The following is a 71,901-nucleotide window of genomic DNA, read 5'->3' as shown; positions in this document are numbered from 1 at the left end:
CATCCTTTACAATGATTACAATATAATCATTTCAATTTTCTGCTTAGCATCCTTCAAAGACCCTTTATCTTACTACAGAGGTCTTCATACTTCTTCACCTGCCACTCACACCCTTTGCTTTCTGCTACTAAGCAGCCCTTCCTGCTTCTGTCTCCTACATGCAGCTATTCCACCTAAACCTACTTAATGCATATCCATCCTCTGGGACTGTGCTCACTCATGAAACTTTGGCCTAGAAGTCTCTTCTCCTGCTGTTGTTGTTTTTACTCTGAGCATCTCCTAGAAATAGTTCAAGATTCAGTCTCAGAGTCCATGATGCCAGCAGGAAGAAAGAACAGATGTCTCCTCCATGGTTCCACAGATTGTTGCATGCCACTATCACTTATTTGAATTCACTGATGGCTGTGCTTAGGTGTGCCACTGTGCCCGGCCCAGGGTCTAGTCATCTTTGTAGCCCTAGCACCTAACATATGTAGGCACTCAGTAAATAATGGTGAATTAAAATAAACTGAATTTTAATAGCAACTGTCTCCTATTTCCAGAAGTTCCTCTAACAATATGATGTAGGCCTTATATTTAAAAGTAGCCATTATTCTCATAAGTTTTATATTTTGTTGACAGCTAAATACACTAAGAGTCCTGTCTGGGTAAGGGTCATTCTGTGGCCACTTTAAACGGTATTGTGATTATATTAGGTCCATATTGTTTGGAATCTAACTAACTTGTCTGATCTCAGAAAAAGGAAAAAAAGAAGAAGAAGAAGAAGAAGAAGAAGAAGAAGAAGAAGAAGAAGAAGAAGAAGAAGAAGAAGAAGAAGAAGAAGAAAGCACAGGTAAAAACCCCTCTCACGAACAGCAACGAAGTAGTTAACTTTGGCTACCAGTGCACCTTCTACATTCATAATTATTGTCACTGATGCTTTAGAGCACCCAGAATAGGGAAATAGTGTACAACTGAGAACTATTAAATTCTAACAGGCTAAGCACAGTGGCTCACACCTGTAATGCCAGTACTGTGGGAGGCCAAGGCAGGCAGATCACTTGAGGCCAGGAGTTTGAAACCAACCTGGCCAATATGGTGAAACCCCATCTCTACTGAAAATATAAAAAATTAGCCAGGCGTGGTGTTATATACCTGCAATCTCAGCTACTCTGGAGGCTGACACATGAGAATCACTTGAACCCAGGAGGTGAAAGTTGCAGTGAGCCAAGATTGTGCCACTAAACTCCAGCCTGGGAGACAGAGTCTTGCTCTGTCTCAAAAAAAAAAAAAAAAAAAAAAAAAAAAAAAAAATCAAACAGGTAGCATAGAGACAAAATCTGTGAAAAACTGAACACTGAATTGTTATTTTATAAAGTGTTCCACTCCTTATCTCAAAATGTTTAAGTGCTATATTTTCCCCACTCACATAAAAAAGTAACCATTTATGTCATTCAAATGATAATAAGGAAATAACTCTTTTATTTTATTAAATATGAATGTCCTTAAGGAACAAGTATTATCTTTAAAAACCTGTTCAGAATTGGTAATTTTTTATTTCCATCCATCTTCTGAATTATATTACCTTTTTACCACTTTTGTAGATTGCTATGATAAATTATTGCCTTACCAACAGCTATTGATTTTAATTATTGAGATACCAATGATCTTGTAGAGGGATGCCAATTATTATGAAATATCTGTGGAAGACAATGGTGCTGTGTATGCATAGAGAATTAGGGACACTGTCTTGCTCAATCAATTTTCAGTCAATGAGGTCATCAGCTAAATCTGATGGACTGACAGAGAATCCAAACAGAGTAATACAATACTAAGAGAGTAGTTGGTTTGCCCAGAGAAGTCAGATGAGGAAGGGCATTGAGCCAAATCCAGAGATTCAGGGCAGACTCCAAATGAGCTCTAGCTATCAACAAGACAATATCTCTTGTTTTCAACCCCGTGTAAATTATAAAAACAAGAGGATGTGGCCATTATGGTGTGTTTCCCAAAAACCACTCATGTAGCTGTGATGTGAGCAGCTACAGAATTCCACAGGTCAACAGTGGAGGGAGAACCTTAGCCCTAATCTCAGGGCTACTGGATTTAGAAGCATCCACAGCAAATACAGTAACTTATTAGTTTTCCTCATTTAGCCAGGAGGTCTGGAAAGGGAACTTGTCTCCCACCAAAAAAAAAAAAAAAAAAAAAAAAAAAAAGATACTTTGATTGCAAGTCTAAATCCAGGATCTGATTTTGGCAAGTCCTTTAATCTCTCAATATCTTATTGTGGAAATAATGGTTAAAAGAAAACCACAAAAAGTCCTATCTAGCTTAAGTAATTGTGCTGACCCAATGACATAACTGGTTTGAGTCTTTATAAACTGTAGTCCTATGTACAGGTAAAATAGAATGGTGGGGAAGCATCCACCTAGAACACAGATATTCTTCTTTCAATCCTTCATCAATTATTGAGCATCTCCTATGCCAGGTTCTGCTTTAGATGCTTAGGAAACCATGAAAACAAGATAGCTTAGATCTCATTCATTTTGGAGCTTCCACTAGGCATTTGATTCATGTGCAACCAGCTTGTAAAATGTTGGTCATACACAAGTTTGGGCTCTACCCTCAAGCGGAGGGGCATGGAGAAGATTATGAGACAGATGATGATAGTAATAAGATGATGCATTGAAATCAGTGCAAATCCATTTCATCTCCATCCCAACCTCACCTTTCCACTGCATCATTGAGTTTGGTGTTCGGTTTAGGAGGTCCTGGATGTGAATTCACCCTCTCTTTGAAATAATAATGGCCCTCTTCTCATAGGGTGGTTGTTCTCAATGACCCCAGCAGACATAAATATCCTGCAGGAGCTTCCATTCTAACAGGGAGATTGAGACAATAAACATAAACACAGGATATAATGTAGCATATAATTGGAAAGTGATGACTGTTATGGGAGAAAAAAATAGAGCATGGAAAAGGGATTGGGAGTGCAGAGGGCACAATAGTGGATTTGATATTTTAAAAAGAGTGATAAAGCGACTACTAAAAAGATCTAGATTCTCATTTCAGGTCACCATTCAGAAAAGCTAAGTTTGCTGTATAGTAAGGCTCAGGAGATCTGATCCTGACTGTAGAAACCTCTGATTACAGAATCTTGGATTGTATCTCCCACTTCATCCTTCTAGACCATCCTATAAGATCTATAAGATTCCATCTGGGAAATCCCTAGGAGTTCTTGGGAAGAAGAAAGATTGTTGGTTGGAATAAAAACAGGATTGAATGAGTTCTAGAAAGCCGGGTTCTCAAACTTGTGGACAACAATCTGCAGAAGAAGACAACTTCAAAAAACCAACTAGAAGCAACATGCAGAGATGAGAGGGGCTTCCTCAGGAAAGAAGGCAGCTGGTCCACAGCAGAAAAATCTTGAACCACCTCTCCCAGGAATATGGACGGTCACTCTGCAGAGAACTTCCTCACTTCAGGATCCATGAGGAAGACCAGAAAGAACAAACAGAGGACTCCTGGAAACAGATATGGGGGCAGTACCAGCAAAGCACCTTAGAACCCAAGGAAGGAAAGAGCCTGGGCAGACCTCACTGTTGAAAGAGAGGATACATTTAAGAACAGAATGGAAGTTAAAGTGAAGATGCCTGAAGAATCGAAACCATGGCTCGTTAGGAACTGGGACTTGGTTACCAAGCAGAAGCAGCTGTTTTAACTTCCCGCTAAGCAAAATGTAGATGCAATTCTAAAGGAGTATGCAAATTGCAAAAAATCACAGGGAAACATTGATAATAAGGCATAGGCAGTTAATGAAGTTGAGGCAAGAATAAAAGAATATTTCGACGTGATGTTACACACTTAGGTGCTCTACAAATTTGAGAGGCCCCAGTATGCGGAAATCCTCTTGGCTCACCCCGATGTTCCTGTGTCTCAGGTTTAAGGAGCACATACCTACTGAGGTTATTTGTAACAGTTGGAGAAATGTTGGCCTATACATCCCTTGACGAGAAGAGCCTTGCGTCATTGTTGGGCTATTTGCATGATTTCCTAAAATATCTGGCAAAGAATTCTGCATCCATGTTTACTGGCGGTGATGACAAAGTAGCTTCTGCTAAGTACTATCACAAAGCCCTGTGCTAGTCTATAGACAACTCACTGTTATTTGCCTGAGATCTGGAAACAATTTTTGATCTTAGTCTTTTTCATGTAAAATTGATGTTCTTTAACATTGTTAATGTATAACGGGGCTTAAGTTTCAGTTTGTTTTCTGTTCTGTTTTAAACAGAAAATAAAAGGAGTGTAAGTTCCTTTTCTCATTTCAAAGCTGCTACCAGATATGCAGTAATTAGAACAAAGAAGAAACATTCAGCAGAACACTTTATTGCCTAGTTGACAACACTGCTTGAATGCTGGTGGTTCTACCCCTTTGACACTACACAATTTTCTAATATGTGTTAATGCTACATGACAAAATGCCCTGACTCCTAGTGCCAAAGGTTCAATTTAATGTATATACCCAAAAACCCATGCATTTGTTCTTTTTTTTTTTTTTTTAATGGTGCTTGAAGTAAAATAGCTCATCCTCTGCAAATCCAACTATGTTGTTCTTTAGTATCAACAATATGTGATTGGCTTGAGCCTAGGAGTTCAAGGCTGCAATGAGCTATGATCCCACCACTGCACTCCATATATATTCTATCTTTGCTCAAATTGTTGAAGGATGGTGGTTTGTTTCATGGTTTTTGTATTTGACTCTAATGCACGTTGTAACACAATAGAGGCAATGCATTATTGTGTAAACCACAGTTTTCTGGAAAAGTTGATATTACATTTCCTATTACGAATTCCTTTCATCTGAGATTTTGGTGCACCCATCACCCGAGCAGTGTGCACTGTACCCAATGTGTGGTCTTTGATCCCTGTCAGCATAGCTGTGTGAGTGAAGCATGTAGGTGTTTGGGAGCATGGGTGTGTGTGAATATATGAGTGTGTGAATACAAATTACAAATATAATAGGAATTACATTTCAGATCTTAAAATTTATTTCTAAATTTCAAAGCAAAAAAAGAAAGAAAAAAGAAAAAAGAAACAATAAGAAAGTGCCTTTGGAGGAAAGACCTAAAGGTGACGAAGTAAGACATGTGTGGGCTTGTAGGGGAAAAGTTCTCAACAGAGGGGAAGGCCAGAAAGGGCCAGACCAGCAAGGAAAACAGAGGGACCAAGTAGGCCAGTGGTTGGAGTGGTCAGAGATAGCCATGGTGGGATCATGGAGAGCCTTTTGTTCTTGATTTGACCTGATCAGATTTCTATTTCACAAGGATCCTTCTGGCTGCTCTGTTGAGAACAGATTGTAAAGGCAAGTACAGGAAGAATGAACCCAGTCATCACTATGCAGTGGTGATGGCTTGGACCCCTGTGATAGCGGTTGGAATGTGGAGAAGTGGTCAGTTTCCAGTTGCATCTGAAGATAAAGCCATCAGGACTTTGTGATGGGTTAAATGTACAGGATTAGAGAAAGAGCAAGAGAGGAGTCACAGAAGATTAAAAGGATTTGGGCAGGAGTCATCAGAAGATGGAGGTGCCAGCAGCAGAGACCTGCGGATAATGCAGAAACCTGGAACTCCTGTACCTTCTCTTCTAGTTTCCAGGGAATCTTCCTACACGTGTATAAAACTGGAGGTAGAGGAACAAAGCTGATATGGTCCTATTTGGTGACTGTAGGAGAGACTGACCACTAAGACAATTTCATCCCTCGAGACCTCAGTTTCCCTAGTTATAACATGAGATAGGTCAGTTACATAAGGACAGAATTCCTTTCTCGCTGTTAAATTCAAGAACCTAGATCGGCAATCAATTCTCCAATCTTTCAAGCCTTCTTTTTGATACTTTTTTTTTACTTGGGAAAACATCTCAATAATGAAATCCAATCTTTAAAAATGTTCCTTTTGGTTTTAAACAAAATTATATTGTGATCGGCTTGAGCCTAGGAGTTCAAGGCTGCAGTGAGCTATGATCCCACCACTACACTCCATATATATATACATATATATGCACTATATATATATGTACTATACATAGTGATCAACATATTTGATCAAAATATCAAAAAATGTTTTTAATAAGTCAGCTTCTCTAAAATAAAAATAAGCATATGTTGCAATTGTTTACACAATACTTTGTTCCAGGTAGGTACATGACTAATCGGGAAACATATCTCCTATGTCATATTTAATCAGAAATTTTGCTCACAAGGTTAAATTACAGCATTCATTTTGTGCCACTGTGAAAATACTCCCTTCCATTTTAACAGGACTAAAAAGGCTTCCAAAGCTGCCTAAAAGAATATTCAGCTCCTAAAAGTTCTTGCTGCATTTTTATTTCCCTTGGTAACAGCACTTTTGATAACACTGGTAGAAGAAAAGAAGTCACAGTAAAGGAGGAAGATGGAGTATCTGATACTATAATACTAGCCAGATGCTAGAGGAGAATGTAATACAGGCTGAGTATTCAACATTTGCAACTTTTTGAGCACCAACATGATATCACAAGTGGAAAATTCCACATACAAGTACTTAAAACATACTGCTTCATGCAAAAAATTATTTAAAATATTGTATAAAACATCTTTAGGCTATGTACACTGAATAAGCTGTATATGAAATATAAACGAATGTTGTGTTTAGACTTGGGTCCCCTTCCAAGATATCTCATTATATACATGCAAATATTCCAAAACCAGAAAAAATCCAAAATCTTCAGACACATCTGGTCCCCAGCATTTCTGATAAATGATACTCAATCTGTATAAATTATACACAATTTAATTAATTTATTATATACATTTTTTTTTTTTTAGATGAAGTTTCGCTCTGTGGCCCAGGCTGAAGTGCAGTGGTGCAATCTCGGCTCACTGCAACCTCCACCTCTCAGGTTCAAGAAGTCTCCTGTCTCAGCCTCCCAAGTAGCTGGGGCTACAGGTGTGTACCACCATGCTGGCTAATTTTTGTATTTTTAGCCTAATTTAATTTTGGCCTAATTTAATTTAAATCCAGAAATAATCCCTTAAACTTTGTAGCTCACAAACACATCCTCCTTCTTTCCTCACAACATTCCATCAGACTCAGGGAACGTCATCACACATCAACATCATCATAGTTTGTATACTGAGTGCTAAGTATATGCAAGGAATTGTTCCAAGAGATGTCATGACTTAACTCATTTAATGCTCACAACCATCCTGTGAGAAGCGGGTCATTATTATTTCCATGGTCAGAGAGAAGGTGGATTCACATCCAGGACCTCCTAAACCCAATCCCAAGCTCAGTGGCGCAGTGAAAGAGTGAGGTTGGGTTGGAGATGAAATGGATTGCACTGATTTCAATGCATCATCTTATTACCGTCATTGTCTCATAATCTCCATGCTCCTCTGCTTGAGGAGAGAGGCACCAAAACTTGTGTATGACTGGCATTTTGCAAGCTGGTTACACATTCACAAAAGGCCCTGTGGAAGTTCCAAAACGAATGAGATCTAAGCTATCTTGTTCTCATGGTTTCCCAAGCCCAAGTAGAGCCTGGCATACCATAGGCACACTATGGATGCTCCCTGAGTTCATGAACATAAAGATGATCCACAGGTGGGTAAGCAATACTGGGGGCAGGTGAAAGGGAGGACATCGAGGCAATACTACCAGAGCCCCTCCTACTTAGCGTGTCCAGGCTTCTATATGGGGAGACAGCGCACTCCCCAGACACTCCCGCCCACTCCTTTCTGGCTCGCTGAGTGACGCCAGTTTCAAGCCCCAGCCCACGCCAGGCTCCAATACCGGCAGAGCGGGTCTGCGGCCCACTGCGCACCTCACCGAGAGGAAGGCGTTCCTAGCCGGGAGGCGGGGCTCGAGAGGCCGGGCACACGCAGACACACTCATGCTCTCACTACGCACGTTCTCACACTCTCATTCACACCCCACTCACCCTGTGCACACCCCCAGTTTCTCGTATTCCTCACAGTCACACATTCACACACTCATATATTCACACACACCCATGCTCCCAAACACACGCTTCACTCACACAGCTACGCGCACAGGGATCAAAGACCACACATTGGGTACAGTGCACACTAGTCGGGTGATGGGTGCACCAAAATCTCAGAAATCACTACTAAAAAACCTGTCCATGTAACCTAACACCACCTGTTCCCCCAAAAAACTATTGAAATAATTTTTAAAAAGAAAAGAAAATCTCATTCCCTGCCCTCATTCTAATTCATTTTTCACCTCTTCACACGCCATCACGCCCACGTACCTTAATCTCATTATCGACAGCACACTCATGCTCGCGCTCATACACACTCGCCCCCACCTCTCCTTCGCTCTTTACACGCGCTTGCGCTCAGACACACTCGAGGACACCCTACCCAGTTACACTCAGGCATGCGCACAGACTCACACGCGAACTCGGCCGCCTCACTCGCGCATGCGCATCCGTTGCGGAGAGTACGCTGTACCGGGTGTGGGCGCGGGTGTTTGGTGTTTGGTGGCCTTTGCAGATGGGCTTGTTTTGAGGCTGTGGGGTCAGTGCGATAGCTTAGATTTCCTTGGTTACCCAGTGAGAAATAAGTTAGCCAGGAAGAGAGAGTGGCGGAGACCCAGGGAGACCGAGACTGGAGGAAAGGAGTAGGTTGCGGTTCTAGAGCCGTGGGAGCAAGAGCGCCGGGTAGAGCTGTCGCTCAGAGAGCGCCTTGCGCAGCCCCAGAACCTGTTTGTTTACCCTCTTCCTCGGAGCGGCTTCTCCAGCCTCTCATTTCTTCTGCCTCCCTTGGCCTCGCCCAGGTGTGGGACCGGGGCAAGTGAGGACGGACTTACTACCGTCCCTAGCCGCGCAGCACCGGATTCCCGCGCCCTGTCCCTATGCCCCGGGGACACAGCTCAGGAGGCTGAAAAAGGGACTCAGCGTTAGAAACTATGGTTGGTATTCTCCCTCTGCTACTTGCTATGTGAACTTGGCCAGGTTACCGTGTTTCAGAGCCTCCTTTTCCTATCTGAAATAAGGAATCATTCATTCAACAAATATTAATTGCCATCCTAATATGTGTTACCTCTGGGCTGGACGTTTGGCATACACTGGTGAATACATAAAACAGACCCAGTTTCTGCCCAGGAGCAGTTTGCAGTCAACAAGCACATAGATTGATTATGGTGAGGGCTTTTGAATTAAATAATAAAATACTGATTTCATCCACTCCGAATGTTTTTCAGCGGTTACTGTGTTCTGGACACAGTTGAATAAAAACAATCATGTTCCCTGTCCTTATTCTAATTTCAGTCCGTGCCCTTTCTGTCATATGGGCGACATTGGACTGGCCATCAGAACTTTTAATATATAGGAAAACCACACTAACAAATGGACAGCCAACAAATAAGGAAGTAATAAAAGCACCTACCTCACAGGGTTGCTGTGAGAAAGAAAGGAGGCATTAAAGTCTTAACCTACTGCCAGGCATAGAGTAGGTGTTCAATAAATGCTAGGTGTTATTAGGTGGTTAGTATTGCTTAGTGCCTAAGACGCTCTGCCATCACTAGCTGTGTGACCTTGGTTTAGTCTTTGAACTTCAATAGGTCAAATAGGGTTCTCCGCAAACATAATTCGGAGAAAATAATGGCATTTTATCTGGGAGGGCTGTTGTGCGGATTAAATGAGGTCAAGCAGGCAAGGCTCTTGGTTCAGGAACTGCCACATAGTGAGAGCTCGGGAAAAAATGTAGCTACGAGTATTGTCATATACTCGAATGGCGACTGTTTTCCTCCTATGCAAAGCAGGTCGGTGTGCAGCAAAGCTGGGAGGTTTCTACGATCATAGGAACGTTTCGAAGTGTAGAGCGCAGTCCCAAGTGGGGCGGCCAGGAAGCCAGAGCCTTTGATGCAGGCAAGGAGTAGCGAGGTTCCCCTAGCAGGCGAGGTTAATGTAGCTGCTGAACGCAGGTATGTCCAGAAACCAAAGGCTAGAAAAACCCCACACTGGGTGCCTTCAGGGTGTGAGCGCCAGGCTGTGGAGGAGCCTTAGAGAGCAACATTCGGCCCGGAAAAGGCGCGGGGGGACGGACAGATGATTGTGCAGCGGTTTCTTGGCTCCTGGTTGCCAAGCCCAGGGACTCTGATACCTAATTTACAAGCTTCAAGAGCCCATGGAGCTGCAGGTCCCTGATAATAAAACCAGGAAGAGAAGCCACGAGCCTTACCAGGCACCAGGCCCGGTGTTAGGCAGTCCTTAATTCCTCACAAAAAACTCGAAGACGGCGGCATTTTCTCTATTTTACAGATGCAGAAACTGAAATTCTTTCTCCACTTTCCTTGGTCTCCTTTCAGTTTTTGCAATTAACCAAGAAAAACTCTCCGAGGCTCCCTTGAGCACCCTTAGGTGGCCCGGAACGCATTCCCCATCCCTCTTTCCCAGGCCAACACCCGTACATCTTGTAGGTCTCCGTTTAAATGTCACTTCAAGCTTCGGTTTTATCATCACCCAGAGCCCCTTGAGCTTTTCTTTCCTATTCACACGACCTTTTTAACTCACCAGCTCCGAGTTAATTTGTTGACTTGCTTAACCTGGAAACTCCCCGGGTGCGGGTCTTGTGCTACTGAATTCCCTGGCGCGCAGCCTGGGGTATATAGTAGGCGCTCAATATACACTTTCCAACTATCAGATGACCAGGTAAGGCTCAAAGAAGTTAAATTGCTCTCTTCAGATTCCATGATAGGAGGGCGTAGGGGGCAGGATTTATCGTTTATTTCTCAACTACATCAGAACCGCATGCAGATTTCTGGTTGTCTCCTGTCTCTCCCTTCACCTCCACCCGGCCGTGTTCCAGCCTCACATCATTAAATCGAAATCTCTTAGGTAATCAGTATTTTTATAAAGCCCTCCAAGTGATTTTTGTAGATAACCAAGATCAAAAACCAGAAGGGCTGAACTCCTAAAAATTATAAAGGATGGCTCTTATTTTAGTGACTTTCTTTGTTGTTAAGTCTTTGTTCCCATAACTAAGCAGCTATTTTGGCTCCAAGCTTTTAGAAAACTTAGACCAAGGGAAATGGGGAATTGGTATGCATGTGAATAATTCAACCCTTCTCTTACACACTCCCTGCCTCCCCCGCCCGCCCTCCAATACAAAAACCACATCTCTGAATAGGGTAGTAAAAAATAGTAAGTGCCCGGAGAACTGGAGAGGGAGGGAGGGAGGTGAAGCATTTGCTTCAATTATCCGGATAATTGTTCCCCACCTCAGGTCATTGTTACTAAAATGAAACAATATTCTATTGGATACTGTCTTGGCCTTTTCAGGCCTGCTCCCTGCAGTGCCTAGCACACGCTGGGCACAGAGTAGGCACTCAATAAATTTTATTCTGATGACAGAGGAGAGTTCTGAGGGTGGGAGAGGGATGTCTTGTTCAGCTTGAGGATTTGGGGGTGGGCGAATATTAATTAAAGTGAAGTGGGGAGCAGAGGAGCTGTGTGGCAGGCATTAAGCGCCATCAACACTTTTTCCGACTGGGTTGTTCCTGAAATTCTAAGCCAAACCCCTCACTTATTTCTCAGAAGACCTCCCCTACCACTTCCCCCCCCCCCCCGCCCCGCCCCTTCTTCTCAGGGCCGAATTGAACTCTTGCAACTGTGGTGAGCACAAAGGCGAATTCAGGTTTCTCAAAAGCCCATCCGTTCTGAATAAACACCAGGGAGAAGCAAGATTATTTTTGGTGGTGCATGAGCACAGGGCCCACAGCCTGCCCTCCCTCTAGAAAGGCCTTCCCTGGCCTTGCATTAAAACTAACAATATTGGGGCAGCTGAAGGAATAGCCTGGCTCCTGAGCCCCCCATCACTCAAGCAGTGCAAGAATGTGGGGACTAGCTCTCAACTGCCCTCTTTCATCTTGACCCACAGCTTTTCAAGAGGAGCTTGAGTTCTCTATGAGTGTGTATTTGCTAATTGCAGCCGGAGCTTTAATGAGATTCTTTTAACTCCCCCAAGCTCGTTTGCAGGTTATAGCCTTATCTGGGGACCCACGTTTTCCACCCTGGCTACACATCCTGTGAACAATTGCCTCTCCAGAGCCTGAAAGGAGAGCGAGCGCCCCATTTCTGCTGAATACACGTCTCAGTTCATCCAAGGCTGGCGGGCTTTTGATGGCCACAATGCAAGTTACGCCCAAAGAGTGTCTCTTTGGTCAGATCCACAACGCTTGGCTTCACGTTTGCAAGTTAAACGGGCAGAAACCGGGCTGAAACTCCCACGCCAGTCGCCGGGAACATTTCCCTCCGCCCTGCTCAGAGGAAAACTAGGGAATAGGTCTGGGTGGGGGGAGGAAAGAAAGGAGGGGTAGTTGTGAGGGGAGGGTGGGGGAGAAAAGAGTCCTTATTCTCAACAGCTATCTGGGAGAAGAAAGGGGGGGGCATTTTCTCTGGCATTCCTTATTTTTATTTTTTCCATTTTGCTTTGTTGGCAGCTTTACCCAAACAAAAAATAAAATAAAATGAGAGCATTTTCTCCTTGTCTTCACCTAGGTAGCTGCTTTCCTCCAGCCCCTGAAAATGTGACTCCTTCATAAAATCAAAATTTATGATTATTCAAATGTTGGGGACTGTGAAAAGAGAGGAAGAAAGAGAGAAAATTAATATTGCAGCTGTTCTTCTGATTAATGAGAGATAATTGCTCATGAAAAGTCACCCCTGTGGCATTTTGTTGTCTCCTGGATCTTTGTTCTTTTCCACTATTATTGAGGACTTTCTTGAAGACTAAGCGGTTCTTTTCAATTTTTGGGTATTCAGAAAGGGTTGCCTGGTTACAGAGAATGGGGAAATCTCGGGCTATATCGGGTAAGATGTGCCACAGACAGCAATATCACAATGCCACTCGGAGAAAAGGATGGATACAAGTTAACGATGCACTTTCAATAAAACATTCATAGACTTGTTCACGCTTTGATAATGACCTCATTAAAGGGAGCTGGGGGCAAGTAAGTCCTGTCTCCTGTTTGTGTTCGGCTAACAAAACCCAGCTTTGAGATCATTCATCGCTTTGGAAACTAATATGAAATCAATGTAAGAGGAGCAAATAAATCCGAGGCGGCCCCGCCAACTCCCGGGCTGTCCCGCCCAGCCTGCAGCCTCCATTTGGAGCTGGAGAACCATGTGGGCAAATGCTGAAACTAAGAGAAAAAAAGACTGGGGATGAAAGGGAGGGAGGATTTTGGAGGACACAGAGGGAGGGGCAAAGTGGGAGTTACAGCCTGAAAAAAACAGCTAAGCACTGGAACGGGTCAGAACTCTGGGGCCTGTTGAATAAGCAACGCTAAGTCCCCGCCCTTTACTTTCCCTGACTTTGCCCCTGAAAGGAAACAGGAAGAAAGAGAAGTGAGACAGGAGTGTGGGGTTCAGGTCAGGTGCCATTGCAGAGCTGGGAAGAAGTACTGGAGACCTTTTGAAAGCTAGAACTAAGAATTCAAATCTCAAGGTTGGGCTGAAAGGAAACTGCTCACCCAGGCTCAGGGTGGAGAATCCAGAGACAAGAAGGCCATGCCTCTGCTGCTGTTCTTTATAGAACAGCTTTGATTTTTTTTCTAAGTTGAGGGTAAGGGTGGAGAGCCCTGGCCAGAAGGAAGTACAAAGAACAATTTTGTTACCATTACATATGTGACACTGTCTTGCACTCAAGGAAGACAAAACCATGCACCATCATCCCGAGCAAGAGGGAGATAATAAAAAGATTTCCCCCTTCCTTTAAAAGAACTAATTTTCTCCTTGAATTATGAAAGTAATGGCTTAGGTAACAGCCTGTACTCTGTACCCAACTGCTTAATACCAAATAAATCCTTCCACGTGGCTCCTGGAGTCGTGGCAATTAGAGCTCATTATAGGCTCATAAGAGCTCTCATTTTGGGGATTACTTAATGGACGATGAAATTTTATCAGACAGAATCACTGAGAAATAAAATTGTGTGGCGGCTCAGGCACCATGGGCACACGCCAATGGTCTGTCTGCTCCCTCTCAGGAAAAGAAAGCTGAACTTGGGGTCTCCTGCTGGTTCAGGGCACTGCACTCTGGGGAACGGTAGGGCTGGGCAGGGCCAGTGGATGGGTGGTTGGGGGGCCGTGCTGCCCTAGGGGCATGGAGGGTAGGCTTCCTTTGAGGAGGGGATAGGCAAGTAGGGCTAGATGGGGGCTGGACTCAGAAAAGGAGGAGGGAGAGAGACTGGCAGACACTGAGATCCAAAGAGAACTAGAGAAATGAGTCAGAGTGGACAGAGACTATGCAAGAAATAGGATTCCAGTATACTTGCTCTTGGTGGGCTGAAGCAATTAACCAAGTACCCTAAGGGGCAAGTTTTTCAGACATGGTCTTGCTTTCAGCCTTAGCTTGGTCTGAAACCACTGCTCCCCTTGAAACCCTTAGGAAACCCCATGAGCCCCTCACATTTTTCAAAATTCCTTGGCACTGAAAAATGAAAGTTTCCATAGTAAGACACAAATTGAATAAGATGCACAAGCCTCTTGCATAGTTAAGATTCTCTAAAGTAAAATGGTCTGCACAAGGGTGCGATTTCCAGGACTTTAGCAAAGGAGCTCTTCCTCTGAGCACACCCCAAACTGCTGGGAACTTTGTGACTCAAATCATCAGCCCAAAACAGACCATGGAAAACCTGGTACCTAACCCAGAGGAGGAAAAGAGAAAAAGCTATTATTCTTAGAGAGTATCTATATCTATATATGCATGTATAGTTGCAAAGTGAATGGGGAAATCGAGTCATCTATTTGGACAGTTTAGGTCTATAAAAAATATCCTGCTATTCAGCAGGGTACTTTTTTTTTATTGCCAGTCTCCATCAGTGGGCTCCAAGCCTTCTTCCTGGGGCTGAAATGATTTCAGGGATTGCCTAGATCCTCCAGTCATGAACAAGGGTGGGCCGGGGTGAGCCTGAGTGTCTGCAAACCTTGTGGTACAAAAGTAGTTACAGCTGAGCTGCCCCCTGTTAAGCCCTGAGACTCCTTAATTGTTGTCACAAGATGTTGGATTAGCACATTTCTGGAATAGCTGTCTGTTTACACTCCAGAGACCCACCGTCCACTAACCGCTTTCTAATTGAATTCTAATCACATTCAAATAGCTCAATAACCAGCCTCAGCTGCAATTCATAAAACTTTAATTGCCATCCATAAATCCTGGGCTCCCCAGAGCGGGGCATCCCTACAACCCAATTACACTTCTTTAGCAGGCAAGAGAGACCATCACAGAGATGGAGAGGGGAAGACAGAGGATGGAAAGACAGAGCCCTGCCTCTAGCTAGCACTCTCCTGGATTTGGGCACCTTGTTCTCTCAGGTGGAGGGAGTCCTGTCTCTAAGTTTCTTAGCACCATCATGAGCTCAGGATTGAAGTTAGCTGTTCTGGAAAAAGGATCAGACTTGTAGCTATTGCCCAACCTCATGGCCCCAAGCAGATTTTCTGCAGGGGGAAATGAAGAGAGAAAATGGCCACCTCTGCCGCCTTGCCTTCTCCAAAGATTAATAGTCCCAATAGCTTGGCAGCCACCCCTTCTCGGGTAGTGAGGGGTGCGCAAAACTTCCATGGACCACAGAGATTTCCCTTACAAAGCCTCTTCTGCCAATCAGAGGCAAGATTCCCTGGGTGACTGAATTCTCTTCATCCTTTTCAGGTTCTTAGGATGCAGAGGAAAGAGTGCTTCCTGGTTAGCCTTGCTAAGTTGCCCAAGATTGGTAAAAATGAGGGGACAGGAAATCCTCAGACCCAGAGCGAAGGTCTATCTAATCCCTGCTCCGTCTTTAGGAGGGCTTGGTGTTTGAGGTCCTCCCTCCAAAATCTTCAGGATGGAGTTTGTAGGGCTGCCCTGGAATGCCATGGTGTTGACTATTTGGAGAAAGAAAAGGATGACTCTTCAACATCTCTCTCTCTCTCTCTCTCTCTCTGCGGAAGTGGGAGGCGCCGATCAGAAAGGGAGACAAGGAAGGGGTCGTTGGTCTGAGTGGCCCCAGGAGGGCCCCAAGTACAAAGCCACTTTAGACCTTGTCCAACATCAGCATGAAAAGCTTGACGGCTTCTTAGCTGGGAGGCCTCACTGTTCTGCGCCGGACTGTCCTGAACTAACCACCTGAATGACCTCTGCCAAGTCCAAAAGCTGTGGACAGGGATAGGTGTAACCGTGGCCAGAGCTACGCTCAGGGACTAGAAGACTGCCAGTCCGCCGCCCGCACAATCCTGCTCCAAACCGCAGGCCTCACACTTCACCGCGCCGCAGCCACCCCTACCACAGAGGAACTGGGAACACCGAGCATTCCTACTGAAAAGGCCTCCAAGTCCCCACCTGGTACGCTCTGCGGCGGGGCGTGGGTAAGAGTTGGGCTGGGGCCAGAGTAGCGAGAGGGGGTGGGATGGAGGATGCAGCGCTGTGATTTCTCGGTAAAGCGTGGAGAAAGAGGGGGAGGAGGCCGGCCTCCCCGGGAAATTAACAAAACCTACACTTTGCAAAGTCTCCCCCATCCCCCTCCCCCGAGTTCTTCCCCGCCGCGCGCCCGCCCCTCCTCGCGGCTTCTGTTGTGACTCGGGCAGCCTATCCCGAGGGTGGGGAGCTGCCGAGGAGCCTGAGCCGAGCGGTACTCCGCAGCATCACGTGCCGGGGTGGGGGGCTATAAAATACCCGAGCCGGGGCGCCGGGCGGGGGACGTGAGGACCAACCCTCTCCGGGGACCCCTTTGTTCCCAGCCCAGACGCCAACACCTCTACGTCCCCAAGGGCTTCACTGCCCGTGTGTGCCCGGCTTCCAGGGCAGAGCTTAGAACACTAGAGGAGAGGGGTCGCCGCTACCGGCCGGGGCTTCCAGCCACCAACCCCTCTCGACATGTCGCGCTCCTTCTATGTCGACTCGCTCATCATCAAGGACTCCTCACGGCCTGCGCCCTCGCTGCCTGAACCGCACCCCGGGCCGGATTTCTTCATCCCGCTTGGCATGCCGTCCCCGTTGGTGATGTCCGTGTCCGGCCCCGGCTGCCCGTCCCGCAAGAGCGGCGCGTTCTGCGTGTGCCCTCTCTGCGTCACTTCGCACCTGCACTCCTCTCGGGGGTCTGTGGGTGCCGGCAGCGGGAGCGCAGGGGCCGGGGTTACCGCGGCCGGAGGCAGTGGGGTGGCGGGGGCCACAGGGGCACTGCCTCTGCTTAAGAGCCAGTTCTCTTCGGCTCCTGGGGACGCGCAGTTTTGCCCGCGGGTGAACCATGCGCACCATCACCACCACCCGCCGCAGCACCACCATCACCACCATCAGCCCCAGCAGCCTGGCTCGGCCGCGGCGGCGGCAGCAGCAGCAGCGGCGGCAGCCGCCGCGGCGGCCTTGGGGCACCCGCAACACCACGCACCTGTCTGCGCCGCCACCACCTACAACGTGGCGGACCCGCGGAGATTCCACTGCCTCACCATGGGTAGGGCGAGGTCTTGGGGCACCTGTGCTCCACGGCTTTCGCGCTCCTGGGGCAAACTTTCCACCTCCAGTGAAGGAAGTGGGAGCCCGGGGACAGGCTGAAGAGGGAGGAGGGGCTTTTAGTGTAACTGTAGAGTCGGTCACAGAGGTTCCACGAAGGTGGAAGTTAGTTTGCCAGCTTCTCCACTCAGCCTGGTGCGTTTTACTCCTAGTACTAGGTGCTCGAGTATTGCCTTACTAGTATTGGGGCCTTAGGGACTTCGAATGTCACCCCGGAGAAACTGGAGGTTAACTGCTTGGGGTTTGGGGTGTGTGTATTTGAACCCGTGTGGTATCCCCGCGTCAGGGCTGGCTAAAGCGTTTTTACGTTTTTGGCCAAGCCTGCGCGCTTCTCCGCTAGGCTCAGAGAGACGATCAGATAGTGCAAGCCCCTATCCCTCTTTAATCCTGTGACTTCGCGTCCTGTGCATCGAAGACCTTTATTTGCTTTGCACGTCTCTCTTCTTCCCCGCTAAGCAACCACGTGCCTTGAAATGGGAAAGAGATACAGATGTTCGGCTGGGCTTCCCTGAATGGGTCCCTGAAATGCGTCCTGGTTAGCACGTGGGGTGGGAGTGCCTTGCCTGAGCCTTACCTCTCGACCCTCTCTTCGCCGGTCCGCAGGAGGCTCTGACGCCAGCCAGGTACCCAACGGCAAGAGGATGAGGACGGCGTTCACTAGCACGCAGCTCCTGGAGCTGGAGAGAGAATTCTCTTCCAACATGTACCTGTCTCGACTCCGGAGGATCGAAATCGCCACTTACCTGAACCTGTCGGAGAAGCAGGTGAAAATCTGGTTTCAGAACCGCCGAGTGAAGCACAAGAAGGAGGGGAAGGGCACGCAGAGGAACAGCCACGCAGGCTGCAAGTGCGTCGGGAGCCAGGTGCACTACGCGCGCTCCGAGGATGAGGACTCCCTGTCGCCGGCCTCTGCCAACGATGACAAGGAGATTTCCCCCTTATGAGGAAGAGCCTCCTCCCTCACATCCCCCGCTCCTGGCAGACCAGGCAACGCTAACCTTGGGGCACCCAGGGGCCCAAATCCTTGCTCATTGCAGTGGTCCCATCTGGAGAAGAAACGAACCTAAATGTTCTGGAATGGACAAGCTGGGCCTGAACCTTCGTGTCTCCTTCTTGACCTGTTTATCTGGGGCTCCAATTAGAAGTTACAGATTGTTTTATAAAAATGTAAATAACTTATAATTCAACTGGTTCTCATCATATAACAGAGGAAAAACAGGGTTTGTTTAAGTTTAACACTGTATGGGGTTTTTGAAAGCGCATGTCATTTCCCCATCCCTACTCTCTTTCAGAACCGGATAAGAATACAGGGTTTATTGATTATTTTCTGTTGTCGTTTTCAAACAAAAATACCCAAGTTGAAAATAATTTAGAAAATTAGACCCTGTAGGTCTTGCTTTCTGAAATTTCACCTGAGGAGAATTTAAAATCTAAGTCACTCGAAGTCCCTTTGTATGTGAATAGTTTTATATAAAATTTATATTTATATTTATTTAAATAAATGAAACAAAAACCAGAATTTTAAATTTGTGGTGTTTGCTCTCCCTATCTTCTCCTGCCCCCTCCTCCAATGTCTAGAGAAAGGCATGTACGGGAAAAAGCTGTCTGAGGACTTCAAGGAAAATGTTGAGTAAGAACTTGGTAATGTGGGTCTCTTGACTGTGGGAGTTTGTGGCTCAATAGGTTTTCTATGTAACAGAAACTCTTTCCAAAGAGACACCTTTAGTCATGATGGCATCTACCAGGTAGTGCCTCTCCATCCTGAAAATAGGCAACCGCCTCACAGTTGATGGGACAAATCATTCCATTTAGAATGGCACTGACAGTTAATGACAGGTAAACCTTTAATTAGCAAGGAAGGGTGAAAATCCCCCATCTAGTATTTGTTTTCTTCTTTCTACTTCCTCATTTCTCTCAGTATGAAAACTTGAATTATGTGAAGGAATTTGTAGAGTCAGAATAGTTTTAGGAAGAAAACAATCCATCAAACAGGTCAGAAGCGAACAGTGGAAACTTAAAAATGATGCTGCAAGCAAAATTAGAGGGTTTCCCTCAATGTCGAGAAAACAAAAAGTCAGGGACAGGAAGTATTCTGTTCAAAGATTTATAATCTCACTTTTTCAAAGCAGCCCAGAGATGCCTTTAGATCTGTGAGTTTTGGGTTTTCTTTTCCTGGTCTCCCTAACGTTCAGTCATTTGGCTCCCTTCTAGTCCCCGCCACCTCCCCCCCACCACCCCTTCCCAAAGCCTAGCAGAATCACTTTCTTTAAGCCTGGTCCCAGAGAATTAATTCTAGCTCTTCCCTCTGCAGGGCAACCTGGCTCTCTCCTCAGTGCAGCCTGGGATTGTTTTCTTAGGGAGAGAAGTGAAGAAGCTGGAAACAGGAAAATGAAGAGGTCTCATTCCCTGCAAGCTGAGCCCCACTAATCCTCGACTAGTGTAATTTCTGATTAGGTTCTATAAAGATGCCACCCAATAGGTTCAAGCCACAGGAGTTAATGACAACACACATACACAAGGGCTTTAGGTCTGATTTACTTGAGGCCGGTGGGACTGAATCTCACCAGGTGCGGTTGGGGTTCTAAAATTGGCCACGGTTTTCCCTGAGTGTTGTCTTTAGCACGCACACACACACAGAGTAGGCTCAGAAGGAAGATTCCTCTTCGTTCCGACAAGGGACATAGGGAGGAGGGCCTGCACTGCGTCAGGCTGAAAAGGGAGCTGCAGGGGCTTTGTGCAATGTGCTGAGCTCTGTCCTGCTTAGAGGTCCCAGACAGCCGGCTCACTACTGCCCGGCCTGGGAGGCTCAAACCTCTGAATCTCTTTCCTTCCGTCTCTCACACACAGAGCTCCGGGCTCTTCACCCTGCCCGCCACGAAAGGGAGGAGGCGTAGGCCAGCTGCCTTTCCAAAAGATCCTGTCTTCCTTCTTCCGAAGAAGCAGATCTCTCCGCGCGCGAGAACAGAGGTGGGAGGAAGGGAGTTTGCAGGCGCAAAGAATAGGAGTTTAAGCAGAGTATTTCCACCCGGGAAAGTAAGAAGCACAAAGAGCTCCTGCTGCAGCTCTTTGCGCTCTTGCCCAAAGCTAAGCTTCCTCTGGGCTGTGGGGGAGACCCCTCTGGTCCCTGTCCCATCTACCCAGCCCGGCCCCTCTGGGGCTCCGCGCTCGGGCTTAGCCCTTCCCTATGTCCATGACTAGCCCCGATCACGGTTTTTAAGCCTCGCCCAGTTCCGGGCTCCCGGCTCGCAGGCCCTGCGGAGCTACGCACTTGGAACACCTGGTACCGCGTGCGGTGGGCCCAGCTCTGCCATGCCGCAGATAGCCGCAGCGCCAACCCTGGTTAGATAGTTTGGATCTGCCTTGGATGGCCCCAGCATCTCTCGCTTCGATCTTTGGGGAAGTTCCCTAGGGAAAGGAGAATAAACAAAGTATTTCTGTCCAGAGCCAAAAAAAAAAAAAAAAAAAAAAAAAAAAAAGGGGGGGGTGTGGAGAGCGATACCTATTTCGATGTTGGGACACTCTCCATAGAAGAAAAGGTTCTTCAGGGTTCCCAGGGAGGTCTTCCTTCTAGGACATCCGATGCAGAATGGACTTTTTTGGTCACTTTCAGAAGGGAGTATGAGGTCTCCCACTGTGCTAGAACAAGTTTTACCTGTTCCCCTATCCCCACTCCTCAAAAAATATCAGTGATGTTTTTGAAGTTTTAAAATCAGAATAATGCTCTGGTATTTTGGAGTCGGTCTGATTCTAAAGACCAACAGTTTCACTTTAGTTTAAGAACATTTAAGCCAACCCTCAGAAACTCACATTCTCAGCTAAATAATCTTGGTATCAAACACCCATTTAAGAGGAAAGTTTAAGATGTATGGGGTCACCCTTGACAATTTCTCCACCTGGGGAAGCACTAGATACTAGTTTCCAATATGCCCCACTTGAAAAACAGAAACAGAATTCTGTTCCCCCGGAGCATGACCTCTTAGAGAGGTCATGGAAAGAAAGGAAGAATGGAAAGAAAGAGAGTGAAAATGAGAATTAGAAAGCAGGAACTTGCTCCACCAAGAGAAAATCAGTGGGTAGCACCAGCTGTGAGTGTGGTTGAGTCTATCTTTTTGAGAACAAGTCTCACATTAGCTTTAAACAGGAAGAGAGCTGGGGGTGGAAGGCAGAGTGGAAAGCAGGAAGGGTGACCTCTCACCCATATGCCCTGGCCCAGCCCAGACATTCAGAGCATAGAGGAGGAAGAGAGACTTTTCCCCTTCACTCTCCCACTCAGCCACCAACTAATGCCTAAGGCCAAGGGCCTGATACTGATAGCAAACTAGGTCAAAAGCAAAAGTGACCCAGTAGGCCATCCTTAGGGTGTCAGTGGGCCCGTATGATGGAGACACTGGTGCCTATAGACCTCTTTTCCCCTGGGGTCCTTATTCTGAAGTGGTCATCATAGCTAAGTCCCTTCCCCACTCCCCTAAAGCATATCTAATAATTTTAGGAGAGACAAAAATCTTGGGGATGTGAAGTGTTTGATATCTGACCTCCCCCTCCGTCTCCTCATTGCTAACCTCCCCAGCTCCACAACGCCCCACCAATTCTGTCCAGTTATATCTGGTAAAGATTAGAAATGCAGTTTGCTTGGCCCACTCTTACTGTGGTCAGACAATTGCCAGAAAGGCGGTGGTTCTGACTAAAAGCGGTCACAGAGGCACCAGGGTGTTTGTATATGCATGTGTGTAGTGCGTGCATGCATGAGGCACGTGTGTGTGTGAGAGAGACAGAAAGGGTCCATTGATGGTGGTGATGTAGATGGAAAAGAGTAATTTTTAACCAGGTTTTTTTTTTTTTCCCGAGATGGAATCTCACTCTTCTCCCAGGCTGGAGTGCAGTGGCGCGATCTCAGCTCACTGCAAGCTCTGCCTCCCGGGTTCACGCCATTCTCCTGCCTCAGCCTCCTGAGTAACTGGGACTACAGGCATTCGCCACAACGCCTGGCTGATTTTTTGTATTTTTAGTGGAGATGGGGTTTTACTGTGTTAGCCAGGATGGTCTCGATCTCCTGACCTCGTGATCCTCCCGCCTCGGCCTCCCAAAGTGCTGGGATTACAGGCGTGAGCCACCGCCACTGGCCTTTCTTTTTCTTTTTGCTTCCCACTTATACCTTTCCTGCAGGTTCCACTCGCTTTTAATGGCACTCCTTGAGAGATTTCTTTGAGGGAGATGGGGAGGTACTCAGTGTTGGGTTGTGGGGAGGAAAAACAATCTGAACATGGAGGGGAGACATGGAGAAGAGCTCTGGGGCAGGATCTCAAGCCCAGCCTTACGGGTGTGAGAGAGGGGAGAATGACACTCCAATAGAACCTATTTGCTAGAGGAAATAGGGTTTAAAGGAGCAGTCACTCCTTTCAAAAGAGCTCCTCCCATCTTCTCCAAACACAGCCCAAAGCTGTCCTAGAAGATGAATGCAGCTCAGTGCATCAAAGCAATTGTTCCTATTTTCATTATTCACAGGGAATCTTTGAATGTACCTGTTAAGGTGACAGACCTTTTAAAAGGGAACATTTTTTTCCATGCAATTAAATGGTGCATTTATTAGGCGTCTATTAACATAATTCAATATAAATCTATTTTATAAATCTTTAGGCTCACGTTACTGAAAATCGAGCTCTTAAAAAATGCCCACATCTCTTCCCTAAACTACATAGAGTAGAACCCAAAAACTTGCTATTCTAAGGCAGCTAGAAATATCAAAAGTAATAGAATCCTTTGTATTGTCTTTTGTTAATGATGGGGGTATGAAGAAAAGGGGCAACTTGTCTCATAGAAATTCTACAAGGACCCAAGGCTTCTATATCCAACATCTGGCACTTGAGTGGGCAACACAGGCTGGAATTAAGGGAAAGGCCGAAGAAGCACAGGACCTGAAGACATCTCTTAGAATCAGACTTGAATCAGAACTCAGATTAAAAAAAAGATTAGCAAAACTCCAACTTGCAAAGAAATTTAGATTCCAGTTTCTTCTGTTTGGGGGGAAAAAAAAAAAAATCTGAAGCCTGTGAGACTTGTAATGCTGCTCCATGTGGCAGTAGATATCCTTGTCTGTTGCCATAGCCAGACTACTTATTCTCAAGTGTACCCTCCAAAATCCTGGGCATCCCATTGTCTCTGAAAATAGTGTTTTGTGCTCTCTTACACTGATGTCAATGCCACCCTTCGGTACTGGGCACTGCTTTTCTTCAAGCTGAACCCTATATTTTCCTGAACCCTTGCTGTGGTTGAGCTTTCTAAATCCCAAACCCAGGAAGGCCCCAGGGGCTCCCCTAAGTGAATCCTAACAGATCGGAAGTCTATGCTATGTGCTTAGGAAAGTAACTAGTTTCAGATTAATGAAGCAGTGACAATTTCAATCTGCTTAAAGGCGGAGGTTGGCACTGCCCAGGACTGAGCGTGGGGAGCTCGCCAGGCTGGGCTTTATATTGTCCCCTTTTCTGAAGAGCAGACAAAGATGGATAGAGAGACATTGAAAAGCAAGGGGAGTATTTCAAACAGTCTCATAAAGCAGGCTGTCACTTTAAGACAAGAACCATAGTGCTTTGATGACTTTGTATTAGCTGCACCATTTCAAATGGGGACTCAAGTCCCTAGCGAGAGGGAGGCAAGGGGAGAGAGGAGAGAGAAGATGTGTGTGTGTGTGTGTGTGTGTGTGTGTATGAGAGAGAGAGAGAGAGAGAGAGAGAATGTAGTAATATTTAGCCTGTGAGCACTGTAGCGAAACTAATTCTAGGCAACTAGTGGGATTCTGAAGTTCAAGGAGAAACCACCCACAGCAGGTGCAGAGCAAAAAAGGCAGGTGGGAGTTGCTCCCCATAGGAAAGAGCTCCCTGCCTGAGTGGCAGCCAGCTCCAAGAAGCTGAAGCCAGCATGGTCTCAGTTTGCTGGGAAGGGATGGAGCAGGGTGAGAAGCTCTGCCTGCCCCAGACCTTGAAGGATTATAATGGAAATTTTTGAGAGTGTGAAAAAGAAAGAACAGGAAGGAGAGGGAGTGCATGCTTTTGGAGACCTCCTTCACAAACCCTAATTTAGATTGTTTGGGGTCAAGCAGCAGCCAGCCACCTTCCTCCTTTCCTCCTTAATTAATTAATAAGAATGATTAATTATTAAGATTTTGAATGTCAGGGCTTCAAAATGCGTTTGGCTAGAGGCTGATAAGTTGCTTAAGTCATGCATGTAGTTTTAACTCGGGATAAGGGAGTTGAGACTTAGAGGTGTGTTTGCTGTTACTCTGGTGTTTTTTTTTTTTTTTTTTCCGGCCTTTGCATCTGCTTCCCTAGTGATCTGTCTCTGCCTGCATTTCTCTGTCTTGTCTCCATCTCCTTCTGCCTTGATATCTGCCCTCTACCCCTACCCTTTGTTCTCCTGGCCGTTTTCCCCAACCAGTCTCCCCTGGCCGTGGCTCAAACCGCCTAGCCCCAGGACCCTAGCTCTCCGGGGAAAGAGGAGGATGCTAAAGCTGCCATTCCTACTTGGATCTCTACTTCGGGCACAGGCATCTCGGAATCCCACTGCATCATCGGTGGCAGGAAGTGGGTGGGCAGTAATGTAGTTTCACCCGCTGGATAGAGAGTTATTGACAGCTTACATTTTTTTTTTTTTCCCTGCCTGTCAAAAATTTCTTTCTCTTCCTTTTCGTCTCTTTTTTTCTTTTTCTTTCTTGGATACGGGAACCAGGACCACGAAACCGGGCAAGCGTTGAAGGCCGGCGAAAGGGCTCCCCCGTCGGTGGCGCTGGAGGGAGAAGCGTTTAGTCACTGTTTCATTAGGCACTATTTGAACCTTGCAACATGTGGTAATTTCTGGGGCAAGCTGAAAAGGGGGGATTATGTAGGAGGGACACAAGGAAATTAGCCAACGGTTAATTTAACTCGTTTTCTGCTAGACTTTTCGATACATTCCTAATTGACTGAGGGGCAGGTGAAGCTCCCGCCCCATGCAGGCTCATTCACGGTGGGAATAAATGGCTCTTTCTCAACTCACACTGCTCACAATATATCATCAGGGAAAAGACATGCAATGAATATGTTGATTTTTTTTTATTAATGGAATTACACCCTGCCATGCAGGTGTGAGGGTAAAAACCTATACTGCAATGAAATAAGATTAACAATGAAATTAGAATTTTATTAGCTTTATATGTCACACAGACCTGGATCGGAACTGTCAAAACAAGCAACAAGAAAAGGTATTCTGAACGCAGCACTGTCAATCAACCAGGAGAAATGAGCAGCCCTGATACCGAAATCATAATCAACTTCCAGTTCTTCAGCGCCTCACTTGGGCCTTAGTGGGAAGCAAGTGGGTGGAGGACCCCGCGTGGGCAAAGGCCTGGTCTCTGAACCTGCAGGTAGAAGATGAAAAACACCACCTGGGTTCGGTAGACCTGGCCTAGAAGAGGCTCCGGTCCAGGCTAGAAGGGCCTGGATGGCCAGAGGCCTCCAAGATATCAGACGGACGGGCTGGACACCCGCGGACTGAAGGCCATATTTCGCGTCCTCCAAATCAGCTGCCTAGGGCTGGCCGTGACCCGAGGGAATTGGAGAGAAAAGTCCAAACGCTGAACGAGAGGCGGGGTAGGGCCCTTTGGAAACCGCCCTGGGTTTTGTTACTCCAGGGCCCCCGGAGCTTCGGAGCAGCTACCTGGGTCTGGCAGGCGCAGAGGTACCCTATGCAAATGGTTCACTATTAGGCGAGAAAGAAATACTTCAAATGGCCCTTTGTAACCTTCTATAGAAAATCGAGGTATTCTGCATGACAAAGCACAATTAAGCTTTCTATTCAGGAGTTCTGCAGCTGGTAGCCCATTGGGAAAGTGGGAGGAAACGCGAATATATTAATAGTGTGGCGAAAGTTTTTTGTGTGCGTGTCCTTTTCTAGGTCGGGGGTGGGGAGGGGCGGTGGGTGGACGCAGAGGGGAGGAAGGCTCAGCCTTGGATCCTTGCCACCTGAACAACGTCGCCTCTGCCCACGTGGAAAGCTTCGCTTGTCTGGCAGCCGGGGTTCTGAATGGTCGCCGCGATCTAGCACGGCGAGGAGGACCCCGCGGGCACCAGCGTCCGGGCCGGACGGGACGTGTGCCCAGGCCTCGCTTCCTGGCCCTCAGTGAGCTGGGACGCCCTTGAACACCGGCTCAGGAAGGAGGCTTCCCAGCCGGTGCGCTTCTCTCGGGCGCCAGGGCAGGGATGACTGGTGGTGTGCACCAGAGAGCACGAGGGTGAGGCTGCATGGGGAAAAGATGTGGGAAGGACAGAGCCAGATTATCCACTCAGCTCCAATTTTCTCTAGGCTCCACTCACCCCACAGTTGAGGTTCGCTTCCCAATTGTTCATTTGTAGAGTCTACAGGGAAATTTTTTTTTGTCTCTGAATAAATAAAGGGCCCTTAAAACCAACTCTACTGATTATCCTGTTTTCCCTCTGGATCCATTTCACCCTCTTCTGCCCTGCTGGGTGCTCTCCAGCACTGACCTTTGTGGATAGTATTAGTTCCTTTATCAACTGTGTCACTGGCAGGCGCTTGCCTCTGGCTTCCATTTGCATTTGGTGAATAAGTGGCACTGCAAATAACCGAGGATAGAGAAGTGCAGGTGTATTGTTTCTGAGAATGCTGTATTGTTCCAGTTCTGGCAGTGGCTGCTTCTCTCTAGAAATTCTTTTTCTCTCTGAGAGCCTATTTTCCTAGGCTCTGGCTTTTAATCAGACTCCTCCTGTGCCTTCAGGTATGAAGTGGAAATGCCTTCTAGTTTCTGCTAGTCCCCTGGGTGCATCAAAATTCTTGTTAGTTCCATTAGCCCTACACACATCTCTGCAAATGTCTTTAACAAACCTTTGTTGAAAAGTGTCCTTAATAAACCTTAGCTCACATTGGTTACCTGGCTCCTGATCAGCCACGTTATATTTAAGTCTACCCCTTCTATAACAGCCAGGTCAACTGTCACCCTACTTTTGCTGGGACAACTCCTGTGAGAGGAACTCTACCCTCTAGCCCATTTCATTTTCAGACAACTTTGACCATTAGAAACTTTCTTGTGTTGGACTAGAATCTTCATTCAGTATTTTTTATCCATTGAGTCCTATCTAGTTCTTTCTCCATGGAACTTCTAAGTGTCTGTCTTCTCCCTATTCCCAACTGTGAGGTCATTCATGACAGTAACTGCATCTTTCATCTCTATATCCTTAACATTCATCACAACGCCTAGCACCTACTAGTAGATGCCCAGTAAATGCTAGCTGGGTAAGTGCATCATCTTTCTTTCAAGTCTCTACCAGTTGCATCAATCATGGAGGACTTAGAACCAGCTATGATGAAATATAGCTTGAAGATGGGATATATCTATAGGTGTGTGTATACATGTGATAAACATATGTAAATAGTTATATAGGCTAAATATCATGTACATAAGATGAATATATTGAGAAATTTCTGGAGACAATCTACATGCTTTACCATTTACTAGCAGTGTGACCTCGGGCAATTCACTTCATCTCATCTATCCTAAAATAAGGATAATTAATAGTTGAGAATTAAATAAGGATGTTGATAGTTAAATAAGGAAATAGATGTGAAGATATATAGCTATTTAGATAAAGTAGCCAGGGAAGGTCTCACTGAAAAAGTAACTTTTGAATAGAGACCGAAAGAGAATGTGGGGAACTGATCACATGGCTTGCTGGAGCAAGACAATTCCAGACAGAGGTAGCAACAAGTGCAAAGGCGTAGGTGGGAACATGTCTAAAATAGCTGGGGAACAACAGGGAGGGTAAGTGACTAGCACAGAGTGAGTGTGTAGGGGTAGGGAGGGGGAGGTCAGAGTGGGCATGGACTGGGTTCTGTAAGTCATCAAAAGGACTTTGGCTTTTGAGTTAACTGGGAAGCCTTTTGAGCAGAAGATGTGCTCTAACTTATGACTAATCATTCATCAGGATGAATTCGGCTACTGTGTTGAAAGTAGACTTTCAGTAGGCCAGGTAAGAGAAGCAGAGAAGTTAAGATGCTGCTAAATTTATCCAGGCAAGAGATGATGGTGGCTTGGATCATGGTGGTGGTAATGGGAGTGATGAGAAAGACTGAATTCTTGGAACTGTTTTAGTAGAAAAGTGGCCAGGATTTGCTGATAAACTGAATCCAAGGAGTAAGAGAAAGAAAAGGGTCAAGGATCATACCCAGGTCTTTATCCCTAGTATTCATGAGGAAAAAAAGTTATTATTGAGAAGAGTGTAGGAGGAACAATTTTAAGATATGTTGTTTGAGATCACAATTAGACATCAAAGTGAGGATATCACAAAGGCAAATGAAAAAACAAATCTCCAGTGAGATTTAGACTAGATAAATAAGTTAAGGAGTCATGAATAGGATAATGATATTAAAGTCCTGTGACCAGGTGAGCTGACTAGGGAGAGTAAAAAGCGGAAGAAGCTTAAGGACTGAGCAATAAATAACTCTAACATTTTACAACTCATGAAAATAAGTCATGGAGATGAGAGATGAGAAAGAACTAACAGAGGAGAGGAGAAATAATGAGGTGAGGCCCATGATTACCTTAGCTTACTGCTTGGAGAGAATTTCCAGAACACGGCACAGGGAGGGTAACTCAAACAAAGGTCAGCAATTTCCTTGAGTTGAGGAGACAGAATTAAGAATTAGAGAACAAGGTGTCTAGAATTCACAGAACACAGTATTTATGCAGGAGAAAACTGCCTGAGAAGAAAACTCTAGCTTTTTGCCCCTTTCAGACATTCAAGATGTTGGAGCAAGGATGTGGTGGGTCCACTGGTATGAAATTCCAGATTCCCTTGGGTCTTGTAGTGGGAACTATGATCATGTATATCATCTCTGTGACAGACAGGGATCAAGGGACAGCTGAACAGACTTCCCACTGCTGGTGTGGATGCTATGGTAATGGCCACAGTAAAAAAGGCAAACCAGAGCTAAGAAAGAAGATACATCCAGCAGCAGTCATTCAGCAAAGAAAGTCATACCAGAGAAAAGATGGCATGTTTCCTTATTTTGAAGATAATGCAGGAGTCATAGTAAACAATAAAGGTGAGATAAAAGTTTCTGCCATTGCAGGACTCGTTGCAAAGGAATGTGCAGATTTGTGATCCAATGCTGGTAGCATTGCATGATTCTCCAGCATATTTGTAAAAAACTTTAAAAACCTGTTAAAAAGTAGCACCCAAAGAAAGAAAGAAAGCTCTAGAAATCTGCAGGGAGTTCCCTTCAAGTTTTCAGCTGAGTATTGATTAGTACTTGCATATGAAGAACCTGCCTGGAGGCCAGAGAAAGAACACTGAAAAGGAACAGGTTGAACAATCCGTGGAGCTCATGTAGGCCTGAGAATAGTTTGTGTTCCCACTGAGCAGAAAGGAAAGGCCTCCTAACATACAAGGGTCATTTAATTCGAATATAATACTCAGAAGAGTACTATCTTAGTAACAGAGAAAAATTAGCCCCAAATTAAAGACGACTCAGGTCTCACCTAACAAAGCTTAAAGGCAAGCCTCAAAAAACAAAACAAAACAAAACAAAACAAAAAACAAACCATTTTCAGGTAACCTAAGTTCAAAAATATTTAAAAGAATAAAAAAATAAGACCCTAGAATTCAAGAAAATATAATTCACAGTAAATATGTACCAGCTATTCAATTTGAAAATATTAGGCATGAAAAGAAACAGCAAAACACAACACAACGAGAAGAAAAATCAATTAATAGAAGTAGACCCCTAAATGACATGTTTGGTAGAATTGCAGACAAGGACATTAAAACAACTACTATATTTGAAATTTGTCCCCATATATTCAGGAAGGTAGAGGAAAACATGAATATGATAAGAGGAGATCCGGAAGTTATAAGAAAAATACTCAAATAAAAATTATGGGGCTGGGTGCCATGACTCATGCCTGTAATCCCAGCACTTTGGGAGGCTGGGGCAGGTGAATCACCTGAGGTTAGGAGTTTGAGACCAGCCTGGCCAACACGGCAAAAACCTGTCTCTACTAAAAATACAAAAATTAGCCAGGTGTGGTGGTACATGCCTTTAATCCCAGCTACTCAAGAGGCTGAGGCAGGAGAATTGCCTGAACCAGGGAGGTGGAGGTTGCAGTGAGCCAACATTGTGCCATTGCACTCCAACTTGGATGACAAACAAACAAACAAATTATGGAATTAATAAATACAATGTCTGAGGTGAAAAGCATATCAGATATAATTACAACAGTTATACATTGCAAATAATGATTAATGACATAAAAAGTATAGGCATAGAAACTATTCAAAACACAATATAGTGAGATAAAAGAAAAGAGGTGAAAAGAGGCTGGCATGGTGGTTCATGCTTGCAATCCTGGTACTTTGAGAGGCTGAGGCTGGCAGAGTGCTTGAGCCCAGTTGTTCAAGACCAGCCTGGGCTGAAGATAATGAGACCCTGTGTCTAAAAAAAAAATTAGCCAGCTGTGGTGGGATGCACCTGTAGTCCCAGCTACAGGAGGCTGAAGTGGAAGGGTTACCTGAGCCCAGTGAGGTTGAGGCTGCAGTGAGCTGTAATTAGGTCACTGCACTCCAGCCTGGGTGACAGAGCAAGCCCCTTGTAAAAAAAAAAAAAATGGAAAAGAAAAGAACTGAGCATCAGTGAGTTGTGCTAACATCAAGTGGGCTATACATGTTACTGGAGCTCCAGAAGGAGAAGAAAGAGAAATAGATAGCAAAAAAAAATTTTTTTAGAGAAATCACGGCCAGGCTGGGTGCAGTGGCTCATGCCTGCAATCCCAGCACTTTGGGAGGCCAAGGTGGATGGAACACCTGAGGTCAGGAATTCAAGACCAGCCTGGCCAACATGGTGAAACCCCATCCTTACTAAAAATTCTAAAATTAGCTGGGCATGGTGGCACATACCTGTAATGCCAGCACTCAGGAGGCTGAGAGGCAAGTGAATGGCTTGAACTCAGTAGGCAGAGGTTGCAGTGAGCTGAGATTGCGCGACTGCACTCCAGCCTGCACAACAGAGCAAGACTCTGTCTCAAAACAAAAACAAAAACAAAAACAAAAAAAAGAGGAGAAATCATGACCAAAATTTTCCCAAATTTGATCAGCCCATGAATGCAAGAAACTCAACAGACCCTAAACAGAAGAAACATGAAGAATACTGCACCAAGGAACATCATAATTAAATTACTTACAACTATAGATATGGAGAAAACCTTTAAAACAGCTAGAGAAAAAAGAACATACAGGGGACCAAAAATAAGCAGCATGCAAATAATAAATAAATAATAAATAAAGCATGCAAGTCATAAGACAGTGGCTTCTATCCTTCCTCAAAGAATAAAGCAGTCAACCTAGAATTCCAACTCAGCAAAAATATTTTTCAAAACGAATATGAGGATGTGGGAGGAAGAGGACAAGAGGTGGCGGGGGAGAAATGGGGAATGACTACTAATGATTGTGAAGTTTCCTTTTTTTTTTTTTTTTTGGGACGGAGTCTTGCTCTGTTGCCAGGCTAGAGGGCAGTGGCGCAATCTCGGCTCACTGCAGCCTCTGCTTCCCAGGTTTAAACAATTCTCCTGTCTCAGCTACCCGAGTAGCTGGGACTACAGGTATATGTCACCACACCCAGCTAGTTTTTGTATTTTTACTAAAGACAGGGTTTCACCATCTTAGCCACGATGGTCTCGATCTCTTGACCTTGTGATCAGCCCGCCTCTGCCTCCCAAAGTGGTGGAATTACAGGCATGAGCCACTGCGCCCAGCCAAAGTTTCTTTTTCATGTGAGGAGAATGTTCTAAAATTTATGGTGGTCATGGTTACACATTCTGTGAACCACAAAGAAACATTGGATTATACAATTTAAGTGGGTGAATTGTATGACAAATGAAATATATCTCAATAAAGCTATGTTTTAAAAACAAATACGAAATAAAGACTTCTTCAGACATACAAATGCTGAAAGAATTCATGATCAACACACCATCACTACAAGAAGTGTTAAAGGAAGCCCTTTAGGTAGAAGGAAAATGATATCAGATGGAAATCTGTATCTATCCAAAGAAATAAAGAGCACTGCAAATAATAAATATGTGGGTAAATGTAAAAGATGTTTTTAAAAGATCTCTTTTAAAGATAATTGAATAGTTTAAAGCAAAAATAGTAATGTATTGTGGAGTTTATAACATACAGCTGATTTTTTTTTTTTAACTTTAAAAAAAAAAATTAGAGACGGGGTTTCACTATGTTGCCCAGGATGATTTTGAACTCCTGGACTCAGGCAATCCTCCCGCCTCATCCTCCCAAAGTGCTGGGATTACAGGTGTGAGCCACCACGTCTGTCCCAGCTGATTCTCTTTAGTCATGATAGTTATGTTCTGTAAAGTTGTTGAAAACAATGAATTAGTGAACACTGAACATTGTTCACAGGGGAAATACAGAGTTAGATCCTGAAACCTCTGGTCACAACACTTTTGTCAAGCAATCAACGCATAACCTTGTTTTATGTGTGTCTCTATTTACAGACAGCTTATGTAATATATATCATTGATTTATTAACATGGAGCTCACAGCCAACAGCACTATGACTCATGCCTGAGCAAGGCTCATCTAACACACACATAAGGCACATTCATGTCTTCTTGTACTAGGAACACCAGATACAACTTTACAATTGCCCCTAGGAGCCATTTTTATTGTGAAAAATATATACGGCATAAGATTTACTATTTTAATTATTTTTCAGTTTACAATTCAGTGCCATTAAGCATTTTTATGTTATTCTGCAACCACCACCACCTCCATTATCCATCTCCAGAACTTTTTCATCTTCTCAAACCAAACCTTCATACCCGTTAAACAATAGTTCTCCTGTCCTCTGTCCCTTCTGCCCTGACAACCACCATTCTACTTTTTGTCTCTATGAATTTGAGTACTCTAGGTACCTCATTGTTCTGTGAAAGGGCTGTATATGCAAAGAGGTCCCCAAATACCAAAGAAGTTGAGAAATCAAGAAGGAGGCAGACAAATACAGTTTGTTGGTATGAGATGATTTATCAGGGGAACTTATGGACAGAAGCATGGTCTTGGGGGCTGCAAGGCAGGTAGATCTTAGCACTGCAACCTCTCAGATCCTTGTGGAGGCTGATGTCTTGGGGGAAAAGTATAAATATATGTGCTCTGGAAGGAATGTGTAGGTGCTACAGGAATCCCAGCCTATGATGTTTCTAACAGCATTAAGGGTTGTTTTGGAGGACACTTACAATGACTGGCTGTTCCTACACAAAAAGTAATGACAGCTAGACATTATGGAGGCATTTTTGGACTCAGGGTTAGTCAGAAGTCACTCTTGTTCCCACACTCATATATGTGGAATCATACAATATTTGTCCTTTTGTGACAAGGTTGAATAATATTCCCTTGTATGTATATACCACATTTTGTTTATTCTTTCATTCATTCATTCATTCATTGATGAATGCTGGGGTTGTTTCTATCTTTTGGTTATTATGAATAATGCTCTAATCACAGTGTGATATGAACACTGGTGTACAAATGTCCCTTTCAGACCTGGATTTTAGTTCTTTTGGTATATACCCAGAAGTGGAATTGCTGGATCTTATGGTAATTCTATGTCTAATGTTTTGAGAAATTGCCATACTGTTTTTCATAGCAGCTGCTCCATTTTACATTTTTCCTCAGCAATGCACAGAGTTCCTGTTTCTCCACATTTTCACCAACACATTATTTGTTGTTGTCATTTTTAAAAATAATAAGTAATAACCATTCTAATGGGTATATGTGAAGTGGTATTTTATTGTGTTTTGTTATTCATTTACCTAATGCCTAACAAATTTTTTTTTTTTTTTGAGACAGGGTCTTGCTCTGTCGCCCAGGTTGGAGTGCACTGGCATGATCTTGGCTCACTGCAACATCCACCTCCTGGGCTCAAGCCATCCTCCACCTCCTGGGCTCAGCCTCCTGAGTAGCTGGGACCACAGGCATGTGCTGCTATGCCCAGATAATTTTTTTTTTTTTTTTCTAGTAGAGACGGGATTTTACTGTGTTGGCCAGGCTGGTCTTGAACTTAGGCCTCAACTGATCTTCCCACCTCAGCCTCCTAAAGTGCTGGGATTACAGGCAAGCCACTGCACCTGGCCTCATGTTGACCATTTTTTAATATACTTATTGGCCATTTGTATTTTTCTGAAAACCATTTATTTGAATCTTTTGCTCATTTTAAAATCAGGTTTTTTTTTTTTTGGTCACTGTATTTTAAGAGTTCTCTATATATCTTATATATCAATCTCTTATCAGATATATGACTTACAGGTACTTTCTCCTATTTCACGGATTCCCTTTCACCCTGTTGATAGTGCCCTTTGAAGCACAGAAGTTTTCAATTTTGAAGAAGTCCATCTTGTCAATTTTTCCTTTTGTTGCCTATGCTTTTGATGTCATGTCCAATAAATCTTTGTCAAACCCAATGTCATAAAGCTTCTTCCCTATTTTTTTTTGAGACAAGGTTTTACTCTGTCACCCGGCTGGAGTGCAGTGATGTCACCACAGCTCACTGCAGCCTCTACCTCCCAGGCTCAAGCGATCCTCCCACCTTAGCCTCCTGAGCAGCAGGGACTACAGGCGTCCTCCACTATGCCTGGCTAATTTTTGTATTTATATAGACACGGGGGTCTCCCCACGTTGCCTGCACTGGTTTCAAACTCCTGGGCTCGAGCAATCCACTCTTCTTGGCCTCCCAAAGTGCTGGGATTACAGGCATGAACCACCACGCCCAGTTTAATGTTTTCTTTTAAGAGAGTTTATAGTTTATATTTGGGTCTTTGATCCATTTTGAGTTTATTTTAAAAATATTTTTTAACTTTTGTATTGTGGTAAAAAACACAACATAAAATATATCTTAAGGTACTGGGGGTTATGGCTTCAATGTGTGAATCTGAGGGGACACACATAATTCAACCTGTAATGGCAAAATTTGAGGAAAAACTAGGTTTCTCTCCTTAGGCTGTGTTGATTTCAGCAAACCAAAGTGATATTTAAGCAAACATTCTTAAATTATCTGATTGATAAACATAAAGCCCTTGAGCAAATATGAGCCCAAAATACAAAATAAACAAACAACTCTGCCCCTTTTGTCTCACAGCATACTTTATGATCTGTGTAACTGTGTTAGCCCCTTCCAACTGCTACTTGATTTCTCCCACAAAAGCACAGTATCCAGAACGGTCACCGAGCCAGGAATTTCTGTATATCTTACTTATACATGTGCACTAAAATAGGATTTTTAAAATTGTGGTTAAAAAAATCATAAAAGTTATCATATTAACCACTTTTTTTTGAGATAGAGTCCAGTTCTGTCACCCAGGTTGGAGTACAGTGGCGCGATGCTGGCTCACTGCAACCTCCAACTCCCAGGTTCAAGCAATTCTCCTGCCTCAGCCTTCTGAGTAGCTGGAATTACAGGTGCGCACCACCTTGCCCAGCTAATTTTTGTATTTTTGGTAGAGCTGTGGTTTCACCATGTTGGCCAGGCTAGTCTCAAACTCCTGACCTCAGGTGATCCACCCGCCTCGGCCTCCCGAAGTGCTAGGATTACAGGCATGAACCACCACGCCTGGCACATATTAACCATTTTTAAGTATACAGTTCAGTAGTGTTAAGCATATTTACGTTGTTATGAAATAGATCACCAGTACTTTTTCATCTTGCAGAACTGAAATTCTATATCCATTAAACAACATCTTCCCATTTTCCCTTTCCCTCATCCCTTGGTAACCTCCATTCTACTTTCTATATCAATGAATTTGACTATTTTGGATACCTTATATAGGAATAATCACACAGTGTTGTTTCTTTCATAACTGGCTTGTTTCACTTAGCATAATGTTCTCAAGGGTAATCTACGTTGTTGCATGTGACAGGATTTCTTTCCTTCTTAAGGCTGCATAGTATTCCATTGTGCATATATATCACATTTTGTCTATTGATTCATCCATTGATGGACATTTAGGTTGCTCCCAACTCTTTGCTATCGTTAATAGCACTTCTAGATACAGGGGTTTGCAAATCTCTCTTCAAAACACTGATTTCAGTTCTTTTGGAGATATACTCAGAAGTGGGATCACTAGACCATATGGTAGTTCTGTTTTAACTTTTTAAAGAACCGCCATACTGTTTTCCACCATGGTTGTACCATTTTACAGTCATACCAACAGTGTTCAAGGGTCCAAGCTTCTCCATATTCCTGCCAATACTTGTTATTTTCTGGGGGTTTCTTGTTTATTCTTTCTGATATTCGAAGAGGTATAAAGTGATATCTCATTGTGGTTTGGATTTGCTTTTCTCTGATGATTAGTCATGTTGAGCATCTTTTCATATGCTTGATAGTCATTTATGTATTATCATTGGAGAAATGTCTACTCAAGCAGATCCTTTATCCATTTTTTTCACTTTTATTTTAGGGTCAGCAGTACATGTGCAGGTTTGTGATATAGGTAAGCTGTGTGTCACAGGAGTTTGGTGTACAGATTATTTTGTCACCCATATAATCTGCATAGTACCAGATAGTTTGGCCATCCTCACCCTCCTCCTACCCTCCATCCTCAAGTAGGCCCTGGTGTCTGTTGTTGCCTTATTTGTGTCCATGTGCACTCAATGTTTAGCTCTCACTTATAAGTGAGAACATGCAGTGTTTGGCTTTCTGTTTTTGTATTTGCTTAGGATAATGGTCTCTAGCTCCATCCATGTTGCTGCAAAGGACATGATTTATTTATTTATTTATTTTATTTTATTTTATTTTATTTTATTTTATTTTATTTTATTTTATTTTTTGAGACGGAGTCTCACTGTGTCGCCCAGGCTGGAGTGCAGTGGCATGATCTTGGCTCACTGCAACCTCCACCTCCTGGCTTTAAGTGATTCTCCTTCCTCAGCCTCCTGAGTAGCTGGGATTACAGGTGCCCACCACCACACCTAGCTAAGTTTTGTATTTTTAGTAGAGATGGGGTTTTACCAGTTTGGCCAGGTTGGTCTTGAACTCCTGACCTTGTGATCTGCCGCCTCAGCTTCCCAAAGCGCTGGGATTACAGGCATGAGCCACTGCACCTGGCTATCTCATTCATTTTCATAGCCACACAGTATTCCATGCCTTTACCCACTTTTAAAATGGGTTATTTGATTTTTGTTATTGTTGAGTTGTAGTTGTTGATATATTCTGGATCCCTTATCAGATATAGGATTTGGAAATATTTTCTCCCATTCCATAGGTTACCTTTTCACTCTGTGGATTGTGTCCTTTAATGAACAAAAGTTTTTCAGTTTGATGTAGTTCCATTTGTGTTTTTTTTTTTTTCTTTTGTTGCTTGTGCTTTTGGTGTCATATACAAAGGAAGAAATCATTATCTAATCTTTATCATTATCCAGTGATCTCCACTAAATCATTGCCAAATCCTACATCATGAAACTTTTCCCCTATGTTTTCTTCTAGGAATTTTATAGGTCTAGGCCTCATGCTTAGATCTTTAATCCATTTTGAGTCCATTTTTGTATATGGTACAAGATAAAGGTCTTACCTTTATCTTTGTTCTTTCGCATGTGGACATTCAGTTTTCTTTTTCTTTCTTTCTTTCTTTTTTTTTTTTTTCAGACAGAGTCTCACTCTGTTGCCCAGGGTGCAGTGCAGTGGCATGATCTTGGCTCACTGCAAGCCCCACCTCCTGGGTTCAAATGATTCTTGTGCCTCAGCCTCCTGAGTAGCTGGGATTACAGACGTGCGCCATAATGCTCAGCTAGTTTTTGTATTTTTTAGTAGAGATGGGGTTTTGCCATGTTGGCCAGGCTGATCTCAAACTCCTGGCCTCAAGTGACCCCCCCATCTCTGCCTCGCAAGTGCTGGGATTACAGGCACGAGCCACCATGTCTGGCTAGAGTTCTTAATTTTAATGTAGCTGAATTTATCTGTGCCTTTCAATCTTGTTTAAGAAATAATTCCTTACCTTAAGGTTATAAAAATCTTATCTATTGGGAGAATCCGACCCAATATTTCAATGTAGGTTCTTTCTATTTTCCCTAAGTGTCAGCCAGCTAAGAAATAAAGAGAAAGAGTATAAAGAGACGAATTTTACCGCTGGGCCTCCAGGGGTGACATCACATATCGGTAGGACCGTGATGCCCACCTGAGCTGGTTTAATATAAACCAACAAGTTTATATTAAGCATTTCAAAAGGGGAGGGGGTGTATGAACAGGGAGTAAGCCACAAAGATCACATGCTTCAAAAGGCAAAATAGGAGAACAAGATCACAAGGCAAAGGGCAAAATTAGAATTACTGATGGGGGTCAATGTTCAGCTGTGCATGTATTGTCTTGATAAGCATCTTAAACAACAGAAAGCAGTGTTTGGGAGCAGAGAACTGGTCTGACCTCAAATTTACCAGGGCACCATTTTTTCCCCACCCTAATAAGCCTGAGGGTACTGCAGGAGACCAGGGTGTATTTCAGTCCTTATCTCAACTGCATAAGACAGACACTCCCAGAGCAGTTGTTTATAGACCTACCCCGAGGAATGCATTCCTTTCTCAGGGTCTTAATTATTAATAATCCTTGCTAGGAAAATAATTCAGCGATATCTTTCCTACTTGCACATCTGTTTATAGTTCTCTGCAAGAAGAAAACTATGGCTCTATTCTGCCTGACCCTGAAGGCAGTCAGACCTTATGGTTGTCTTCCCTTGTTCCCTAAAATCGATGTTATTCTGTTCTTTTTCAAGGTGTACTGATTTCATATTGTTCAAACACATGTTTTACAATCAATTTGTACAGTTAACGCAATCATCACAATGGCCCTGAGGTGATGTACATCCTCAGTTTATGAACATAACAGGATTAAGAGATTAAAGTAAGACAGCTGTAAGAAATTATAAAAGTATTAATTTTGGGAACTGATATATGTCCTTATTAAAATGAAATCTTCACAATTTATGTTCCTCTGCTGCGGCGCCAGCCGTTCCCTCCATTCGGAGTCCCTGACTTCCCGCAACAATTACCCTATAACATTCTCTAAGAGAATTCAAGTTTTGTATATAATACAGTACAGATGGCTTCTTTTGTGTATGGTATATGATAAATATATGATTTTCTTTTTTTTTTCATAGCCTATTGTCCCAACACCATTTACTGAATAGTTCACCATTTTTGACATAAATCAAGTGTCCACATAAGTGTGGGCCTTTTTTTTCAGGCTCTCGATTTTGTTCAGATGATTGCTTTGTCTATGTGAACTGATACTAAGCTGTCTTAAGTACTATGTCATCCATAGATGACATATCATATTATGATGACTTATCATAATAAGTCTTGCTATCTGACAGGGCATGTCCTCACTCACGGTTTTTGTTTTTTTTTTTTTTTAATTCAGGGCTATTTTAATTATTTTGGGGTCTTTTATCTGTTATACAAATTTTAGAATCAGCTTAAGTTACTTAAATATTCCTTTTGGGATTTTTATAGGAAAAGCATTGAGTTTGTAGGTAAATGTGATGGATGTTGTGATGTGTACAGTGTGTAACTGTATAATTATATACATTGTATAATGCTAAGTGTTCTCTTAACAATGCAGTGTGTTTCTCCTTTGTAGTCTTCTTAATATCTTTTATTTCTAGGTACTTATATTTCTTATTGCTGTTGGGAGTTTTATCTTTTGAAAATTTGAAATCATTTTATACTTCTAAAGGTGTAAAAATAGCATAAAGAATTCCAAAATATCCCCTTCACTAAGATTCTCCAAATGTTAACATTTTATCTTATTTGCTTCTCTCTCTCTTTAAATATGTGTGTATACACATATATTTATGTATTTTTGTCTTAAATGTTTGAAGTTAAGTTACAGATTTATTGTACTCTTAAGCACTTTACCTCTAAATACTTCACAATGTATTTCCTAAAATTAGATAGTTTTTCTGGGTATGCAATTTAAGATTGACAGAATTTTTTATAAACACTTTGAAGATATTATTCCACTGTCTCCTGCCTTCCCACATTGTGAAAAAGTCTGTTGTCACTCTAATTGTCAGTACGTTATAAGTAATCTATTTTATCTCAGTAGTTGCATTCTGTGTGTGTGAGGGGAGTGGTAGGGTGAGGTATTGGTGTTTTGTATTTCACAGAAATACGTTTAAGTGTAGATTTCTTTCTATTTGTTCTCCTTGGTATTCATTTTGCATCTGTATCTGTGGATCAATATTATACATTGCTTCTGGAAAATTCTCAGCCATAATAACTTCAAATATTGCCACTTCTCAGTCTTATCTGTTTTCTCCTTCTGAATTTGAATTAGATATATGCTACAACCTTCCAATCTTTCAATTCTATCTCTTAATCTCTATTTCATACTATCTATTTGGGAGTGAGAGGGCTGTATTCTGGATAATGTATTCTACCCAACTTCCAGTTTACTAACTCTGTTTTAAACTGTAACTAATTTTTATCCATATATTCAAATTTTTAATGGCTAAAAATCCACTTTGACTTCTTCTAACGCCTAGTCATTTGGGATAATCTTTTATTCCTCATATTTGTGTTTCTGTAATTTATTGCTTTATGATTCCTATTTATTTATTTTTGTGTGTTTTCTTTTTCTTCCACATCAGATGGGTAATGTATTGACATTGTAACAAGGTTTAAGGGAGGCACATCTCACACATAAACATGAAAACCCAATCGTCGCATTTACAAACTACAAAAAAGATCTCCTATTTATTTAAAACATCTTATACATAATTAAAACAATTAAGAGTGTCCAAATCTGTTGTTTGTGATTTCAGCTGGCTCTCACTTAGAAGAAATTCATTAACATGTATGTTTGACAGTCAGATTTGGTTAGCTGTAACTTGCAGAAAATTCATCAAATGAAACTGTGAGTGGAATAGCTTCTGCTAGGAGTCACTTTTGTTCCCTTTCTTTACTCAGGAAAGCTCAGCTTCAGTTTTTATTATTTTTTTTCTATTGACCTCAAATGTGAACTCTACATTGCAGGGCTAATATCACATATGCCTGCAGGACAAGCTGACTTTTTAAGGGTCTTAGGACTTCTGTTCTGCTGTCAGTTCAAGGTTTGGACCTACTGTCAGAGGTTTACCTTATTTCCTGGAAGCCCAGCAATAAACATTTTGTTTTGTGTAAGATCTCATTCTTTTGTAGTAGGGAATCCCTTTAGACTATTTTGTCTGCCATGTCAGTTTTTTTTTTTTTTCCTTTCTTCAACTCAGGAAGATTTTTTTCCCCAGTTTTTCTTTGGTTATTACTTTTTTTTTTGAGACAGAGTTTCGCTGTTGTTGCCCAGGCTGGAGTGTAATGGTGTGATCTCAGCTCACTGCAAGCTCCGACTCCTGGGTTCAAGCAATTCTCCTGCCTCAGCCTCCCAAGTAGCTGGGACTACAGGCATGCACCACCACGCCCAGGTAATTTTGTGTTTTTAGTAGAGACGGGGGTTTCTCCATGTTGGTCAGGCTGATCTTGAACTCCTAACCTCAGGTGATCCACCCACCTCAGACTCCAAAAGTGCTAGGATTATAGGCGTGAGCCACTGAGCCCAGCCTGGTTATTACTTCTTATGTTAAATGGTCAAACTTATCTTAAAGGTATTATGATCAGAATGGCATGTATTGGTTTGACAGCTGTCAAGTAGATCTGTAAATAGATTAGAGATTGTAGAAACATATTTAGGTATTTGTTAGGACTTAATGTATGACAAAGATGGCACCGTAATCATTGATAAAGTATGGTTTATGTAACAAATAGTGTAACATAATTGGTCTTGCATATAAAAGTAAGAAGTTTCCTTCCTCATACCATATAGATAGGTAAATTTCGTCTTTAAAATTCACTTAAATCTAAAAACAAACTTATACAAATATATGAAAAAAATGTAGAAAAGTCTTTTTATAGCATCATGGTGGAGTTGACCTTAAGCAATGTGAGAAATTCAGAAACAACAACTGAGTTTTGGCAGAATTGACTACTATCTCATGTTTAAGAATTTATCCTATAGGAAAGAGTCAGTTAACACTGACCAAAGAGTCCAGTAAGGATGGATGAGAATAGGCTGGGTGCAGTGGCTCATGCCTGTAATCCCAGCACTTTGGGAGGCTGAGGCGGGTGGATCATGAGGTCAGGAGATCAAGGCTATCCTGGCTAACACAGTGAAACCCCATATCTACTAAAAATAGAAAAAATTAGCCAGGTGTGGTGGCGGGCACCTGTAGTCCCAGCTACTCGGGAGGTTGAGGCAGGAGAATGGCATGAACCTGGGAGGCGGAGCTTGCAGTAAGCTGAGATCGTGCCACTGCACTCCAGCCTGGGTGACAGAGTGAGACTCCATCTCAAAAACAAACAAACAAACAAACGAAAAAACAAAAAAAGATGGATGAGAACGATGATCTGGATTCTGTTTAAGTCTGCTTAAACTAATAGTTACCTTGAAGGTCTATATAAGATTAAAACACAGGTTGGTAGATGTGGTTTCCCATTGCCTCCTTTGTCTTTTTATGGAAAAGTCTCCAAAGGTCAGAGATGCCAACAATTAGTTGTTAGCACAGATCTAGTATGAGATGTCTGCCTGATGAGAGAATCACAACAATGTAGAATTGAGGTCTTTTATATCCCCAAGAAGGTCAGCTCCCAGAATTATACTTACTATTGTAAAAGTAACCATCCTTTGAAAGGTACGTCATCCCCGAACCAAATGGCTACATTATAGAACATGTAATTCTTGCTGTATTGTCATTAAAACAATCTTTCCTCATCTGTTCTTGTGCTGAAGAATTTTTTTTTTTTTAATTTTCCTTACTTTGGGCTTTTCCATGGGCTACCCTCCCTTCGCCTAGCCAGCCACTACATAGGGTAATACACAAAAAATCCCGGCATAGTGACTCGTACACAACAAAATAAACTTTTAGCATTATAATTAGACTTGTTACAGACAACATGCACTACTTTTGTAATTAGAAAAAAAACCCCTAAATAGAAAAGTAGAGGAAAGAAAAAATGTTTGATATGTTTGCACATTGAGACTGTAATTCCAGTTCTAAAAATTTTTCTTCAGAAAGAATCACAAAAGTACACAAAGATGTGCACAAAAGGTTGATCGTATCACCATTGTTTGGTATAGAAAAAATTATAAATAGCCTAAAAGTTCAGGAATTGGTTAAATAATGTATAATATATTAATTACATAGAATACAATATAATTTTATATATACACACTAAATGTGATACCAAAGTAAAAACCATACATGCAGAACATTACTTTAATCATTTAATCAATGAATATTTATTGAATGATAACTATGCATTAGACACTGCCAAAAATTAGGGATATAGTATTAGAGAAAACAGACAAACCCTTATGAAGCTTATGTATATATATCAACAGCAGTGGTGGCTTTTGCTTTGTAGAATTGGTGCTGGAAGGAAAGTGGATGTTTTAAAATTTTACTGTTTTGTTGTGTTTTTTTTTGAGATGGAGTCTCACTCTGTCACCCAGGCTGGAGTGCAGTGGTGTGATCTCAGCTCACTGCAACCTCTGCCTCCCGGATTCAAGCAATTCTTCTGCCTCAGTCTCCTGAGTAGCTGGAACTACAGGTATGCGCTACAACACCCAGCTAATTTTTGTATTTTTAGTAGAGACAGAGTTTCACCATATTGGGCAGGCTGGTCTCGAACTCCTAAGCTTGTGATCCATCCATGTTGGCCTGCCAAAGTGCTGGGATTACAAGTGTGAACTACTGCACCTGGCCGTTTTTAATCTTTTTACTTTTTATTCTTAGCTTATACAACATTGTATTGTAAGACATTTTCTAGAATGATTGTACAATTTAAAACCCAATAGATTTTTTTTTGAAACAGAGTTTTGCCCTATGACTCAGGCAGTGGCCTGACCTTGGCTCATTGCAACCTCCTCCTCCTGGGTTCAAGTGATTCTCCTGCCTTAGCTTCCTGAGTAGCTGGGATTACAGGAACAAGCCAGCAAAGCTCTATTTTTATTAGAGAGGGGGTTTCACCATGTTGGCCAGGCTTGTCCCGAACTCTTGACCTCAAGTGATCTGCCTGCCTTGGCCTCCCAAAGTGCTGGGATTATATGCATGAGCCACAGAGCCTGGCTCCAGCAGACAATTTTTTAAAAATTTTAGTCATTTCTATCTAAGTCTATCTGTGCTGCTATAACAGAATACTATAAATGGGTAATTGATAAACAGTGTAAATTTATTTCTTACAGTTCCAAAGGTGGGAAAGTTCAAGATCAAGGCACCAGCATTGGTGTCTGGTGAGGGCTGCTATCTGCTCCCAAGATGGTACCATGTTGCTGTGTCCTCACATGGTAGAAGGCTGAAGGGCAAGAGAGCAAAAAGGACCTAAGCTAGTTCCCTCCATTCATGAGGGCAGATCCCCCAGGACTTAATCACTTCCCAAGAGGTCCCAGCTCTTAATAGCACTATCGGGGGAACTAGCCCCCAATATTTCAACATAGGTTCTTTCTATTTTCCCTAAGTGTCGACCAGTCTGAGAAATAAAGGGAAAGAGTACAAAGAGAGAAATTTTACAGCTGGGCCTCAGCGGGTGTCATCACATATTGGTAGGACCATGATGGAGACTCCGAGGCGCAAAACCAGCAAGTTGTTATTAGGGATTTTAAAAGGGTGAGGGTGTACGAACAGGGAGTAGGTCACAAGGATCACATGCTTCAAAGGGCAATAAAGATCACAAGGCAAGGCAAAATTAGAATTACTGATGAGGGTCTATGTCTTGCTGTGCTGATGAGGGTCTATGTTCTGCTGTGCACGCATTGTCTTGATAAATATCTTAACAGGAAACAGGGTTCGAGAGCTGACAACTTGTCTGACTAGAATTTACCAGGCTGGAATTTCCCAATCTTAGTAAGCCTGAGGGTACTGCAGGAGACCAGGGTGCATTTCAGTCCTTATCTCAACTGCATAAGACAGGCACTCCCAGAGCAGCTGTCTATAGACCTACTCTCAGGAATGCATTCCTTCCCAGGGTTATTCCTTGCTGGGAAAAGAATTCAGTGATATTTCTCCTACTTGCACACCCATCTATAGGCTTTCTGCAAGAAGAAAAATATGGCTGTATTCTGCCAGACCCTGCAGGCAGTCAGACCTTATGGTTATCTTCCCTTGCTCTCTGAAAATCGCTGTTATTCTGTTCTTTTTCAGGGTGCCCTGATTTCATATTGTTCAAACATACATGCTTTACAATCCATTTGTACAATAGTGGTCCTGAGGTGACATACATTCTCAGCTTATGAAGAAAACAGGATTAAGAGATTAAAGTAAAGACAGGCATAAGAAATTACAAGAGTATTGATTGGAGAAGTGATGAATGTCCATGAAATCTTCACAATTTATGTTCAGAGATTGCATTAAAGACAGGCACAAGAAATTATAAATGTATTAATTTTGGGAACTGATAAATGTCCATGAAATCTTCACAATTTATGTTCTTCTACCTTGGCTCCAGCTGGTCCCTCCATTCGGGGTCTCTGACTTCCCGCAACATAGCACCACAATGGGGATTATGTATGAACATGCATTTTGGAGAGGACCCACATTCGAACCACAGCAATTCCTATCTAAAGGATTAAGATATCTATCTCACAGTTTGAGAATACTCATTAAAGAGCTATTTATTGTAAATGGTGCTGTACCACACTTGAGTTCAGAGCTTTCTTAAAACAACCCTGTGAATCCTGTGGTGGGTCATGTGAGAGCAGAGATACACAATTGCTGCAAAAGAGACTCATATGGTTTGGATCTGTGTCTCCACCAAATCTTGTTTCAAATTGTAGTCCCCAGTGTTGGAGGTGGTTGGATCATGGGGGTAGAGTTCTCATGAATGGATTAGCACCATCCCCTGGTGCTGTTCTTGTGATAGTAAGTGAGTTATTGTGAGATCTGGTTGTTTAAAAATGTAGAGCACCTCCTTGCTCTCCCTGTTCCTCCTGCTCACCCATGTGGGGTGCTTGCTCCCCGTTTGCCTTCTGCCATGATTGTAAGTTTCCTGAGGCCTCATCAAAAGCTGAGCAGAAGCCATCATGTTTCCTGCACAGCCTGCCGAGCCCTGAGCCAATTAAGACTCTTTTCTTTATAAATTACCCAGTCTCAGTATTTATTTATAACAGTTTGAGAACAGACAAATACAGTGACCAATAAGCCAAATGACTCATTTTTCATAGAGATTAAAAATGAAAGCTCAGGATTTTTATAGAGAAAAAAGAAAAAGAAATAAAATAAAACAAGGCTGGAGACAGAACGTGCAAAAACTAAAAGAAATCGTGAGCAAATTCATGCTATGTTTCTCAAAGTGTCATCTTTGAACCACTTTTTTATCATGCAGGAAATGTTAAAATGCAGATTCCCAGCTTCATCTCAGATCTTCAATGTCCTCCACTACACATCATACCTCCCCTGGGGCTGTGGGGAGCTGTATTGCAAACAAACACTTCCTGTGACCCTGTTAAACAGTTCTGGGAGCTTGCACACATGGAAGAATGGCTCTGCCCTTTCTCAGTCAAACTTATCATTTATTTATTTATTTATTTATTTATTTATTTATTTATTTATTTTTGTATCCTCAGAGCAATCAGGTCTTTTGTGCCAATTAGTCTTATACCCCTTATTCCAAAAGGTCTCTTGGCTGTCTTGTTACCTCCAACCACTTGATTGTTGGGGCTAAATTTCGTGAAGAAGCTACTGCAATTTCTTCAATAGTTGCTATTGCAACTACTACTACTATTACTTCTTCTTCTCCTCCTCTTCTTCTGAGACAGGGTCTTGCTCTGTCACTCAGGGTGGAGTGCAGTGTGCCATGGCGACCATAAACTCACTGTAACCTTGAATTCCTGGACTCAAGCAATCTTCCCACCTCAGCTTCCTAGTGGTTGAGACTACAGGCATTACTACCATGCCTGGCTGATAGTTTTATGTTTTGTAGAAGCAAGGTCTTGCTATGTTGCCCAAGCTGGTCTCAAACTCCAGACTTTAGGCCATCCTCCCACCTTGGCCTCCCAAAGCACTGGGATTACAGATATGAACTACCATGCCTGGTCACTGGTAGTTAATTTCTTTTTTTAAAAAAATTATTATGTTAAAATTTTTGTGGGTACATAGTAGCTGTATATATTTATGGGGTACATGACATAGGCATGCAATAAGCAATAATCATATCATGGAAAATGAGGTATCCATCCCCTCAAGTATTTATCCTTTGTATTACAGACAATCCAATTATACTCTTTTGGATATTTATAAATGTACAATTAAATATTATTGACTATAATCACCCTTTTGTGCTATCAGATACTAGGTCTTACTCATTCTTTCTTACTATATACACTTTCTGTACCCGCTAACCATCCGCAGGCTGGGTGCAGTGGCTCACACCTGTAATTCCAGCACTTTGGGAGGCCCAGGCAGGCAGATCACTTGAGGCCAGGAATTCAAGACCAACCTGGCCAATATGGCAAAATCCTATCTCTGCTAAAAATACAAAAATTAGCAGGGTGTAGTGGCAGGTGACTGTAACCCCAGCTACTTGGGATGCTGAGGCATGAGAACTGCTTGAACCTGGGAGGTAGAGGCTGCAGTGAGCCAAGATCATGCCACTGCACTCCAGCCTGTGACAGTGTGTGACTCTGTCTCAAAACAAAAACAAAAACAAAAACCATCTCCACTTACCCCCAATCCCTCACTATCCTTCCCAGCCTCTGGTAACTATCCTTCTACTCTCTATCTCCATAAGTTCAATTGTGCTGATGTTTAGCACCCACAAATAAGTAAGAACATGTGAAGTTTGTCTTTCTGTGTCTGACGTATTTCACTTAAGATAATGACCCCCGGTTCCATACATGTTGTTACAAACGACAGAATCTCATTCTTTTCATGGCTGCATAGTACTCCATTGTATATATGTATCATATTTTCTTTATCCAATGATATGTTGATGAACACTTAGGTTCCTTCCAAATCTTGGCCATTGTGAACAATGCTGCAACAAACATGGAGGTGATAGCTGATATACTGATATCCTTTATTTTGGGTATATACCAGTAGTGGGATTGCTGGATCCCACTAGTAGTGGGATAACTCTATTTTTAGTTTTTTTTGAGGAACCTCCAAACTGTTGTCTATAATGGCTATACTAATTTATGTTCCCACCAACAGTGTATGAGGGTTCCCTTTCCTCCACATCCTCACCACCATTTGTTATTGCCTATCTTTTGGAGATAAGCCATTTTAACCGGAGTGAAATGATATCTCATTGTAGTTTTGATTTGCATTTATCTGATGATCAATGATGTGGAGCACATTTTTATATGCCTGTTTGCCATTTGCATGGCTTCTCTGAGAAATGACTATTCAAATCTTTTGCCCATTTTTAAATCAGATTATTAAATTTTTCCTACAGTGTGGTTTGAGCTCCTTATATATTCTGGTTATTAATCTCTTGTCAGATGGGTAGTTTGCAAATATTTTTTTTCCCGTTCTGTGGGTTGTCTCTTGACTTTGTTGTTTCCTTGGCTGTGCACAGGCTTTTTAACTTGATGTGATCCCATTTGTACATTTTTGCTTTGGTTGCCTATGCTTGTGGGGTATTACTCAAGAATGTTTTGCCCAGACCAACGTCCTGGAGAGTTTCCTCAGTGTTTTCCCATAGTAGTTTCATAGTTTGAGGTCTTAAGATTAAGTATTTAATCCATTTTAATTTGTCAAAAATGAGTTAACTGTAGGTGTATAGATTTTTTTCTGGCTTCTTTATTCTGTTCCATTGGTCTATGTGTCTGTTTTTATGCCAGTACCATGCTGTTTTGATTACTACAGCTTTATAGTATAATTTGAAGTCAGGTAATCTGATTTCTCCAGTTTTGTTCTTTTTGCTCAGGATAGCTTTGGCAAGTCCGGATCTTTGTGGTTCCATATAAATTTTAGGGTTGTTTTTTCTATTCCTGTGAAGAATGTCACTGGTATTTTGATAGGGATTGCATTTAATCTGTACACTGCCTTGGATAGAATGGACATTAACAATAATGATTCTTCCAATACATGAATATGGAATATGTTTCTACTTTTAAGTGTCCTCTTCCATTCCTTTCATCAGGGTTTTATAGTTTTATAGGATTCCTTTTTTTTTTTTTTTTTTTTCTGAGACGGAGTCTCGCTCTTCTGGCCAGGCTGGAGTGCAGTGGTGCTATCTTGGCTCACTGCAAACTCTGCCTCGTGGGTTCACACCATTCTCCTACCTCAGCCTCCCAAGTAGCTGGGACTACAGGCGCCTGCCACCATGCCTGGCTAATTTTTTGTACTTTTAGTAGAGACTAGGTTTCACCATGTTAGTCAGGATGGTCTTGATCTCCTGACCTCACGATCCACCCACCTCGGCCTCCCAAAGTGCTGGGATTACAGGCATGAGCCACCACGCCCGGCCTAATGGGATTCCATTTTTTATTCTTTTTCAGATTGTTCACTGTTGGCATATAGAAATGCTAGAAACTTTTGTATGTTGATTTTGTATCCTGTAACTTTACTGAATTTGTTTATTAGTTCTAATAGTTTTTTGGGGAAGTCTTTAGGTTTTTTTTAAATATAAGATCATATCATCTACATACAAGGATAATTTGACTTCTTTTTTTCCAATTTGAATGCCCTTTATCTTTCCCTTATTTAATTTTTCCATTTAGGACTTCCAGTACTATGTTGAATAACAGTGGTGGAAGTGGACATATTTGTTGTGTTCCAGATCTTAGAGAAAAGGCTTTCAGTTTTTCCCCATTCAGTATGATACTAGTTGTGAGTCTGTCATATATGGCTTTTATTAAGGAATGTTAACAAAATTATGGAATGTTAAGGAATGTTCCCTCTATTGCTTGTTTTTGGAGGGTTTTTTTTTTTTATCATGAAGGGATGTTGAATTCTATCTAATGCTTTTTCAGCATCAGTTGAAATGATCAAATGGTTTTTGTCTTTCATTCTGTTGATATGATGTATTATATCACATTGATTGGTTTGCATATGTTTGACCATTCTTGCATTCCTGGGATAAATCTTACTTCATCAGGATGAATGAATGATCTTTTTAGTGCATTGCTGAATTAGCTTGCTCATATTTTGTTGAGGATTTTTGCAACAATATTCATTAGAGATATTGGTCTGTAGTTTTCTTTTTTCAATGTGTCTTTGGTTTTGGTATGAGGATGATACTGGCCTTGTAGAATGAATTTGGAAGTATTTCCCTCTCCTTTATTTTTTTCAGATCAGTTTGAGCAGGATTGGTATTATTTCTTCTTTAAATGTTTGGTAGAATTCAGCAAAGAAGTTGCTTTTCTTTGCTGGGAGACTTTTTAGTTACAGCTTTGATCTCATTACTTGTCATTGGTCTGTTCAGGTTTTGAATTTCCTCATGGTTCAATCTTGGTAGGTAGGTTGTATGTGTCTAGGAATTTATCCATTTCCTCTAGATTTTCCAATGTGTTGGCATGCAGTTGCTCATAGTAGCCACTAATGATCCGTTGAATTTCTGTGATATCAGTTGTAATGCCTCCTTTTTCATCTCTGATTTTATTTATTTCGGTCTTCTCTCTTTTTATCTTTTAGTCTGGATAATTTGCCAATTTTTTATTTTCAAAAAACCAACTTTTTGTTTTATCAATCTTTTGCATTTTTCATTCATTTTAAATTCATTCATTTCTGCTCCGATTTTTTTTTTTTTTTTTTTTTTTTTTTTTTTTTTTTTTTTTTTTTCCCCGAGATAGAGCCTGGCTCTGTCACTCAGGAGGCACAGAGGCGCAATTTTGGCTCACTGAAACCTCCACCTCCTGGGTTCAAGCAATTCTCCTGCCTCAGCCTCTTGTGTAGCTGGGATTACAAGTGCACGTCACCACACCCAGCTAATTTTTTGTATTTTTAGTAGAGATGGGGTTTCACCATGTTGGCCATGCTGGTCTGACCTCAGGTGATTTGCCTGCCTTGGCCTCTCAAAGTGCTGGGATTACAGACATCAGCCACCACGCCCCACCTGCTTTGATCTTTAATATTTCTTTTCTTCTGCTAATTTTGAGTTTGGTCTCTTGCTTTTGTAGTTCTTTAACATGCACCATTAGGCTATTTATGGTTATTAGGTTAGTTTTTCCTCTTTTTAAATGTAGATACTTATAATTACAAAATTCCCTCTTAGTACTGCTTTTGCTGTATTCCATAGGTTTTGGTATGTTCTGTTTCTATTATAATTTGTTTCAACAAATTTTTCAATTTCCTTCTTAATTTCTTCATTGACCCACTGGTCATTCAGGAGCATATTGATTAATTGCTGTGTATTTGTATAGCTTCCAAAATTCCTCTTGTTATTGATTTCTAGTTTTGTTACATTGTGGTCAGAGAAGATGCCTGATATTATTTCAATTTTTTTGAAGTTTTTAAAACCTTGTTTTGTGACTTAACATATGGTTTATCCTTGAGAACTATCCATGTGCTGAGGAAAAGAATGTGTATTCTGCAGCCTTTGGATGAATGCTCTGTAAATATCTATTACGTCCATTTGTTCTATAGTGCAGTTTAAACCTGATGTTTCCTTGTTGATCTTCTGTCTGGAAGATCTGTCTATTTGTGAAAGTGGGATGTTAAAGTCTCCAGCTATTACTGTACTGAGGGCTGTCTTTTTACCTCAAATAATGTTTGCTTCTTTGTATATCTGGATGCTCCAGTGTTGGGTGCGTATATAATTGCTATATCCTCTTGCTAAACTGACTCCTTGGTTATTATATAATGACCTTCTTTGTTTCTGCCTTCTCTAGAGACAAAGAAGTTTATTATATAATGATGAAAGAGTCGATTTTTGTTGTTGTTGTTGTTGTTGTTGTTTGAGATGAAGTCTCACTCTTTCACCCAGGCTGGAGTGCAGTGGCGCAGTCTTGGCTCACTGCAATCTCTGCCTCCTAGGTTCAAGTGATTCCCCTGCCTCAGCCTCCTGAGTAGCTGGAACAACAGGTGCCCACTACCACACTCGGCTAATTTTTGTATTTTTAGTAGAGACAGGGTTTTCACCATGTTGGCCAGGCTGGTCTCCCACTCCTTATATCAAGTGATCCATCCTTCTCAACCTCCCAAAGTGCTGGGATTACAAGCATGAGCCACTGTGCCTGGCCCATTTTATGTTTTTCAATTTGGGATTACCATGAGGCTTGCAACTACTGTTTCATAACCCATTATTTCAAACTGATGACAACTTAACACTGATTGCATAAACAAACAAATAAGCAAAAAGAAAACTAACAAAAACTCTACACTTTAACGTCCTCCTCCTGCTTTTTAACTTTTTGTTGTTTCTCTTCATGTCTTATTGTACTATCTGTCATGACAAATTGCTGTAGTTATTTTTGATTGGTTCATTGCTTAGTCTTTCTGCTTAAGAGTATTTTGAACACGATAATTACAGTGTTATAATATTCTATGTCTTTCTGTGTGCTATTACTAGTGACTTTTGTCCCTTCACGTGATTTCTTATTGCTCATCAATGTCCTTTTCTTTCAGATGTAAGAATTTCCTTTAACCTTCCTTCCTTCCTTCCTTCCTTCCTTCCTTCCTTCCTTCCTTCCTTCCTTCCTTCCTTCCTTCCTTCCTTCCTTTCTTTCTTTCTTTCTTTCTTTCTTTCTTTCTTTCTTTCTTTCTTTCTTTCTTTCTTTCTTTCTTTCTCTCTTTCTTTGAGATGGAGTCTCACTCTTTTGCCCAGGCTTGAGTGCAGTGGCATGATTTCAACTCACTGCAAACTCCGCGTCCCAGGTTCAAGCAATTCTTGTGCCTCAGCCTCCCAAGTAGTTGGGACTACAGGCATGCACCACTACACCCAGCTACTTTTTGTATTTTTAGTAGAGACAAGGTTTCACCATGTTGGTCAGGCTGGTCTCGAACTCCTGGCCTCAAGCAATCCACCTGCCTCAGTATCCCAAAGTGCTGGGATTACACGCATGAGCCACCACGCCTGGCCTCCTTTAGCATTTCTTATAGAACAGGTCTGGTGTCGATGAAAATCCCTTAGTTTTTGTTTGTCTGAGAAAGTCTTTATTTCCCGTTCATGCTTAAAAGATATTTTTTGCTGAATATACTATTCTAGGGTTAAAGTTTTTTTCCCCTTCAGCATTTAAAATATGTCATGCTAGTTTCTTGTGACCTATAAGGTTTCCATTGAAAAGTCTGGGGCCAGATGTATTGGAGCTCTTTTATATTTTATTTGTGTCTTTTCTCTTGCTGCTTTTAAGATTCTTTCTTTATCTTTGACCTTTGGGAGTCTGATTATTAAATGCCTTGAGGTTGTCTTTTTTGGGTTAAATCTACCTGATGTTCTATAACTTTCTTGTACTTGAATATTGATACCTTTCTCTGGGTTTGGGAAGTTCTTTGTTATTATCCTTTTCAATAAACTTTCTATCCCCATCTCTTCCTCAACCTCCTCTTTTAGGCCAATAGTGCTTAGATTTGTCCCTTTAAGGCTATTTTATATATCTTGTAGGCATGCTTCATTGTTTTTTACTCTTTGTTTTTGTCTCCTATGACTATGGAATTTCAAATAGCCTGTCTTCAAGCTCATTAATTCTTTCTTCTGCTTGATTACTTAATGTTATTAAGCGACCCAGATGCATTCTTCAGTATGGCAGTTGCACTTTTCAACACTAGAATTTCATTTCTTTTTAATAATTTCAATCTCTTTTTAAAATTTATCTGATAGAATTCTGAATTCCTGGCCAGGCGCAGTGGCTCACACCTGTAATCTCAGCACTTTGGGAGACTGATTACTTGAGGTCAGGAGTTCAAGACCAACCTGGCCAATATGGCAAAACCCCATGTCTACTAAAAACACAAAAATTAGTTGGGTGTGGTGGCATGCACCTGTAATTCCACCTACTTAGGAGGCTGAGGTGGGAGGATCACTTGAACCCAGGAGGCAGAGGTTGCAGTGAGCCAAGATCATACCACTGCATTCCAGCCTGGGCGTTCATCTCAAGAACAAACAAAAAAAGAATTCTGAATTTCTGTTCTGTGTTATCTTGGATTTCTTTGAGTTTCCTCAACACAGATATTTTGAATTATCTGTCCGAAAGGTCACATATCTGTTTCTCCAGGATTGGTCCCTGATTCCTTATTTATTTTGTTTGGTAAGGTCATTTTCTCCTGGATGGCTCTGATGCTTGCAGATGTTCGTTAATGTCTGGGCATTGAAGAGTTAGGCATTTATTGTAGTCTTCATGGTCTGGGCTTATTTGTGCCCATCCTTCTTGGAAAGGCTTTCCAGGTATTTTGAAGGAACTTGGGCCCCAAGTCCAATAATATTATGGTTCTTGCAGACTCATAGAGGTATCGCTTTGGTAGTCATGGATAAGATCTGGAAGAATTCTCTAGATTACTGGGCAGACACTCTTTATTTTTTTCTCTTACTTTTTCACAGAGTCTCTCCCTGACTCTGTGCTGAGTCTCCTGGAACTGGAGGTGGAGGGACAAAAGTACCCTCTAGCCACCACCACCAGGACTGTGCTGGCTCAGACCTGAAACCAGCACAGCAGTGGGCCCCACCCAAGGCCCGCTGTAACTACTATCTGGCTACCACCCAACTTCATTCTAGGCCCTAGGGCTCTATGATCAGCACATGGTAAAGCCAGTCTGATTTATGTTCCTCCGTTCAGGGCAGTGAGTTCCTCCAGACCTAGACTGGTCCAGAGATGCTGTCTGAGAGTGAAGGATTGAAGTCAAAAACCTTAGAAATTTACCAGGTATTCTACTCTACTGCAGCTGGCACTCAAACCATGAGACAAAGTCCTTCCCACTTTTCTCTCCCTGTGGCCACCACCACCAGCACCCTATGAGGGGTTCTGCCAGGCTACCGCTGATGCTTATTTAAAGCCCGAGGGCCCTTTTGTCAGCTTGTGATGAATGCTGCCAGACCTAAGACTCACTCTTCAGAGTAGTGGGTTCCCTTCTGGTCCATGGCAGGTCCAGAAATGCTAACCAAGAGCCTAGGCTTGGACTCGGGGACCTGAAGAGCCTGCTTATTGCTCCACCCCGCTGTAGCTGAGCTGGTACCTAAAGTGCAAGACCGAGTCCCTTTTACTTCCCCCCGTTTTTCTCAAACAGCAAGAGTCTTTCTCTGTAGCCACCACAGCTGGGAATGTGCTGGGTCACACTGAGCCAGCATGTCTCAGAGCCTGAGGCCCATACAGTATTATCTGGGTATTGCTGCTGGTTATTCAGGGCCCAGGGGCTCTTTTGTCAGCAGGAGATGAATCCTGCCAGGTCTCCACTGTGAGAGGGCAGCACTAATTCAATGTGAAGTCCCCTGGTTGCTGTGCTCTCCCTCTCTCAAGCACAAGATTTCTCTGCACCACATGGCCACTGCTGGGGGGTGAGGAAACGGCGACAAAAGCACCCTCCCAAGCCACTCCAGCTGGTGTCTCAGTAGGTCCCATGCCTGCCCAGTTCACTGGCTCTGAGCCCAGCTCAGCCCTAGGACTTGCCTAGGAATTGCACTCCTTGTGACTTAGGTTGGCCCTTAAGTTCACTTAGTGCCCCAGAGCACTCCAGCCCATGGTAATGAGGCTTGCTGGAACTCAAGTTCCCACCCTGAGATGGACAGTTTCTCTCTGGCTAGAGTTGGGTCAAATGAATGTCAGCTGAGTAGAACCTGGTTCTGCTTTCCAGTGTAACGGAAGCACTGGGTTCAATGCAAAGCCTCACAACTGCTGCACTCTCCCTCTCCCAAGCACCCAGATTCTCTGTGCCACATGGCCGCTGCTGGTGGATGAAGGAGGGGTGGCGTCAGTGCTTCAACCCTGTGTTTCCTGCCCTCTTCAATGTCTCTTTCCGTGATATAAAGTTAAAATCTGGTACTGTGATTGCTCACCTGATTTTTGGTTCTTATGATGGTGCTTTTTGTGTGTAGTTAGTTGTCAAAATTTACTGTTGCTATGTGGAGGATGAACAGTATAAGTCTCTATCAGCAATCTTGCTCTACCCCATTCTCAGTTAATTTCTCAGGCACCAATTAGTGTGTGTAACTGTAGCATGTCCATTACCCAATGTGCACAGCAAATCAGTGTACTGAGACATTGGGTTGCAGCAGAGAAAGAGGTTTAATTGAAGGGCTGCTGAATGAGGAAATGGGAATAAACCTAAAATCCATTTCCCTGAGGAATTTGGGGCTAGGGTTGTTAAGGGTTTTGGAGTTGGCTGAAGTGTGGAGATATTGATTGGTCGAAGAGTGCAGGGTGAAATCATGGGCCAGGGTGATGAAAAAATGTGTTCTCATGCTGATTCAGTTCTGCTGTGGGAGTCTTCAAACTGGTTGGCACTGGAATTCAGAGTCTGCTTAAGTAATTCTTTTCTTTTTTTTTTTTTTGAGATGGAGTCTTTTTGAGACAGAGTCTCTGTTGCCCAAGCTGGAGTGCAGTGGCCAGATCTCGGCTCGCTGCAAGCTCCACCTCCTGGGTTCACGCCATTCTGCTGCCTCAGCCTCCCGAATAGCCAGGACTACAGGCTCCTGCCACCACGCCCGGCTAATTTTTTGTATTTTTTAATAGAGATGGGGTTTCACCGTGGTAGCCAGGATGGTCTCGATCTCCCGACCTCGTGATCCACCCACCTCGGCCTCCCAAAGTGCTGGGATTACGGGAGTGAGCCACTGCACCCGGCCTGCTTAAGTAATCCTTAAACAAGTCTTATGAATCTAATGTCAGAAATCCTATCTCTAGGAAAAACAGGGCTGCAAATGATCAGTATCTAGTGCTATGTGACTTTGGTCACAGAGAAGTGGGTCAAAATATAGCCTGATTAATGCTTAATTATAGCTATATTTCTGTCCAAAATTCTTATTAACCCTGTGAGAATGGCTTTATTAGTAACTGGACAGTCAAGTCTGTGCTTTCTAGCAATAGCATTGGCTATTTCTACCCACATATAGCCAATGCCTTTTCCTTGCTTCTCTGCTCTTCTATGTGTTGAATTAATTTTAGCTGGGCTGGGAACAGCGACCTTCAGCATAGCTCCAATCACTTCATACTTACCAGGGAAGCTTTTTAAACATTTTATTCCTGGGCTTCACTTTATATGTACATAAGTCAAAGTTTCTGGAGGTGGTGGTCTAACATCTATATCTTTATCTTCTGAATAATTTTAGGACCATAGTTAGCATTGAAAACCTCTGGCACAGGCTATACAAACAGAAACTCTCTTATCCACCCTCTACTGAACTGGCTTTTCAAATTTGTAAAATGTAAGAAATGAGGCTCACAGCCTGTTGCTACCCTTCCTGTATTCTCTAGTGGTAATTATTGCTTAGCGTGTATTCTTTCAGGCCATTTCTAATGTACTTAAATGGATAAATATGTGCTTATTAAAGATATATAGTAGAAAATATGCTATTTAAAAAATGGCATGCCTGATGAATCATTCTGCAACTTACTTTTTACACCTACCAATGGAATTTGGAGATCTTCTCAGATTAAAATACATGCATGGCTCCATTTCATCCTTATTAATAGCTACCTAGTTTTTCAAAGATGGACATGGCTTATTGAGGTGGTCATTTATTGATGGACATTTTAAGCTTAACATCTCTTCCTATTTTAAACAATGGTTCAATGAATGTGCTTATACATTTTTCCCTATGTGCATGGAAGTTAAAATGCAGAGTCACTGAGTGTGCATTTTAAAAATTTCATTAGAATCTGTCAAATTGCCCTTACAGGTTACTGCACCAATACATATTCCCACCAGCAGAGCATGAAATACCTAGTTTATCCATGGTCTTGCCAATATTTGATAATATCAAATTTGATTATTTATTTATTTGACACAGGGTCTTGCTCTGTCACCCAGGCTGGAGTACAGTGGTGTGATCACTGCTCACTGCAGCCTCAACCTTCCAGGTTCAAGTGATCCTCCCACCTCAGCTTTCCAAGGAGCTGAGACTACAGGTAGGCACCACTACGTCCAGCTAATTTTCATATTTTTTTGTAGAGATGGGGTTTTGCCATGTTGCCCAGGCTGGTCTCAAACTCCTCAGCTCAAGCGATCTGCCCACCTCAGCCTCCTAAAGCGTTGGGATTACAGGCATAAGCCACCGCATTTGGCCCAAACTTGACTTTCTTTTTCTTGACAATATATCTAAAATGTGTTACTTCATTTTAATAAAAATTTGCACTTTGTCATTTTTAATGAGGCTCTGTTTTTGCGTATGTTTATTGGCCATTTCTATTTCCACTTTTTTGAACTGCCTGTTGATGCATTCTTATACATAATTGTGTCAGTAATATCTTTGTTTTTGAAAATTAAACTTTTCTCTTAATTTTTATTTTTAAAAATGTATATTTGGGGCATATGTGATAATTTAATACATTTATATTATTTGTAAAGATCAAATCAGTGTAATTGAGATATCCATTACCTTAAATATTTATCTTTTATTTATGTTAGAAATACTTGCATTGTTCTCTTCTAGCTATTTTGAAATATGCAATAAACTATTGTAAGCTATAGTTGGCAAATATAGTCACTGTACTGATCTAGCAAATACTAGGTCCTATTTCTTCTATCAGACTGTATATTTGTACCCATTAACCCACCTTTCTTCATTCCCCTCACTCTTCCTGGCCTCTGATAATGACAAATTTATTTTCATCTTCATGAGATCCACTTTTTAAGCTCCCACATATGAATGAGAACATATGATATTTGCCTTTCTGTGCTTGGCTTTTTTTTGCTTAACATAGTAACCTCTAGTTTCATCCAGGTTCTTATAAATGACAGGATGGATAGATTAACAATATTCCATTGTGTATATATACCACATTTTCTTTATCCATTTGCCCAGTGATGGGAGCTGTACTTAAGTAGATTCCATAGTTTGGCTATTGTGAATGGTGCTCCAGTAAACATGAAAGTGCAGACATCTCTTTGACATATTGATTTTGCTTCTTTTGTGTATATACCCAGTAGTGAAAATGCTGGATCATATAGCAGTTTTTAGTTATTTGAGGAACCTCTATATAGTTTTCCATAATAGCTGTACTAATTTACATTCTTACCACCAGTGTATGAGTGTCCTTCTTTCTCCACATTCTCAACAGTCTGTTATTCCTTGTCTTTTTGACAAAAGCCATTTTAACTGGCTTGTGATGTCTCATTGTGATTTGATTTGCATTTCTCTGATAATGAGTGATATTGAACAGTTTTTATATACCCGTTGCCTGTATGTATGTATGTTTTTGAGAAATGTCTATTCAGATTGTTTGCCCATTAAAATAATTGAATCATTTGTGTGGGTTTTTTTGTTTGTTTGTTTGTTTTTGTTTTTGTTTTTGCCATTGAGTTGTTTGAGCTCCTGATATATTCTGGTTATTAATTTCTTGTTAGATGGATAGTCATAAATATTTTCTCCCATTCTGTGGGTTGTCTCTTTGCTCTGTTGCTTGTTTCTTTTGCTGTGCAGAAGATTTTTAGCTTGATATAATCTCATTTGTCTATTGCTGCTTTGGTTACCTGTGTTCTTGAGGTCTTACACAAAAATCTTTGCCCAGACCAATATCTTGGAGAGTGTCCCCAATGTTTTCTTCCAGTAGTTTCATGTCTTAGATTTAAGTCTTTAATCTATTTTGATTAGTTCTGTTGTATACAGTAAGAAATAGGGGTCTAGTTTCATTCTTCTGCCTATGGTTGTCCAGTTTTCCCAGCACCATTTATTGAAGAGACTGTCTTTAACCCATTGTATGTTCTTGGTGCCTTGGTCAAAAATGAGTTGGCTATAAATGCGTGGATTTATATCTAGGTTCCCTATTCTATTCCATTGGTGTTTGTGTCTGTTTTTATCCCAGTACTATGCTGATTTGGTTACTATAGCTTTGTAGTACATTTTGAAGTCAGGTAGTGTGATGCCTCCAGCTTTGTTCTCCTCTTTAATTAAAAAAAATTTTAGAGGCAGGATCTTGCTCTGTCACTCTGGCTGGAGTGCAGTGGTGCGATCATGGCTCACGGCAGCCTCGACCTTCTGGGCTGAAATATTCCTCCTGCCTTGGCCTGCCAAAGTGCTGAGATTACAGGTTCAAGCCATCACACCTGGCCCAGCTTTGGTTTATTTTGCTCACGATTGCTTTGCCTATGTAAGGTTTTTTCTGGTTTCACATAAATTTTAGGATTTTGTTTCTATTTCTGTGAAGAATGTCATTGGTATTTTGATTGAGATTGCATTAGATCTATAAATTGTTTGAGTAGGATTATCATTTTCATAATATTAATGATTTCGATTCATGAGCCTGGAACATCTTTCCATTTCTTGTGTCCTCTTCAATTTCTTTCATCAGTACTTTATAGTTTTCCTTATATATGTCCTTAATTTCTATGGATATATTGGTTCCCAGATATTTTATATTCTTTGTAGCCATTGTAAATGAGATTGCTTTTTTGATTTGTTTTTCAGATTGTTATTGCCCACTTACAGTAGCTTATGTAAGTGCTACTAATTTTTGTATGTTGATTTTGTATCCTGAAATTTTACTGACTTTGTTATTTCTAACAACGTTTAAGTGAAGTCTTTAAGTTTTTCTAAGTATAAGATTATATTGGCTAGGCGTGGTGGCTCATGCCTATAATCCTAGCACTTTGGGAGGCCAAAGTGGGTGGATCACTTGAACCCAGGAGTTTGAGACTAGCCTGGGCAACATGGCAAAACCCCATCTCCACAAAAAATACAGAAATTAGCCAGACATAGTGGTGTGTGCCTGTAGTCCCAGCTACTCAGGAGGCTGAGGCAGGAGGATTGCTTGAGCCTGGGAGGTTGAGGCTGGAGTGCAGTTACATCACTGCACTCCAGCCTGGATGACACAGAGAGGGAGACCCTGTCTAAAAAAAAAAAAAAAAAAAAAAAAAAAAAAATTATGTCATCTGTGAACCAGACTGATTCGACTTCTTCCTTTCCCATTTGGAAGCCCTTTATTTCTGTCTCTTGCCTAATTGCTCTGGCCAGAATAAAACTATTTTTAACCATAGAGAAAACTGAGCAGCCATAGTCTACCAATGAGTTAGGCTTTGGAGATAGTGTGTCCTATGTTCTGAATATTTGCATCCCTCACCAAATCCAAATGTTGAAATCCTAATCCCTAAGGCAATGGTACTAGGCAGTCGAAGCCTTTAGGAGGTGATTATATTACAAAAGTTGAACCCTCATGAGTGAGATTTGTGTCCTTATAAAATAGGCCTGAGACCCCTTACTTCCACCTTGTGAGGACACAGTGAGAAGATTCCCTCCATTAGGAAGGTGGCCCTCAACCAGACACCAAATCTGCTGTCGCCTTGATCTTGGACTTCCCAGCTTCAGAACTGTGAGAAATAAAATTTCTGTTATCTATAAGCGACCTAGTTTATGATATTTTGTGATGGTAGCCTGAGTGAACTAAAACGATGGGGTATGACATAGTTTAGCTTATCAGGATATGCTGCAATACAGTTAAGACTGATTGAATTTGCAACAGTAGGACTGATCCATTGATTACGTGGCCTATTGCAGTATGCAGAAAGACAAAGGGGTAGAATCCCTTACCTTACACCAATTAGTACCAGTCAGGGTTTAGAGCAGGAAAAAAGCTATTTTAATCAGGAAGGAACTTAGCTGAGAAAGTTAGATGCTTATAAAACCATTGAAAGATGGTTTTGAAAGGAGCAAAAATTGGTGACTGTGACTAGGCTTTTGGCTTCAAGGTGATACACTGCCACTTCTGGGGTCCAGAGGTCAGGAAGCCACTGTGGCAGTAGAATAGGCAATGTATTGCCCAGCACTGCCCACACTCACATCTACTGGAGCCCACGTGTGCTCTTGCACCTCCACAGTATGTATGGGCCAGGCTTGGTGGCTCACACCTGTAATCCCAGCACTTTGGGAGGCTGAGGCGGGCTCATCACTTGAGTTCAGGAGTTCGAAACCAGCCTGGCCAAGACGGTGAAACCCCATCTCTACTAAAATACAAAAATTAGCTGGGCATGGTGGTGCATGCCTGTAGTCCCAACTACTCAGGAGGCAGAGTTGAGAGAATCGCTTGAAACCGGGAGGTTGCAGTGGCTAGATCACGCCATTGCACTCCAACGTGGGTGACAGAGCGAGACTCGGTCTCAAAAAAAAAATAAAAAATAAAAATAAATAAATAAAGATATGAAGGCCTAAGTGGATTTTGAGTTTATCTAATTTATTGTTCTCTAATAGGCCTAGAGTCTAAAATAAAGAAATAGGATAATACTTTTTTTTGTATTACTTCTGAAGTGATACAAATGAAATTATGTCTTTCTCAGAGCTTCTACAAGCTATAAAAATTCATAGACTATTTGAAAATAAGCCTTGCCACTAGTCTTATCAAAAACTTCAAAATGTTTCTACTTCTTTGAAGTGCAATTGGCACATGAAAAGAACCCAGAACTAGAAGATAAAGGGCACAACTGGGTTTTAGCCCTGGCTTTTTTTTTTTTCTTTCTTTCTTTCTTTTTTGAGACAGAGTTTCACTCTTGTTGCCCAGGCTAGAGTGCAATGGCATGATCTCAGCTCAAGGCAACCTCCGCCTCCTGAGTTCAAGTGATTCTCCTGCCTCTGCCTCCTGAGTAGCTGGGATTACAGGCTCCTGCCACCACACCCAGCTAATTTTTGTGTTTTTGGTAGAGACAGGTTTTCACCATGTTGGCCAGGCTGGTCTTGAACTCTTGACCTCTCAGGTGATCCACCCACCTTGGCCTCCCAAAGTGTTGGGATTACAGGCGTGAGCCAACGCACTGGGCCTAGCCTAGCCCTGGCTTCTTTTCTTACAAGCTATGTGTCCTGGGGCATTTATTTAACCTTTCTGATCTGCAGTTTTCTTTATCTGTAAAGTTGACAGTTGTAAAGATTAAATGAGATAATTTCTGAACAGTGCTTTTCAAACTAGAAAACACTGCAAATATTTGATTATGAGGTAGGTTTGTCCAAGTCCCAACAGCTGTAGGAGGACTGAAAATAAAAGATAAAAATTTTAAACTTTCAATTGTATGTGTTAAAGGAAGATGGCCAGGATGGTGGTGAAGGGTGCAGCGACCTTGTGGTTAGAAATGTGGTTGAAGGAACTAAGACTGTTACTCTGAAGCCTGAACACTGGGGTTGCAGAGGAGAATCACTATTTACAACCTGGCCTGGTGGGAGTCCTACTGTATGACCTGGCCTTCAGCAGTGTCAGATATTTAAAAATATTCCTGTTTTATTTAGAAATAAGTTATCACCTCTCCTTGCTCATTTTCCTCTCATCTTAACATTCCCTTAATCTAAAAACCAGGTAGGATGCAGGCTTAGGTCTTCAGATGTCTCAAGCTGATCTCTCTGTGCTTATAGAATCTTTTTAAGGCCAGAGGAGAGGTAGGTGACATCTGGATGTAGTCTCACAACAAAGGTCAACATGCATATCTTGGAAATCTGAAGGAAATGGAACAGGAGGAAAATGAAGACACAACTTTGAGGCACATATGGTTTGGAAGGTGTCTAATGGAAGGTCTGGATGCCTCTCAGAATTCTCAGAGGATATACTTTTTAAGGTATAAGTGACTCATGACAGGAGGAGTGGAGAGCTGATGACCAATTTGAAAATTGCTCAGGAATGCGGATTGATGTTTGGAACATCAATTTCCATACTTTATATAGTTTTTACTATTCAATCAAATTAAGATTGATGTTCAGAACATCAATTTCCATACTTTATATACTTCTTACTATTCAGTCAAATTAAGATTGATGTTTGGAACTCCAGTTTCCACAGCTTCTATTGTTTCTCTTTTCTCATAATAGTCTGTCTTTCTACCTCTTTTTATGCAACCAAGTAAGACACGGTGAGTTTAATGAATTTTGGGTTTTCTTTTTTTCCCAGTTGGGAAGATCTGTCAATATTTCATAGGCAAACAAAAAGATGCACTAAAATATTAAAATATTTTAGTCACTTCTGAAGATCCAAAGACAGGTTCTTTTTTTTGCAAAGCTTTATTCTCTTTTAATGAATTCCTCTTTTTGCTGATTTGTCTTTTCTTTCTTTTTTTTTTGAGACAGAGTTTCACTCTATCTCCCGGGCTGGAGTACAGTCACATGATCTCGGCTCACTGCAAGCTCCACTTCCCGAGTTCAAGCGGTTCTCCTGCCTCTGCTTCCTGAGTAGCTGGGACTACAGGCACACATCACCATGCCCAGCTAACTTTTGTTTTTTTGTAGAAACGGGATTGGCCAGGCTGGTCTCGAATGCCTGACCTCAAGTACCTGCCTCAGCCTCCCAAAGCACTGGGATTACAGGCGTGAGTCACCATGCCCAGCCTGATTTGTTTTTTGTGATTACTCAAAGATCAAACAGCTCATACAATGCACGTGAGTCAGTTTTACAGACCTGGCAAGGTAGCCCTTTGGCTTGCCTTCATAGCTGTGAACCTGTAATTAAGTTGTCAAAAATTTTCAGCCTGCTACCTGTTTACAATGTAAACAAGTGATTGCTAGTATGTGAATACAGATTTTTTTTTTTCTTTTTTTCAGAGGGAGTCTCGCTCTGTCGCTCAGGCTGGAGTGCAGTGGTACAATCTCGGCTCACTGCAGCCTCCGCCTCTCGGGTTCAAGTGATTCTCCTGCCTCAGTTTCCTGAGTAGCTGGGACTACAGGCATGCACCACCATATCCAGCTAATTTTTTGTATTTTTAGTAGAGACGGGGTTTCACCATGTTAGCCATGTTAGCCAGGCTGGTCTTGAACTCCTGACCTCAAGCAATCCACCTACCTCGGCCTCTTAAAGTGCTGGGATTACAGGCGTGAGCCACCGTGCCTGGCCCGAATACAGAATTTTTGAAACATTTATTTGGCTAAAACAGCATTTTTAAATAAGGAAATGTACAAAAAGAGTTGAGGTTTCATTAGAGACATGAAGATTTAATTTGAGTTGTAATTTTTGACATAATAAAGAGTGAAGCAAAGTTTTTCAGAGATTTGAGCTATTTCATTGTGCTAATTGACAGGTAGGTGTAATGATTATAGCATCATAATCTACACGGATGTGGTTTCACTAAACAGAAAATATAACATTCACTTTGTATAATTAGAAGTTTACTGTTTTGAGTACACCTTCTTCCATCTATTTATACTCACAAGTATACCAGGGAAACACTTTCCCTCCAAATGCAGTGGGGTAGATATGAGTTGCTCTACATACTTGAGTGTATGAATTGTCACCTTATCTATATGTTCTAAATCAAATTATCTCTGATTCTTAATCTTGACTAACCAAAGCAGTGAGAAAGTCCATTTCAGATATGTTTTGGGAAATTTCCCCCTTTTGTTAGGGTCATGTAAAAATCCAGGTTGAAGACTCTACTTTCAGGTATAATTTCTATGGTTTGTTACTGGAAAAGCTTCTCTAAATATGTAGATCACTGGAAATAAGCAGAGGCACAGGGCTCTCTCGAATGAAGCTGGCTTTTGGAATTACTTGGCTGCGACTGTCATTTGCTACTTTAAAATTTTATTAATTATTATTATTATTTTTGAGACACAGTCTCACTCTGTTGCCCAATCTGGAGTGCAGTGGCGTGATCTTGGCTCACTGCAACCTCTACCTCCCGGGTTCAAGTGATTCTCCTTCCTTAGCCTCCTGAGTAGCTGGGACTACAGGCATGTACCACCATGCTTGGCTAATTTTTGTGTTTTAGTAGAAACAGGGTTTCAGTTGCTCTGTCTATGGAGTAGCCATCATTTTATTCTTTACTTTCTTAATAAACTTTCTTTCTTTCTTTCTTTTTTTAAAATGAAAACCGCTGTGTTGGCCAGGGTGGTCTTGAACTTCTAACCTCAAGTGATCCACCTGCCTCAGTCTCCCAAAGTGCTGGAATTACAGGCGTGAGCCACTGTGCTCAGCCTGCTATTTTCTATTGATAATTGTTATTCTCTTCCTTGGGGAGAGTAAGAGGGAGAGAAGATAGTTTGAGTGGTTCCTGTTCAAAATAAATAAATAAGCTGGGTGCGGTGGCTCACACCTGTAGTCCCAGCAATTTGGGAGGCCGAGAAGGGCAGAACACCTGAGGTCAGGAGTTTGAGACCAGTCTGGCTAACATGGTGAAACCTCATTTCTACTAAAAATTAGCTGGGCCTGGTGGCACTCGCCTGTAATCCCATCTACTCAGGAGGCTGAAGCAGGAGAATCGCTTGAACCCAGGAGGTGGAGGTTGCAGTGAGCTGAGATCGTGCCATCGCATTCTAGCTTGGGCAACAAGAGCAAAACTCAGTCTCAAAATAAAGAAATAAATACAGAAAAAATAATCCAAGTTGGGAAGGGTTATTGTCCTATCCAGCCAATGGGGCGGGGCCCAATCTTAACTGGAAGCATTGGGTTTCACTGCCGCAGTCTGTTCTGCTACAGGACTTTGCCACTCAGACCGGCCCTCCCTGTCCAACGGACAGGGATTCTCTGGGCAGGCTCAGGGACACTGTTCCCATGGGCCTCTCCACTGACCACTGCCTCAGCCCACGGACACCCTCGCTGTGGTTTCCAAGGTATTTGTGTCCTCGGCCTGGCTCTCTGGCTTCCTGCAGCCATCTGTTACTGGTGTTCCATGCGTGCAAACTGTGGGCTTCTATCATGCTCAGAGGCTCCTTCACAACTTTTTCTCTTTCTCTAGTCTTGGAGAAATCTCTCTTTTCTTAAGTTTCAGCATCAGCTTCTTCTCTTTCCCCTTTATAGACTTCTATCTCACCCACCTGCAAAAGAATAAACAGTGTGAGGGCCCCTGTTTTATCAGGCTTGGCAACAACAGCTGTTAGCACACATCTACCCATCCTGGTCCCCCACGTTCACTTAAGTCACCCAGAGTGGAGCAGGAAATCTGGTCTGCCTTGTAGGTATCAGGGAGCAGAAATGTCAGTCCTTACACCACGCCTCCTAAACAGAGATGACAAAACATAAATGAGTAATTGCCCCTCACATCAGTATTATTTTGCATTGCGTCTTTTTTATCAGAATCTGTGCGGGGGGCGGGGGGGGGGGGATTTGTTTCTTTGTTTGAGATAAGTTCTCTCTCTGTCACGCAGGGTGGAGTACAGTGGCACAATCATGGCTTACTGCAGGTTCCACCTCCTGGTCTCAAGCAACCCTTCTGCCTCAGCCTCCCGAGTAGCTGGGACTATAGGTATGCACCACCACACTTGGCTAATTTTTAGGTTTTTTGTTTTTTGTTTTTGTTTTTGTTTTGTTTTTTGTAGAGACAGCTTCTCACTGTGTTGCCAAGACTGGTCTTGAACTCCTGAGCTCAAGTGATCCTCCTGCCTCAGCCTCCCAAGGTGCTTTTCCTATTAGATACCCTACATACCTTCCTGCTAGATCAAAAACAGACAAGAATCTACTTTTGATCTAGCAGGAAGGTATGTACAGTATCTAGTAGGAAAAAAGCTGGTTTCAAAGCTGTGAGTCCTACCAGGGGCTGGGAAAAGGTGGAAAGGGGAGAAACTGCTTAACAGGTAAGGAATTGCACTTTGGCGAGAGGAAGATGTTCTTGAACTCCATAGAGGTGATGGTTGTACAACATTGCAAATGTACTCAATGCTACGGAATTGTTTACTTTAAAGTATTAATTTATGTTATGTGAATTTTACCTCAATAACTTATTTAAAAAGAAAAAGGCAATGAGTCCTCATGCTGGTGTCATGGGGTTTATTGGTACGAGAGCACACTGGGCTAAAAAGAGCACCCACCTGTCTCCAGTTAGAAGCTAACTGACCTTGGTCAATTTCCCTAGCCCCAGTTTTCTCATATGTTAACTGGGGATAATAATTCTCAGTCCGCAAGGATGCTGTTAGGGCAAAATTAGGTCATTTGTGAGAAGCACCAGGCACAGTGCCTGGCCCACTGAGGGGGTCACTTCTCCATAGCGCCCGAGCGCTGCTTCTTAGGCAGGTGATCTAGATTCTGCCAATGCCTCATGTCTGGCCTGTTGGCTTTGGGGAATGAGTGGAAATGTCGTCAGCTGAGGTTGAAAGAGAAATTATTTTGATAAAGCAGGTGAGAACACTGCTGAATTTGAGATGATTGTGAGCCATAATAGGTCAGAAGCTGGAGTCTGAGACTGGCAGAGATGGCAGTCAGGCTGGACATTGAGATTTCAGTCATCCAGTATGTCACTAGGACCCTGAAAAACGACTTGGCCCAGGGGAGATTGGAGTGAACAGGTAGAGGGCTTGAGGTGAAAGACTGGGGAATATCACTTAAGGGTTAGGTGAATCCTGTGCTCATTAGGGTTATTCAACCCTGTCTGTCCCCAGGCTTACCTTGTACACCTCTCTGTCTCTGCTCACTCCATTCTAACTCACTCTGTTCATTCATCTTTCCAGACTTCTATCTACAGAGCTTTTCCAGTCTTGATGTCTGCTTGGTTTGTTTCTCTGCCTCTTGACTCAGTGCTTCATTCTCTGGCTGGTGCACAAATCCACCCATCCTGGTCCCCCATGTTCCTTTCCTCCAGCGTGGCATCAAGGAAGTCAGTTCATGATAATGAGGTCTAGTGTGCTCTCATAACTGATCTCCAAAGAGCAGTGCTTTCTAGATTAATTCTCAGCTGGGTCTTGTCTCTTCATAATTCCTTTTTTTTTTTTTTTTTGTGACAGAGTCTTGTTATGTCACCCAGGCTGGAGTGCAGTGGCGCAATCTTGGCTCATGGCAATCTCAGCCTACCAAGTTCAAGCGATTCTCCTGCCTCCGCTTCCCAATTAGCTGGGATTACAGGCACGTGCCACCATGCCTTGCTAATTTTTGTATTTTTAGTAGAAATGGGGTTTCACCATGTTGACCAGGTTGGCCATGAACTCCTGACCTCAGGTGATCTGCCTGCCTCAGCCTCCCAAAGTGTTGGGATTACAGGTGTAAGCCACGACACCCAGACTCTTTAACCTTCATTTCTAACATGCCAGGTCCTACCCTCTTCCTTGCTTACCCAGGCACCTGGATTTCCCTGATTTTGAACTGATTATTTGGCTCCTGATTCCTGGCCTTACTTTGTCTTTGTGGATATTTGCTTGTTCTGTCTGTTTTAATTCAGCAAATATTTATTGAGGGCCTACTATGTGCCAGGCCCTATTTTAGGATCTAGGAATACAGCAGAAACAAAACAGACCAAAATTCCTATGTTTGTGGAAAGTAAGTGGGAAGAAAAAAAAGCAGGGAAGTGGGATAATGAGTATTGAGGAGTGAGTTACAAGTTTAACTAGGGTGGTCAGGGCATCCTCCCACTGAGAAGTTATCATTCAGGGCAGAGGAAAGAGCCAGTCAAAGGCCTTGAGGCAGGAGCATACCTGGAGTGTTTGGGAGCATCGAGGAGGGCCAGGATGGCTACAGCAGAGAAAGTGCTAAGGAAGGCTGTCAAGGAGAGATCCGAAGAGTACAGGTGGTGATGAGGACATTGTTTAGGGTCCTGGAAGCCACTGTAAGAAAATTAGCATTTCCTATGAGTGATGGGGAGCCTCTGGAGCGTTTTGGGGGTCAGTCTGGCTTTGTGGAGATTCAGTCATCCAGCTTCCTACAGTCCAGTTTCAGGCTTGCCTTCACACTTTTTTTTGTTTGTTGTTTGGTTTTTATTCATGTCATTGTACCCAGAGAAAATGTTTCGGCTGGACCCTGCTTCAGTTCTACTTCTAATAACTATGCCTCAATTTAATTTATGTGTCACTTGGAAAGTAAATGAAGATGCTATTACTGATTCAATCATTGGTCAAATAAACATATAATTATAAACTTAGAAAAGTGCTATCAAGAAAAATTGCATGAGGGCATACCAAGGAATGCCAAGAATTGCTGGCAGCCACCAGAAGCTGGGAGAGTTCAGGAATGATTCTTCCCTAGAGCCTTTGGAGAGAATGTGGCCCTGCTAACACCTTGACTTCTAGCTCCAGAACTATGAGACAACAAATTTCTGTGGTTTTAAGTCCTTCCACACTCACACCCAGAAGTACATGATGTTCGGCAATGCATCATGGGGACAGAGACTGGATTAACAAGGCAGAGTCTGCCTGAGAAAGTACCTCGAAAAAAAGATTTAATATTTTTTTTAAGAGACAGGGTCTCATATCATCACCCAGGCTGGAGTGCAGTGGCATGATCATAGCTCACTGTAGCCTCAACCCCCTGGGTTCAAGCGATCCTCCCACCTCAGCTTCCCAAGTAGCTGGTAACCCAGGTATGTGTCACCACACCCAGCTAATTTATTAAAAACGAGGTTTGAGGGATGAGTAGGAGTTAGGTGTGAATGGGGTCAGAGGAATATGTTTTTGCATGTAGACCAGTATCTACAAAGGCCCCAGAGCTGAGAAAAGTGAGGTCAATTCCATTAAATGAAGAAAGGCCAGTGTGAGGTTGAAGCACCAGCATGGGAAGAGAGGCAAGAATTGAGCATGGAGAGGTGACACCATGTAAACAATTGTGTTTTTAGCATTTGGCAGTGCATCTTTTACCACTAAATCTGTGAATATGTTTCCTGACTGTGATCGTAAATTTTTTGTGTCAACTTGACTGGGCCATGGGGTGCTCAGCTATTTGGTCCAACTTGATTCTGGGTATGTCTGTGAGGGTGTTTCTGGATGTGATTAACATTTGAATTATTAGAGTTAGTAAAGCAATGACCCTCCTCCAATGTGAGTGGGCCTCCTCCAATCCAGTGAAGGCCTGAATAGAATAAAAGGCTGAGTAAGAAAGGATGCTCTTTCTCTCTGTGCCTGTCTTTGGGCCAAGACATTGGTTGTTTCCTGCCCTTGACCTCAGGCTCAGGCTGGATGTATACCGTCAGCTCTCCTGGATTTGAACTTCTCAGCCTCCATAATTGTATGAGTCAATTCATTATAATAAACAAATCTCTCTCTCTATTTCTCTACATCTCTGTGTCCATACATCCTACTGGGTCTGTCTCTTTTGAGAACCCTGAGTAATCCTGACCAATTGACATAAGCAAACAGAGAGATTATCAATCAAACCATATCAGTATCCTCTCACCCTACATTCAGGCTCTTCTCTTATCCAGACAGCACCTAGATTTTCCTTTGGGGAACCTACTTCTCCCTGCCTACGGAATTTTTAGTAGTCAAGTACTTTGAGTAGTATTGTGTTAGTCAATTTTGCTTCGCTGAAAAAGAATACCTGAGATTGGGTAATTTATAAAGAAAAGAAGTGTATTTGGCTCCTGGTTCTGCAGGCTGTACAGGCATAACACCAGCAGCTGCTCAGCTTCTGGTGAG

General features: G+C 42.5%; 1 protein-coding gene, 1 long non-coding RNA gene, 1 other non-coding gene and 2 pseudogenes across 3 annotated transcripts in view; 3 read left to right on the top strand and 2 right to left on the bottom strand.

The window, feature by feature from the left end:
* LOC140711989 (uncharacterized) overlaps positions 1-8,366 on the bottom strand; it is a 14,307-nt gene extending 5,941 nt beyond the window's left edge. The window contains exon 1 of the long non-coding RNA XR_012093345.1: positions 8,290-8,366. This is a non-coding gene — a long non-coding RNA (uncharacterized lncRNA). The remainder of the gene's footprint in view (positions 1-8,289) is intronic.
* On the top strand, positions 3,262-4,125 carry LOC119621072 (mortality factor 4-like protein 2; annotated as a pseudogene).
* Positions 8,367-16,706: 8,340 nt separating the features above from the next.
* Positions 16,707-19,040, top strand: GSX2 (GS homeobox 2). Its single transcript, XM_007998699.3, has 2 exons — positions 16,707-17,462; positions 18,125-19,040. Exons 1-2 carry the CDS (start codon positions 16,889-16,891, stop codon positions 18,463-18,465), a joined length of 915 nt encoding a protein of 304 aa, XP_007996890.2. The 5' UTR covers positions 16,707-16,888; the 3' UTR covers positions 18,466-19,040.
* Positions 19,041-29,307: 10,267 nt separating this feature from the next.
* Positions 29,308-29,691, top strand: LOC103235677 (large ribosomal subunit protein uL14 pseudogene; annotated as a pseudogene).
* Positions 29,692-41,201: 11,510 nt separating this feature from the next.
* Positions 41,202-41,306, bottom strand: LOC119621096 (small nucleolar RNA U13). The gene has a single exon (XR_005237619.1). It is a non-coding gene; the product is annotated as a small nucleolar RNA U13 (small nucleolar RNA).
* Between the last annotated feature and the right edge of the window lie 30,595 nt (positions 41,307-71,901).

This window comes from Chlorocebus sabaeus, chromosome 7, assembly GCF_047675955.1.
Source record: "Chlorocebus sabaeus isolate Y175 chromosome 7, mChlSab1.0.hap1, whole genome shotgun sequence".
NCBI lineage: Eukaryota > Metazoa > Chordata > Mammalia > Primates > Cercopithecidae > Chlorocebus > Chlorocebus sabaeus.
This window is presented reverse-complemented; position numbering and strand designations above follow the sequence as displayed.

Coding starts and splice junctions, on each gene's coding strand:
- GSX2 (XM_007998699.3), top strand. CDS start 16,889: ATGTCGCGCTCCTTCTATGTCGACTCGCTCATCATCAAGGACTCCTCA. Junction 17,463..18,124: donor ATTCCACTGCCTCACCATGG/GTAGGGCGAGGT, acceptor GCCGGTCCGCAG/GAGGCTCTGACGCCAGCCAG.